Below are 60,948 nucleotides of genomic sequence, written 5' to 3'. Positions count from 1 at the left end.
GTTGATGTATCCAGCCCCATTCGAGGTTATGGCTGTTGTAGAATTTTAAATTGTTGTTTTTATTCTTTTTTTGTATCCCCTCCCTTTTTATTGTTACCCGCCCTGAGTCTCTCAGGAATAGGGCGGCATACAAACTCAATAAAATGATAAAATGATAAAATGATAATGGTCTGTGATTACTCCCATCAGTTGATTTCCAATGATTTAATAAACTAGCTGCTGTCTCATGTCACAATATTTTTTAGAAATCAAATACAAAAGTGCTCTAAAGTCAAAATGAAATTTTCAAATCTCTGCATGAATCAGAGATTCTTGTGTCTCATTATATTTTCTCTACAATTAAGATGGGGCCTCAGTAGGATAATGTAGCATTTGGGGAAAAAAATACAAGCCAAGAGACCAGCCCCAGAGACCAAAATGGAGAAGATCTCCACGGCCACCATGGACTTCCCTTTGGTGCTCAGGTAGGTGGGGAGGAAGCTGATCCAAACACTGCAAAAGACCAGCATGCTGAAAGTAATGAACTTGGCTTCGTTAAAGCTGTCAGGCAATTTCCTAGCCAGAAAGGCCACAGAGAAACTGACAAGGGCCAGGAAACCGAGGTAGGCGAGGACTGTATAAAACATCAAAGCCGAGCCTTCGTTACATTCCAAGATGGCCTCTCCAACCAAGGAGTGGAAGTCCACGTTGGGAAATGGTGGAGAGGTTACTAGCCAGGTGGCACAAAGAACAGCTTGGACCAGGGGACAGGCTATAACAATGGAATTGGTCAGTGTTTTTCCTAAGAATTTCTTTGTCTGGTTCCCTGGCTTGGTAGCCATGAAGGCCAGAACCACCATGACAGTTTTTGCCAAGACAGAGGAAACTGCAAGGGAAAAGAGAATGGCAAAGGCAGATTGTCGGAAAAGGCAAGTGAGTTTTCTGGGTCTCCCAATGAAGAGGAAGGAGCAGAGGAAGCAGAGCAGGAGGGAGACCAGGAGGATGTCGGTAAGATCCCGGTTGTTGGCCTTGACAATCGGTGTATCGTGACATTTAAGGAAAATTGCTAGCACTCCTAATGTGATTGTTGAGAGAGAAAGAGCGAGAGAAGATAAAGCATATCCCAGGGGATCTTCATAGGCAAGGAAGTGGCTTTTCTTGGGAATGCAGTGGTCCTTCTCCTTGTTGGGGTATTGGTCTTCTGGACAGGGATCACAGTTTTCAGAATCTGAAATGAAGAGTACTTTGCATTTCATAGAATATCAAAAGGAAGAAATCATCCTTTAATATTGATTATCTTGGGGACAAGTTATTGTGAGACAGTTAAGTTTTCACCTTTTGGGGATCAAGTTCTCCACTTTTTATTTTGCAATCATTTTGCAGGGAAGGGGAGGCAGAAATAGTTAGATGGATCTCCCTCTTCTCCAACAAGTCTATCTCATGGGAGACTGATGGCGCTGACAGAAAAACACGCCCTAAATAATGAAAATCAAAGCTTCAACCTCATGCCCACTGCTTCATGAAAAGCTTGGTCTCTGGTTTTCGTGGATGTAGTTAGATGTAAGAGTAGGACTAGAAAGTCTAGTTGGGAACTCATGAATTGTGCCACGAATGTATCCTGCATTAAATTGCTAAGAAGAAAGAAGGATGGCTTGTGTGGGAGGCCAGTTTAGATCCACCAACTGAGATTCTTCTGAAACGCCTGCATATTTTGATGAATGTTAATCTATCAAAAATGTTAACACAATTGATATTTGTTTCTACTGAATGGTTTCCTTGACCCTGGTAGATCTTCACTGAAAATGTGCTCTACCTGTCTGATTAGAAATGGTCCCTTCTGGACAAGGGTCACATTGGTAGCAGCAAACCTGCTCCCCCTCTGGTACATTTTTCCTCTCTCCTGCCTGGCACCGTTTCATGCCACACCTGGCAAAGGGCACTTTCTGAAAGAGAAAGGGGAAATGCTTGAGATGACCGAAGCAATTAATTTGCTTCCTTTATTTCTTTCCATATTCCTGTTTCCATCTTCACTACCAGAAACCAGGAGCATCTCCTGGCTGATTCAAATGAATGACCCTCCCAACCCTCCAAGGAATGCTGGAGATTGGAACTAGAACTTCAGCAGCCAAAGGAAGCTTTGATTAAACTACAGCTTTTCTAAAACAAATAACCAGGAGGATTTAACTGAATGAGAATGATCCATGGAAATCACTTAAAAAGAAATACTGTAGATGTCTTCAGCAATGCTTCAATTATTCTTTTGTATATTTTTCTTTCAATCGTTGGAATATCTTCAAAAGCAACAGTTAACTCAAGTATAGCAGAAACCAGGAAAAGCTCTCGAGGATTAAGGCCAGTTTCACTCTAAACCACCAATGGATTCTGGGGTTTGGAACTGGGGATTGTCTTGCAAAAGAAGGATTGTGAATTGAGCTATAGCTTTTCTGAAGGAAACAGTGATGGAGATCCAGCTGAAGGGGAATGGTCCACGGAAACCACTCTTGGCTGCTCATCTGCATCCTAGGTTTCAAAAAGAATTTCTTCCTGATCTCCACCCTTTTTGATCTGTCATAAATCAGACCTCAAATATATTACATGCAAAACAGCTTTTTCATGAAACGGTTATCAAATTTCTGATTCTGTAACCTGTTTTCCAGCCAGGGAAATGTTTTTAATCCCCAGAAGAGAATGAGTCTTTTACTGGATTTATTTTACCTTCCATCTCACCTTTTTTGCCCAGACAATTGCATCAGATTTAATGGTGAAATCACGTCCTGCAGGAGCCCCAGGATCTATTCTTCCAACTTTCACAGGGACAAAGGATTCATTAGGGAGGAGAACCCAGTTGAGAAGATCATAACGAGCAGATCCCAGTCCATCTTCTATGAAGTAGATTTCATCTCCAGCACTGTTGTTGAAATGGACATTCCTCAAATAGGGAAGAAGCTGAGGGAAAAGAGACCTTCAGAAATTGCTAACACTTTCCCACACCTCTAAGAATTTGTTTTCCACACATTGCCTGCCCTGATTTATGACTTCAGTGGACATAGAGGTCCATTCTTTATGCTTTGATACAATCCCACCTCTCAATTTCATGAATTTTGGCCATGTTGAGTCCTGGAATGCATCGCACAGAACTGGATGGAATATATTCAGAAAACGATGGGCTAAACTTTTGCAAAGGGATTTAAAGTAAAATTGAGTGGGAAGGGGAGCAATTTTCATGACCTTTATAACTCAATTCCATGTAAAAAGCACTAGATAACCAATTATAGAAAGATGTAGGTAGTAAAGAGGTAAAGAAAGAAAGAAAATGAAGGCGAACCTAAAATACTAGTATACAAGGGCAAGTATAATAGACTTGCCGTTCCTGAAACTTGGTGGGATTAAATGACGGAATGTACTGATGGACAGATAGAAACAACTCAAAAGAAACAGACCTAACAAAAGAGGAAGTGGAGTTGCATTGTATGTTAGAAATCACTTCTTTCTGTACAGAGATTCACAAAGCCAAGGAGTAAAATCTTCTAGAATGCTTATGTGTCAACATAATAGGGAAAAAAAGAATGTTGTTGTCATAGGCATATATTACAGGCCACCGAACACAACATAAATCAAGTCAATGTTTTAGACTTCAAAAGAGTTGATTTTAACAAACTCAGAGGGTGCTTGGGAACTATCCTATTGATGAAAATCGTAAAGGGCAAATCAACTCCAGAAGCATGGAAAACTCTGAAAAATACAGTTACAAATGCCCAGTCTAGTTTAATAACACTAAAAAAGGAAACCAAGGAAAGCAAGGAAATCTAGCATGGTTGCACAAAGAACAATCAGACTAACTGAAGAAAAAAAAGGACAAGTACAAATAATGGGAAGAGGGTCACATAACTAAGGCAGAAAAAAACAGATCCAGGAAATTACAGGCCAATCAACCTGACATCAATACATGGGAAGATCTTTGAAAAGATAATCAGGCAACAAATTTGCAAACAACTAGAACAGACAAGGTTATAACCAGAAGCCAACATGGGTTCAGAGAAAACAGATCATGATGAAGTAATTATATTTTATTCTTTGACAAAATTAGTAGATCGGTGAAATGCTATGGACATAGTATACTTAGATTTCAATAAAGCATTTGAAAAAGTAGAACACAACCTGCTTCTTGGCAAGCTAGTAAAATGTTAGATAGACAGCACAACCACCAGGTGAAATTTTACTGGCTAACAAATTTAGTCCTCAATGGAACTTTGTCTACGTGGAGGGAACAACAGTGTGTGCAGCAGCCCAAACAGCCAGTGCAATGCTCGTCTGTATTAATAGAGGGATAGAATGAAATCATCTGAAATTTTAATATCGCTTTACAAACCTTAGTAAGGCAATAGTTGGAATACTGCATCCAGTTTTGGTTGCTACAAAGTAAAAAAGATGTTGAGACTCTGGAAAGAGTGCAGAGAAGAGCAACAAAAATGATTAGGGGACTGGAGGCTAAGACATAAGAAGAATGGTTGCAGGAATTCGGTATGTCTAGTCTAATGAACAGAAGAACTAGAGGTGACAAGATAGCCGTGTTCCAATATTTGAGGGGCTCCTACAAAGACGAGGGAGCCAAACTATTTTCCAAAGCACCAAAAGGCAAGAGAAAAAATAATGACAGGAAACTAACCAAGGAGAGAAGAAACATGGAACTTAGGAGAAATTCCCCAACAGTGAAAGCAATCAAACAAGGCAATAGCTTGCTTTCAAAAGTTGTGGGTGCTCCATCACTGGAGGCTTTCAAAAAGAGGCCTGACAACCATTTGTCTGAGGTGATACAGGGTCTCCTGATTGAGCATGGGGTTGGGTTAGAAGACCTCCGACGTCCATTTCAATCCAATTATTTTTTTTGTTCTACACATGGAGAACTTCATCTCTATGTTAGCTCTAAGGATCTCAGACTGGATTAAAAAACAGAGAGATTACCTGCCATGTCTGGACATCTAAGATCCTCTTTCCAAGCCTCATCATGGCTGGTCGTGCTCCTGATCCATGAGTTGCCTGGAGTGCATGTGCCACAGCATAAATGGCATTGTAGATGTTGTAACTTTCACCTGTCATGCTCATTTCAAAAAGGTGAGTTGGCAGACTCTGTACATTCTCCTCTCCAGTACATCGTTCTTGCCCCTCTTGAAGGATCTCTCCTGGTTTGCTGATCAAGCAGCCGAAGATCATTTCCCACCAGTCAGGGAGAAACGTGTCCCCTCGTGGGTTGAAAGGGTCTAAAGATATGAGAAAACGGCTGAATTCTGAGACTTCCCTGGTGTGGTCCCTAAAATGCAAAGCTCCATGATAGGGCTTTATAAATGGCAACGTATATTCATAGTTGAACATATTAAGTTTCCAATAGGATGTAAAGATCCAAACTTTCAGTAATGATGTATATCTCTGTGTTTCATTACAAAAGTTGACCAACATTTGATTTGTACCACTACTGTAGTCTCCAAAAAATATAATCACTTCACCTTTAGAGAAGGTGTTTAAAATATGAGGCAATATTGGATCGTCAACATCAAAAAATTCAAATTTAATTACTTCAGTGAAGACCAGGCAGATCTCCTTCTCCTTCAGCTTTGGTACCAGGGTTGAGACAAAATGTTCCCCACCATCATCTTGGTTGGCCACCAACCCAACCCAGTTCCACTGGAAATGCAGGAGCAGCTGGACTAAACCCTCATACTGAGCAGATTCCTGGGGATTATTCTGGAAGAAGGAAGGATAAACTCTTCTGTCTCCCTGAGTGAACTCAAAGCCGACACCGAGCTGGAGAAAGGGAGAATCTTCTTTCAAAAAGAAAGTGGTGACTTTAGGGTTCCCCATAATGTAGTTAATGCCCCACCAAACAGACTGACTCATAAGCTTCACCCCCCTCCCTTCTGAGGAAGAGGCAACAGTTTCCTGTTTTGCCTGGTTGTGATATATCAGAAGTTAAAGGAAAAAACATCCACTTGATACAGAGAATAAACTGCACTGAAAGGTGCAGAAAGACAATCAACTTTTATGAAAGCCAGGAAATGATTCCTCTTGACAAACACAGCTTTTCAGAATTAGGACAATGTATTTTGAAGATATATAAAGATGCATTTTAACATATAAAATAGAAAAATCATCAAACTTTAGAATGGATTACATAAATCATTCACCCCGGGTGTGTTCCCTCCCCCCCCCCCAATCCCTTTGTTTTCATCCTTCCCTTCGGTGTGTGCTTAGATTATTTGTGTGTTTCAATGCAGCCTCCTTACCTGTGGGACCTTGAAGAGGCTGAAGATGGAGGCCATCTGCCTGGAGGATTTGGGGTTGTCACCTCCAATGACGGAGAGCAGAGGGTCCTGCCGGTCACATTTATATCCTGGAACCATTCGGCCCCTTGTGGACAGTAGGGAGAGGCTGCATATGAAAATATTCCTCTCCGTCTTCCAATTGTCACACAAGTTGAATCCAAGGGTGATATTGGGGAGGAGAAGCAGATCCTTGTTCACCTCCATGACAGCAAACATCAAGGCCAGGAACTGCTGGTAGTTTTTGAGTTGGGCTCTATAATGAGAAAAAGATTGGGGAACATTAGAGGAAAGATCTCATGTGCTGGTGGAGTTGGCCTCACCTTTATTTGTGTCTGGCCTTGCAGTAGAAAATCTCAAGTTCCATTGGGCTCTTTTGGATTCTTTAAGGATGTTCCTTGATTGCACTTGGATGGATTTCTGAGAAAAGAGAGAAGCCAGGCCACCCTCATCCCAGATCATGTTACCCCCCCTCTGTTCTCCCTCCCTTCTTCTGAAATCCTCCCCAGTTGCTCCTCTTCCTCCCTAATCATTTTCTTCTTCCTCTCTCAGAGCAGCTTCTTCAGGTCTGAGCAGAAGACTCCAGTGGGGTGTGTGTGTGTGTGTGTGTGTGACACAGTCCAGATTCACTAAGGACCATTATTCACCAGCTCTGCTGATTGCAAAGCTGAGGAGGGCTTTTTCCTCCTCACAAGATCCACATTGGACAATGATCAAACTTTTCTTTGAGTATACAAATACAAGCTGGGTGGACATGGCCTTGTAGATGACCCTCACTCTGTCAAGGACCTTGGAGAACTCATCTCTAATGGTCTAAGTGCCAGAGCCCACTGGAATAACATTGCCAAAAAGGCATGAAGGGTTGTTAACCTAATCTTGCGTAGCTTCTTCTCTGTTAATATAGCATTGCTAACCAGAGCATACGAAACATTTGCTAGAACAATTCTTGAATAAAGCTCATCCGTCTTGAACCCACACTGCATATAGGACATTAATACCATTGAGCGAGTCCAGAGATATTTCACGAGAAGAGTCCTCCACTCCTCTGCTCACAACAGAATCCCTTATGCCACCAGGCTTGAAATTTTGGGCATAGACAACTTAGAACTATGCCGCCTTCAATTTAATCTAAGCATAGTACGTAAAATTATCTGCTACAATGTCCTACCTGTCAATGACTACTTCAGTTTCAAACACAACAAGACATGAGCACACAAAAATACAAACTTAAGGTGAACCGCTCCAAACTTGATTGCAGAGTTTGCAACAGAGTGGTAAATGGCTGGAATGCACTACCTGACTCTGTGGTTTTTCCCCCCACCCCAAAATGTTAACCTTAGACTGTCTACTGTTGGACTCACCCCTTTCCCAAGAGGTCTGTCAGGGGGTGTGCATAAGCGCACCAGCGTGCCTATCGTCCCTGTTCTAATGTTCCCTTTTATTGGTATCCATTTTACATCTTCATAATCATGTCTATACTTATATCTGTTGTCTAATGGATGCTTGATTTTAAGTCTAAATTAATATCATAAGTCGGTTTCTTCACTGGCCAGCAAAGTTTCCAAGATGTTTCCCCTCCTTACTTTTATATGGTTGATTATCATCCGGATGAAAATGTCTGGAAAGACAGATCATGCCCCTGCCTAGAATTTGTGTAAAAACTGCTGTTTTTCTCTGTCCTAAGGAACAGTTCCGGAAAAACTATTCTAGACTATTTCTTGAACTTTCCTGTTTATTGAGAAAAGATCTGAAGATTCCTAGAATGAGAATGAAAAGAAAGAAAACAATCACACAAATTTTTCCCCTCCAGGTGAAACTTACGTGATTGAATTATTACGTGGAAATGGGTCTCCTTGGAAATCTGGTGAGTTGGACTCCAACAATGTTTCGAGGGGCAAATTCCCTCCAATAATCAGATCACCAGGCCTGTAAATTTCCCATTGAGCCTCTTTGTTTAAGAATTCTTGTAATGCACAGGTGCTTTGAGTCTTCTTAGCAGGAGTTGGAGGCAGGGGGCACAAGTGCAGGAGGAGGAGGAGGAGAGGCAGCCCAGCCATTCTTCTCACCTTCCCTCCTAGATGAGAAATCAAGGTTTGTGCAGAAGCTGAATTGCAGGGAACATTTGAAATCTCAGCAGAGCTTTAGAACAATAGGAAGCTTCTGTGAAAATTTATCTGATATTTCTTTGTATTAACACATTTGTGTTTTATCATTTTATTTTCTCCTATTTGTCCTATTCTGAAATTAGACTATGTGCTGTATTTTATTTTAATGATAAGGCTGCAAGTCTAATCAGTCAATAAAATACTCTATCAACTATGCTTTCTCTTACCTGTGTCTGGGCTTTGACACAAAGACAGATGAGTCTCACCAATCTCAGAGTTAGCTTCGTTGGAAGACAAGGTAGAGCCCTCCACCATCAGGAGAACTCAGAGAATATTTCTTAAAGCAGGTTTAACCTTGGAAGGATTTTGTGGGTTATAATCCACTGGGGATACATTAAGAATTACTGTTCTTCTGATAATTGGAGGGGAAAGCGATTTTCCTATCTGTTGGGAAGTCAATGTCATTTGCAGGTCATCTTAGTGAAAAACATGTTTGTGACTCTTGTAGCTTATCCACAGAGAAGACCGACTTGAGAGTCAAGGTGTAGTTGACCTTTTGAACTACCTGAAAGTGAACACTTATACATATTAGGGAGTTTGGCCTGTGTCATAGGATGTTTAGAGAGAATAGTTGCTAGTGGGGCATGATGGCAGTCAGCTTGGCCCTAGTAAGAGTAAGCAATCATGGCAATGTTTAGATGGTTTAGTTAAATTTGATCAAAGTCACACTGAGCAGCCAACAATGAAACAGTAAAAGCTGTAAAGAATGAAAAGAGCCTTTGTTTAAAATCTTTATACAATAATTATTTAAAAGGAAATTAGAAGAGGAGAACTAAAAGCAGAAAAGAGAGTAATAGCTGGAGGGATGTTGGCATAATCAGGCTTGAGGGACCGTCAGAAGCTCAGGAGTGATGAGGCCAACCAAGAATACAATTGCTCTTGCTAATGCATTTTGCACCAGCTGAAGTTTCAAGGGAAGACCCATGTGAAATGCATTGAAATTGTCCAACTGTCAAGGCTGCTTCACTCAGTAACCAAAAAAGAAACCACTCAACTCCATTTTGCAGAATTAAGAGTACTTTTACTGGTTATGAGTAGATAGTAGCTGGGCAAAGCAAGATCTGAGGCAAAAGTGTGTGTAATCATAGATATCAATATGTGACCCAACCCCCTCCCCTTGGTAACCCCAACCCATAGTCCAATCCAAACACCCCATAGGTGTCATGTGGGAGACATCTTCAAAAATCATCATCAGGTTGGTATGCCAGACAGTTGGCCTTGGCGGTTACTCCTCTCTCTGCAGCATGCGCAGTAGATGGTGAGAACACCTCCCTTTTAACAGTCACTCCTGTGCTGACACTTCCCTCACCCAAATACCATGCCCCCTCCCCATTTCAATGGTATCCAAAAAGCAAGCAACAAAACAGAGGCTGACATCTGGCCCTACACAAATTCTAAATTCTACACCCCTCAGACAGGGTTCGCAACTTGGGAGTCCTCCTGGACCCACAGCTGACCTTTGATTACCACCTGTCGGCTGTGACCAGGGGGGCATTTGCCCAGGTTCGCCTGGTGCGCCAGTTGCGACCCTACCTGAATCGGGAGGCCCTCACAACAGTCACTCGCGCCCTCGTGACCTCTAGGCTGGAATACTGCAACGTGCTCTACATGGGGCTGCCCTTGAAGAGCATCCGGCGACTTCAACTAGTCCAGAATGCGGCCGCGCGAGTGATCGTGGGTGCACCTCGGTTCACCCACATAACACCTATCCTCCGCGAGCTGCGCTGGCTACCTGTTGATCTCCGTGTGCGCTTCAAGGTGCTTCTTACCACCTATAAAGCCCTTCATGGTAGTGGATCTGGTACTTGAGAGACCGCCTCTTGCCAATTACCTCCTCGAGACCGATTAGATCTCATAGATTAGGCCTCCTCCGAGTTCCATCCGCCGATCAATGCCGACTGGCCACTACGTGGAGGAGAGCCTTTTCAGTAGCAGCTCCGACCCTCTGGAACGATCTCCCCATGGAGATTCGTACCCTCACCACCCTTCAGACCTTCCGCGCAGCCCTCAAGAGCTGGCTATCCCGTCAGGCCTGGGGGTAAAGATTTGATTCGCCCCCACCCGAATGCTGAATGAATGTTGTTTATTTTTTAATTATGTGTTATGTTATATGTTACTGTTTGTATCCCCTCCCTATAAGTTGTTAGCCGCCCTGAGTCCCCTCAGGGAAAAGGGCGGCCTCTAAATAAACTTATTCCATTCCATTCCATTCCCTCCGTCAGGAAAGGAAATCATCAGTCCAAAAAAAAAGAACAAACAAACACACAAACAACATAAAACAGGAACAAGAAAAAGGTGGAAATGCCAAAGTCAATTTGGGTCATGGCTTGTCTGGTTAGGTAGAGTAGAAATTACATAGAAGTCGAGGAGCCTCACGTGGGACTTATCGACCCATTCAGCTTGAGAGGGGGGAAAATGTTTCCAAGATACTAGATATTGAATCCAATTTCCTTGTTTTCTAGAGTCCAAAATCTCCTTAATATCAAAATGTGGCTCTCCCTCAATGAGAAGAGGGGCAGGTGGTGCAGGTAGAGGAACTCGCAGAGAGGAAGTGTGTTCTGGCTTCAAAAGGTTGACATGGAACACCAGATAAACACGGTTAAGGTATTTAGGCAGTTCCAGTCGCACCGGTACAGGGTTAATAATCTTTACAATAGGAAACCGCTTTGGTCGCATTGACTGATGATCTCTGGAGAGCTAGGGATGGAGGCCATGCTTCCATCCTAGTTCTCCTGGACCTCTCAGCGGCTTTCGATACCATCGACCATGGTATCCTTCTGCGACGACTGCGGGAGATAGGGGTGGGCGGCACTGTCTTGCAGTGGTTCTCCTCCTATCTCTCGGACAGGTCGCAGTCGGTGTTAGTGGGGGGGCAGAGATCGTCCCTGAGGCCCCTAACCTATGGGGTGCCGCAGGGGTCGGTCCTATCCCCCCTACTATTTAACATTTACATGAAACCGCTGGGCGAGATCATCCGAAGGCACGGGATAAAATATCATCAATATGCGGACGATACACAGTTGTATCTGTCCGCCCCGTGCCAACTCAATGAAGCGGTGGACGTGATGAACCGGGGACTGGAAGCCGTTAAAGACTGGATGAGAGCGAACAAGCTGATACTCAACCCAGACAAGACCGAGTGGCTGTTGTGTTTTCCTCCCAAAAATTTGACCACCATACCATCACTCAGGCTGGGGGGACAAAATTTAAACCCCTCAGAAAGGGCCCGCAACTTGGGAGTCCTCCTGGATTCACAGCTAACTTTTGACCACCATCTCTCAGCTGTGACCAGGGGGGCATTTGCCCAGGTTCGCCTGGTGCGCCAGTTGCGGCCCTACCTGAATCGGGAGGCCCTCACAACAGTCACTCGAGCCCTTGTGATCTCTAGGCTGGAATACTGTAATGTGCTCTACATGGGGCTGCCCTTGAAGAGCATCCGAAGACTTCAGCTAGTCCAGAATGCGGCCGCGCGAGTGATCGTGGGCGCACCACGGTTCGCCCACATAACACCGATCCTCCGTGAGCTGCACTGGCTACCTGTTGGTCCCCGGGTGCACTTCAAGGTCTTACTCACCACCTATAAAGCGCTCCATGGTAGTGGATCTGGCTATTTGAGAGACCGCCTTCTGCCAATTACCTCCCTGCGTCCCATCCGATCGCATAGAGTTGGCCTCCTCCGTATTCCATCCGCCAGTCAGTGCCGACTGGTGACTACGCGGAGGAGAGCCTTCTCAGTTGCAGCTCCGACGCTATGGAACAATCTCCCCGTGGAGATTCGTACCCTCACCACCGTCCAGGCCTTCCGTACAGCCCTCAAGAACTGGCTAACCCGTCAGGCCTGGGGATAATCTTATTTCGCCCCTCCCGAATGCTGAGTGAATGTTGAGTTTTATTGTCTAATTTACTTTGTGCACATTTCTTTTTTTGTATTGTCCTACACTCCCCTTCCTTTTTGATTGTAAGCCGCCCTGAGTCCCCTCAGGGAAAAGGGCGGCCTATAAATAAACTACAAAAAAAAAAAAAAAAAAAAAAGAAACGGACCGACGTACTTAGGACCCAGCTTCTTAGACTTCTGAGTGGTTTGGAGAAACTTGGTAGACAAAAACACACGATCTCCAACCCTGTATTCTCTTTGCTTAGTTCTCTTCTTGTCAGCCTGTTTTTTGTGTGCTTGATGAACAGCATCCAATGCCCGTTATGCCAAGGGCCAGATTTTGCGGAGTTGGTCACTCCATTCTGAGAGGGGCAGGACTTGTGGTTTTCATGTGGTACCTCCAGAATAGGTACAAAATCATGGCCAAACACTACTTTAAACAGTGTAAAACCCGTGCTGCTGTGCACCGAGTTGTTGTAGGCCACTTCAGCGTGAGGTAACAACTCAACCCAATTATCTTGCTGATAATTAATGAAACATCGGAGGTACTTTAGTCCTTTCACAAGCTCAGTTAGTCTGCGGATGGTGTGCGGAACTTAGCCCCTGGGCGGAGCCAATCAACTTCAAAAACTCCTCCCAAAATAGGGAAGGTGAATTGGACCCCCCTATCGGAGATAATGCGGTCTGGTACACCATGCAGGTGATATACATGTGTAATGAACAATTTAACCAAGGTTTTAGCTGACGGGATTTTGGAACACAGAATAAAATGAACCTGTTTGGAAAACAAGTCTGTAACGACCCAAATCACACTATTTCCTTGACTTTCAGGTAATTCAACAATGAAATCCATAGATATTTCTTTCCACGGTGCCTCAGGACGGGACATGCCCTGGAGCAGGCCCTGGAGTTTCCCTGGTGGGCAGTTCGCAGCAGCAAATGTGGGGCAACTGGCCACATAAGACTCAATGTCCTTCTTCAATGACGGCCACCAAAATTGCCTTTTAATGAGATGCAGAGTTTTCACAAATCCAAAGTGGCCTGCCATGCGTGAATCATGGGCCCGTTGTAAAACCAAAGTTCTAATGGCAGCAGGAACATACAATTTAGCTCCTATCCAAGGTAGACCATCTTTCATGGTACACTCATCGGAATGCTGTTTAAACCACTCATCAGAATCAAGGCCCTCCTTAAGTTTTAAGATGAGGTCCTTTGTGACCTCAAAATTAGAACTGCTCTGGCGTCTGGTGACCACCCAAGCAGCGAGATTCTTCGCTGGGATGACTGGGTGAACCACGCTAAGCTTTGAGCTGTTGTATTGAGGGAGTCTGGAAAGAGCATCTGCCATAAAGTTCTCCCCCTCCCAGGATATACTTTAAAGTGAAATTGAACCTGTTAAAGTGTTGTGCCCATCTCATCTGTTTGGGGGATAATTTTCAGGGAGTTTTTAACACCTCCAAGTTCTTATGATCAGTCCACACCTCAAAAGGGTGTTTAGCCCCCTCCAAGAAATGTCACCAGGTCATTAAAGCCCACCTGATTGCAAAAGCCTCTTTTTCCCATATAGCCCATTGTCTCTCTGTCTCAGTCAGCTTTCGAGAGGTGTAAGCACAAGGTTGTAGCTTTCCATCAGCATTTGTTTGTAGCAATACTGCCCCCACTGCAACGTCACTTGCATCCGCCTGGACCACAAATGGCGAATCCATGTCTGGGTGTTTCAAAACTGGTTCAGCTGCAAACAGTCGTTTTAGTTTTCTAAATGCAGCTTGACACTGCATAGTCCAATTTAAAGGCTTTCCTGGTCTAGGTTTGGCCTCCCCCTTTGATTTCAGGAGGTTCGTAATAGGGAGGGCGATGCTGGCGAACGAGGGAATAAATTGACAATAAAAATTTGCAAATCCCAAAAAACTTTGCAACTGTTTGTGGGTGCAGGGAGGTGCCCATTCAGTGACAGCTTGGACCTTCGCTGGGTCCATCTCGATGCCATCATGGGAGATGCGATACCCAAGGTAGTCAATTTTCTTTTGATGAAATTCACACTTAGACAATTTTGCATACAGTTCCGCTGCCCAGAGTTTTTTAAGCACTGAGCGGACTAGTTTTACGTGTTCTTCACATGTTTCCATGTAAATAAGGATGTCATCAAGATAGACCATTATGCCTTTGTAGAGGTGGTCATGCAAAACGTCATTAATTAATTGCATGAAAACAGCTGACGCCCCCTGCAGGCCAAATGGCACTACCCGGAATTGAAAACAACCAAGAGGGCAGTTGAAAGCAGTTTTCCATTCATCACCCTCCTTAATTCTTTCCCTTTAATAGGCCTCTTGGAGATCTAATTTCGTGAAAAATTTTCCTTTACCCAACTGGGCCAGCATGTCCTTCATTAACGGTAATGGGTAGAGGTTCTGTACACAGATCACGTTAAGGTTCTTGTAATTAACACATAAGTGAAAGGAGCCATCTTTCTTTTCTCTGAACAAAACTGGAGCAGCCACTCGGGGTCTAGCAGGCTCAATGAATCCCCTCTGCAAATTTTTATCAATAAACTTCCTTAATTCATCCATTTCACAGGGGGTCATTGAATAAATCTGAGGTTTCAGAAGTTTTACTCCAGGAAGAATATCAATGCTGCAATCAGTGGCACGATGTGAGGGTAATTTATCAGATGACTTCTCACTGAAAACATCTTTCAGGTCCCAATATTCCTTTGGGATTTTCTCCTCCCCCTCAATATTTTCTTGTCCCCTGGCTGCTAGGTTGGTGTCAGTGTTACTCCGCTTGGGAACCTCCCCTCTCCTTTACTCCACTTGGGAGCCTCCCCCTCTCCTTCAGTGGGTGTAGCAGATCAGATGCGTATCCACCCTTTCCTCCAATTGATGTGTGGATTCCATTTACGCAACCAGGGTAAGCCTAATATAAGAGGCCGATCCATTCCTGGAGCCACAATAAAACTTATTGACTCTTGGTGACTTCCCATCCACATATTTATTGGCTCAGTCACAAAATGGGCAGACTCCCTCCAGCTATCAAGCCATCCAACTGGCAAAAAGCAATTGGGACCTTCAAAGTTTTTAGTCTTAGGCCCAATTTTTCCACTACTTCGGGGCTAACGATGCAACGTGTGAAACCCAAATCTAAAAGAGCCAGCAACTTTTCTTGCACTCCAATAGAGGGCACTTTAAGTTCCACTGGGATAGTCAGGGGCCCCAATCGGAAGCTTACTAGACGATCATCATGAGTTTCAGTTTCACTTTCCTCCGATGAGGAGAGTGATTCCTCTTCCCCTGGGGTAGGGTGGATTTGTGGATGAGCCTTCAATGCCTTCATGGCAGTCTCCGTCCTCCTCCCGGCAGTTTCTCTGGCCTCCTCTCCCCCCTAATAGAGGGCCTTGGGCTCAGTTTGGGGATGAGAAATCTAGGTTTGCTTGCAGAGCCACTTTTCCTTTCATTTGAAGCTCCTTGGGGGGGGGAGACTTCTCTCTCCCACTATCTTTGCTATAATTGTCATGGACTAAATCACTTCCCATCTCCGCAGCCAGTTCATAGCAGAGCTGCAATTTCGGGGGGGGGGGATCCCCCTGTTTACACAGTTCTTGTTCCCCTGGGTAAGGGATTTAATTTTAGCTTTTATTTGTAGCTCCATGAGCGAATCATCAAAGTATTTACTCAAAGCAGCCATAAATCTTTTATAGTCGCTCAGTAGGGGGGGTGGTGGTTCAGCATCATGTGGGGCTTCCATCCCAATGGCTGCCTTACTTCCCAAAGCCATAGTAATTTTTCTTACCTTGGCTTCTTCAATAAAAAATACATCTCTGAACTGTTGCATGTAATTCCACAGCTGCCTGAGGGAGAACCATAAATCTTTTGATTGTCCCCCGGCTTCCCTCAGGCAGAGCAATCTCTCTACAGAACTCTCCTCTGTTCCATGAAAATCCATTTCTTTTCCAGAGTCATGACTAGAATGTTTCTTTTTCCAAGCCTCTGCAAATTGTGTCATGAGGCTCTCCTCATTCTCACCCTGGTCACTGCCTTGCTGGGACATGTTCCGGGTGGTGGTGGTGGTGGTGGTGGTGGTGGTGGTGGTGGTGGTGTAGGAATTGGGTGCACTCCCCTTGGAAGTTATCAACTCCAGGATAAGTGCATGTCTGAGACGTTGCTTAATGTCAGGAATGCTTTGCTCAGTAACCAAGAAAGAAACCACTCAATTCCATTTTTCAGAATTAAGAGTACTTTTACTGGTCATGAGTAGATAGTAGCTAGGCAAAGCAAGGTCTGAGGCAAAAACACACATAAGCATAGATATCAATATGTGACCCAACTCCCTCCCCCTGGTAACCTCAGCCCATAATCCAATCAGTTCACCCCACAGGTGTCATGTGGGAGACATCTTCAAAAAGCATCATCAGGCTGGTATGCCGGACAGTTGGCCTTGGCAGAAAAACCTTTATCTGCAACATGTACAGTAGATGGAGATAACAACTCCCTTTTACAGTCACTCCTATGTTGACACTTCCCCATCCACATACAATGCCCCCCTCCCAGTTTCAATGGCAGCCGAAAGCAAGCAGCAAATCAGAGGTTGACATTTTATTTATTTTAATCAATTGGTAGTGGTTTGGCAGCCAGGGTAGCTGGAACTGGCAATGACCCAGGCCTGCCACACCCCCGAACTGGTTCTCCAATTTGTTTTTTGTTTCTGCTCATGCGCAGAACAATTTTTATTGCACTGTGCATGTGCGTACAGTGCAAATTAAGCATGCATACACAAGCGAACTGTCAGTGCTTGCCAAAACCCACCCCTGCCTTGTAGGATCTGCTATTTGTCTTTGAACCCCATTGCAATGGTTTGACAATGTGAGTTTTCTGTTGTTGTTACATCTTTTGCTTCTTTATTTTGTTCCAAATTGTTAGAAACAATAAACCACTGATCTTAAAGTAAGACTTATTGCTTGTGGTTTGTCTTTTATTTATCAGAATATTTTTACGACAGGGGCCGGTGCCATTGAGGTCTTCCTAGGTAGCCATCGGAATCATAAACTGAGTGGGAGAAAGTTACTCTCTGTTTAAATACAGCAGCCGGCTCTCTCAGTTGCACTGATGACATTATCCAGTTGGGTAATGAAATGTTTGCAAGCAAACAGCCAAGGTCTGATTGCACCAAGGATTCCACCGTTTGATTCCAGAAGCAAAATCCTTGAATGGTTGATGCTTAGTGGAAGATGTAGCCTGCAGACATCTTTAAGGAAGCCTTCTTGAGTTGGTAGAAGTCTACCACTAAAAAAGCCTAGGGAAGGACAGCGGGAGCGGTGATCAGGGGGTTCATCTGGCTATCTGGCTTTGGTCTGACCACTGGCTTTCATTGGCCAGCCATTTGTCAGAAATGGTGTAGGGCAGGAGATTGGACTAGGTGACATACAAGGTCCCTTCCAACTCTGTTAATCTGCTAATTCCTGATATTCATTTTTAAAAGTGCTCTCCTGATGTCACAGGGATGGTGGCAGTTTGGATGAGGATTGACAATGCTGTTTTTCCTACTCTGTCTTCTGGCCCAGCTTGTCCTCACTGCCCTCTGAGCTGCTCCACCCTTTTCCATCTCCAAGAGAGGAACAGAGATATTGCCTCCTTTCGGCCCTGCATGACGGGAGTCCATTGGATGGTGAAAATCTCTGGAGAACCTGGAACTGAGAGAGGCCATTTCATGGGAAGGAAGATAGTGTCATCAGCACACCAATTGTGCATTACTTGAGACTAGTGGCTCTGCTCAAAGTCAGTCATGCCTTGGCAATTACTCATTGGACTACTGCAATGTTCTCCTCTTGGGGCTACTTTTGAAGACCCCTTAAAAGCTACAGCTGGTCCAAAATGAAGTGATGCTCACAATAGAGGGCATTACTAAGTTCACCCATGTTACACTTCTGTTGCATGAGCTACACCAGCTCCCAGGTTCCTTCCAGGTATAACTCAATGTGCTGTTTATCACTTTAAAACCACTACATGTCACAAGAGTGGGTGATTTGCAGGTGTCTCCTATATTGTGGCCTGCAATCTGCCAGCAGAGCTGGCAGCAGACTCAGATGAGGAGGAGGATGGAGAGTAACTTGTGCCAGTCCTGGAGTCCGCGGAAGGCTCTGATGAGTGCTCTTTGTCAGATGCATAAATGGGACCAGGGCCATCTGACATTTATCATCTGCCATCGGAATCAGAGATAAGTGAGGAAGATGAACAGCTGGAGCCTGTTCCAGATATACGCATGCACAGAGCTGTCAAGAGAAGGGAAAAATTAAGGACTTGGGAGTAAAGGCACAAGCGGATGTTGAATGGCCCCTCCCATAGTTTAAGTTTAAGTTTAATAAGATTTGTATGCCACCCACTCCCTTGGGACTCTGGGCGGCTAAATAGGGAATAAATAGGAGTAAAAGGAGATTGGTGTTTGCATCAGATAATTAGTTCGCTTATTATTGTGAAATTTTGTTCATCTGAGATTTTCACAGAGACTCTTTGCCAGGTATTTCATTGTACAGCATTTTGACTAGAAGCTCTCAGCCTGGCAACTATCCAAAGACTGATAAGGTCTGTTATTGCAATTAAACCTCAAAAGGCTTATCGCTGGGACTTTTCTGGATGTGAATCAGAGGTGGGTTCCTACCGGTTTGGCCCGGTTTGCTCAAACTGATAGTGGTATGCTAGCCTGGGTCACAGAACTGGCAGTGACCCAGGCTGATCATTCCTCCACACCAGTTCACTGCAGTTGCCACCGCCATCTTGTTTTTTGAGTTTTGCAGATGTGCGGAACAAATTCTATTGATCTGCACATGTGAGAGCAGTGTGGATCTGATCCCAATTAATGGTAGGTTTCCTGCCTCTATTCTTGATAAAACTCCTACTACTCTCCTCTCTGTGTTCCTCATGGGTGTTCAGGCTCTCCATAGCTCAATATCTCACTTCACATACTAAACCTTTACAAAGACTTTGCAGGCCATAGCTAGTCTCTTTGAGCAGGAGCTGAGAGTTCAGGAAGACACCAGTGTTGGAAGACATGTCCATCTGGGTTCAGTTCCAAGTGGGGAGAAAGACACTAGAAACATGGAGGCTGCTTGGAAGGATGGCTTAATGGAGTAGACCCATTAAGCACACGGTCCTGGTGCAGCTGAACACATGGAGTGGAGAGTGAAAGATATTTATACCCTCTCATGGGCCTTGCCCTAGAGCTTCCTGTTCCTGTGCAATAAATGTATTCTATTGGTTGTCAGACTCCCAGGGGGCTATGCAGGGGTCCAGCTGAGGTTGTCTGAATTAAGGTTGGTTGAACTGTGCTGGGTAATGTAATGTAGGAACTTGTGTTCTGAAAGGATGCTAGGCAATTCCTATTATGGCTTAATGACTTTGCTCTGGTTTGGATCTTGAGTGAGGGCTAATCCTATCACCCTGGAGCTGAAGGTCTTTTGTGTTGTAGATAAGGTGGCCCAGTCTTTCTAGGGCTATTAACAAAGGTGTTTCTCTTTTTTCTCATCCAGGGAGGAATAATATTCTGCCTTTTTAATATTTCCCAAAATATTTCATTCTTTTAACCTTATTCACCAGGTTGCACAACAGTCCCAAGCATGACAGTGCAAGTGCATGCAGGACCAAAGAAGAAGAGTTCCTGGTATTGAGATGACCAATATTCCACAGCTGCTTGGTTTTTTTTGGATTCACACTGAGATTGTTCATCCCCATTCAGCATCCTTCAGGCACTCGGACAAAAAAATCAACAGTCAATAGCTGTAAAACTGAAGATCATCAGCATGTGGTTGATACCTGAACTCAAATTGAGAAGAGCTCTACCTTGTGGCCAGGAGCTGAGTTTCATATATGTCAATTTCCCAACTTCATCTTGACTCTCAAATCCACCTGCTCTCTAGATTAGCAACTGAGAGATAAATATGTTTTTTTTCCCCTTTCTGATGAACAAAATAACATCTAGTGTTAAGTGGTCAGGGCAATTGCTGTTCTTCACAATTTTCAGAAGAACAGGAATGATTAATGTATCCCCTGTGGATTTCTACCCATAAACACCTTCTAAGATTTAAAAAAAAACTGCCTTAAAAAATGCTTTGAATTCTCCAGGTGGGGGCAGGACATGTCACCTTAGCTGGTCTTGCAAAGAGCTCACTCCTGGGTTTGAAGAGACTCACATGCCTTTATTTCCTCTTTCTGCAGCCCAAACACAGGTAAGAGGAAACATCGTTGATATACTGTAAATTTGCCAAACAGCCATCCAGGTGGAATGGCCTGTCTCTATTGTGCTAAAGTTCAGTTGAGATTCCAAGTGCTATCTGCAATTTCAGTTATACATAAACCTTAATTTCTCTTTTAGGAAAGGAGGTGACAAGGATGACTGGGCTGTCTCTCTTGCTGCTGCTTTTCTTCTGGCACCTGCCTCCAACGTCTGTGAAAACAAAACATTCTTCCAAGATTAAACCTGCTGTAAAAAACACGCTTTGAGATCCCCCATTGGAGGCTGGCCATGTCACTGCACCTTGCCTTGCAAAGAGCTAACTCCTGGGTTTGGAGAGACTCTCCTGGCCTCAGTTTCCTCTTTGGTCTCAGCCCAAACACATATAAGTTGAAGCATGGTTGATATCAGGTTGCCACAAAGCCCTCCAGGTTGGACAGACAGTCTCTCTTGTGCTAAAACTCTGGGGAGATTTCAAGTGCTACCTGCAGTTTAGCTTCTCACAAACCTTGATCTCTCATCTTGGAAGGAAGGTGAGAAGAATGACTAGGCTGCCTCTCCTTCTGCTGTTGCTGCTGTTGTTTTGGCTCCTGCTTCCAACTTCTGCTAAGAGGATGCAAACCGTATGTGTGTTGAAAAGGTCTTTGCAGATTCTGGAGGACTATTACAGGCCTGGTGATCTCATTATTGGTGCGAATTTTCCTCTGGCAACCATTGTTTTTTCTTTTAATGGCCCACCTTTTCATGAAGAGCCATCCCAGCGTATTCCAATTTTGTAAGTTTCACCTGCATGAGAAAGATGTGAATAACTGTTTGCTTTCTTTGGGATTTAAGGGAATCCATTCAGATATACTGTTCCTTGTGATGTTTTCAATATCTTAAACTAGTTTGTGCTGTTTTCAATAATGAACTAAGTTTATATAAAAAAAGCTAGAATTCTCAATCTTTCCAGAACTCTTCATCAGGAAGATGATAGACATGAAATATGAAGTGGGTAACAAATAAGAAACCATGCTGGTCTAGTGAAGAAGTTGACTTATAATGTTAAGTTGGAAAGGAAAGCCATAGTAGAAAACTGAGTGAAAAATGCAACATTTTTCAATGTGGAATACTAAACCAAAAATGAAAAATCAGTTTTGGAATCAGCAATGCTTATGAATAACAGCTTTCAGTAACTTGACATTGTGACTCCCACTGGAATCCTGTGCTCAGCAATGGTTTCCAGACCTGAAGAAGGTACTCCAAGAGAGACACAAATTGATTAGGTGATAGAGGAGAATTTGTGAAGAATTACAGTCACTGGAGCAAAATAGGGAAGGGAGGAATGATCAAGGGGTGTAAAATGGTCTGTGATTGGATGGAGAGTTTAATCAAGTATGTCCTTTAGAAAAATTCAAAGCCAATGAAACATGGCACATTCACCAAGGAACAACACAAAGGACAAGACAAGTTCCAACTGCATTTATGATCATTCCTACAGTGTTCCCCAATATTTTTTCCCCTCACTATAGAATCGTACCCAAGAAATACCAGCAGTTCTTGGCCTTGGTGTTTGCAATCAGAGAAGTCAACAAGGATCTGGTTCTCCTACCCAACATCACCCTTGGCTTCCACATCTATGACAATCATGAGATTGAGAGGAGGATTACTTTACTCAGCCTCTCCCTTCTCTCCACACGAGGGCAAATGGTTCCAGGTTACAAATGTGACGGACAGGACATTCTGCTCTCTGTCATTGGAGGTCACAATTCCAAATCCACAAGGCAGATGGCCTCCATCTTCAGCATCTTCAAGATCCCACAGGTAAGGAATTTCTGTAAGATACAACATGGAGTAGACAAGCAAAAGAAACACAGAAGCCAAAGATGAAAGCAAAGGTGTTTTAGGAGAAGGTGATTTAGAGAATCAATGCTATGTTTTATGTGTCAAATAACCCCAATAAGAAAGATAGTAAGATAATTCTGAAATGCTCTGATTGCTAAGGGGAATTCCTCCCTGACTTATTCTTCTAAAAAAGTACCCACCTTTTGGTGCAATTTATTCTCTCTATCAGATTGATGGGTTCCTTTATCTTATGACCTGTCACAACTAGACAAAATATGTTAGACAATGATATCTCTTAAGAAGGGAAAAAGTGAAACTTGTCACTCAAAGTGAGTCAGCTGGTGGGGCAATCAACCACAAATGTTGATTGCTAAAGCCACCATAAAACTTTTTGCTCTCCTTGAAATAAGAATCTCATTTTTCAGCTTGGTGTTGGCATTGAGTTCTCTCAGAGAGACAGAAGAGTTTATCCTTCCTTCTTCCGGATAAATCCCAATGAATTTCCTCAGTATGTGGGTTTAGTCCAGCTGCTCCTGCATTTCCAGTGGAACTGGGTTGGGCTTTTGGTCCCTGAAAATGACAGTGGAGAACATTTCACCTCAACTCTAATTCCGATGCTTAAGAAGAAGGAGATCTGCTTGGCCTTCACTGAAAAACTGAAGCCAGATTTTCTTGCTACTACAATGTTGAAATTACTTAGTATTTTCAAAACCTGGTCTAAATCTGAAGTGATTATTTTGTTTGGGGATTCCAATAGCATTATAAATATACTGGCAGCAATGAATGCACATAAGAAATGGACAAGAACTTCATTTTGCAAAGTTTGGGTTTTAACTTCCCATTGGAAAGTTAGTATGGTGGGATCTCAAGACATATTGAAAGGTCTAAAGCTCTTCCATGGGTCTCTGCATTTTAGGGACCATACGAGGCATATCTCAGAATTCAGCCATTTCCTACTTTCTTTAGACCCTTTCAACCCACAAGGGGACGTCTTTCTCCCACAGTGGTGGAAAATGGTCTTTGACTGCAAGATCTACAAACCAGGTGAAATTTCTCCAGGCCAGCAAAAAACATGTAGCGGAAAGGAGAATTTAAACATTCTGTCAACTTACATTTTTGAAACAAGCATGACAGGGGAAAGTTACAATATCTACAACGCTGTTTATGCTCTGGCACACGCATTACATGCAATGTATGGATCAGGAAGGAGACCAGTCATGATGAGGCTTGGAAAGAGGATCTCAAATGTCCAGTCATGGCAGGTAATTTCTGGAACTTTTTATCCATTCCACAGATTCTTGGAGAGGAAGCTCCCCATACGCATATCTTTGATTACTGATTAAATGTCCTCATGCTAACATATGAATGCATCTCACTACAGGTTAAAATGGCAATTAGTTAAGAACTATAATATGAATTAAGTATAATGTTCTCATAAAAGTGGGTAGAGGAAGAAGAGACAATTGGACCAAACCACTTGTCCTTAAGATCCAGAGAGGAAAAACCTTGCGTTAAAGTCCTGAAAGGTCTTAAATGATTTCAGAAGGTGGCCACTTTAGAGAGAATGTCTGAGCCCACAGCAAAATGACAACCTGAGTGTATTTGTGCAAGATGTTTCAAGAGGTTGGTGGAAGTCCTGATGGGCATATTTGCGCAACCACCTCAGTTTCCTTCAATATTTAGCCTGACTCCAACTAATAAATCGACAACCAACTCATTCCATTTTAACTTTGGATTATACTGATACATAGAATAGAATAGAATAGAATTCTTTATTAGCCAAGTTTGATTGGACACACAAGGAATTTGTCTTTGGTGCATCTGCTCTCGGTGTACATAAAAAGACAAGAATCATAAGGAACAGCACTTAATGATAGTCGTAGGGTACAAATAAGCAACCAGGAAACAATATCAATATAAATCATAAAGACACAAGCAACAAAGTTACAGTCCTGCAGTCATAAGTGGGAGGAGATGGGTGATAGGAATGATGAGAAGACTAATAGTAATAGTAATGCAGGCTTAGTGAGTGATTTAACAATGGTGAGGGAATCTTTTTGACTGGTGCAGTGTACAGGTCCTCAATGGAAGGCAGGTTGGCAGTAATTGTTTTTCTTTCTGCAGTTCTGATTATCCTCTGAAGTCTGTGTCTGTCTTTTTGGGTTGCAGAACCAAACCAGACAGTTATAGAGGTGCAGATGACAAGAGTCAATAATTCCTCTGAAGAACTGTATTAGCAGCTCCTTGGGCATTTTGAGCTTCCTGAGTTGGCTCAGAAAGAACATCCTTTGTTGTGCTTTTTTGATGACATTTTTGATGTTAGATGTCCATTTTAGGTCTTGAGATATGATAGAACCTAGAAATTTGACAGTCTCTACTGTTGATACTGTGTTGTCTAGTATTGCAAGAGGTAGTATGATAGGATTTCTCCTAAAGTCTACCACCATTTCTATGGTTTTGAGTGTGTTCAGTCCCAGATTGTACGCACCACGAGGCTAGTTGTTCAACTTCTCATCTGTATGTGATTTCATCATTGTCTTGAATGAGACCAATCACTGTTGTGTCATCTGCAAACTTCAGTAGTTTAACAGATGGATCATTTGAGATGCAGTCATTGGTATATAGAGAGAAGAGAAGTGGAGAGAGCACTCAGCCCTGGGGGGCTCCTGTGCTATTTGTACAGATATCTGATGTGATTTTGCCTAGCCTCACCTGCTGCTTCCTGTCCATTAGGAAGTTTGTGATCCACTTATAAGTGTGTTCAGGTACCATTAGCTGATTTAGTTTAGTTAGAAGAATGTCCAGTATGATGGTATTGAATGCTGAACTAAAATCTACAAAGAGGACCCTTGCGTAGGTCTGTGGAGATTCAAGATGTTGTAGGATGTAGTGGAGAGCCATATTCACAGCATCATCTGTCAATCTATTTGCTTGGTATGAAATTGCTGCTGCTGGCAGTAGAAGTAGCCTGCAGTACTGCATTCTGATGTCTAACAAAGAATAATTGAAACCAATTTTGCCTTTCAGCCAATTCCTTCAATTTTTGGATATGTATTTTCTTTCAGGTTCTTTTCTTTTTGAGAAATATCCAATTTAACAACAGCGCTGGAGATGAAGTCTACTTCTCAGAAGATGGACTGGATTCTGCTCGATTTGATCTTCTCAACTGGGTTTTTCTCCCTAATCAATCTTTTGTTCCCACAAAAGTTGGAGAACTAGATCCTGGGGGTTTCCCAGGCCAGGATTTCAAGATTAACTCTGATGGAATCATCTGGGTTACAAAGGTGAGCTGCAAGGAAATGTAAGTTCAGGGAATGATTCATTCTCTTCCTGAGATGCAGAACATCCTTTTCACTTGGAGAATGGGCAGTTGAGGCAGAAAGTATGGCAGTCATTTGGTGAAAAATCTGCTTTGCATGTAACACATTTGAGGTCTGTCAATCCACAAAGGATTGAGATTGGGAAGAACTGCTTGAAGCCCAAAAGGCAGTTAGGAAATGCAAAAATGACTTCCGAAAGACCATTCCTGTTCAGCTGGATCCTCATGACTCTTTGTTGTAGAAATATTGTATCTTAATGTCACAAGCCTTCTTTTGCAGGATAAAATCCCAGTTCCAAACTCCAGCATCCATTGGTGGGTTGGGAATATCACCACTACCTTGAATCCCCAGATACTGTTCCTGGTTTCTGGTAGACAGTGTCGAACCATGTGACTCGATGAACATTTTGAACATAAAAATAGAAATATGGAATGGAAATAGGAATGTGGAATTAAATTAATGAAAAAAACTCATTGCTTACGCCATTTCAAGTATTTTTCTTTTATATTTTAGAAGATACCCTTTGCCAGGTGTGGCATGAAGAGGTGCCATGCAGGAGAGAGGAGAAGAGTTCCAGAGGGCAAGCCGGTTTGTTGCTACCAGTGTGATCCTTGTCCAGAAGGGACATTTTCTAATCAGACAGGTAGTCGAGATTTCAAATGTTAATCTTCCAGGATCAAGAAAGCCATTCAGTAGATCAAAATTGTTTTTGTTATTGTCATTTTTGGTAAGATTGTCATGAACTCACAGTGCTCATCAGACCCTTTCAGTTTCAAGGAGTAAGATATGCAGTTGAAGCATTAATTTTTATTTTTTAGTGTTTGCTTCTTGTGTCATCAATCTATCAATATCTGAGGAAATTGACCTATCAGAAAAAGGGGAGATCCATCTTATCTATGTCTCTTAGAAAAGCAGGAGTCTGAATAATAAGATTTGAAATGCACAGTAGAGAAGTAGAGAAGTTAATGTAATGATCATAGATAATGTACAGATAATGAATATATCAGCATTTCATCTCTCAGTCTTCTGTGGGTTCTAGTATAAAGTGGAGGGGAAAACAAGCCACAATGTCAAGCTGAAAGTGACAGTAGTCATGGAAGTGCCCAGAAATGGGACATCTGGAATTGAACATGGGTTTTGGTCAATCTGTCCAGAACCATCATGAGTAAAGGATAATTTGAACTTTTTGATGTCCTATAAAATGCACATTGGATGCTTTCATTAATCTTGTTGTCAGTAGGATGGTGCAAAAAGGAGAGAGATCATCTCTGGGGAGGGGTAATGCTTATGGCAGGCACCCCTGAAATCCTTAGATAAAGACTCTTGATTTCAGATGCAACTCACTGTGAACCCTGCCCAGAAGACCAATATCCCAACAAGGACAAGGATCAATGCATTGCCAAGAAGATTCACTTCCTTGCCTATCAAGACACCGTGGGATACATTTTAGTTTTTCTCACTCTCTTTTTCAAAGTGATCACAGAGGCAGTTTTGGTGATTTTCTATAAACATCATGACACACCCATCGTGAAGGCCAACAACCGAGATCTCACCTACATCCTCCTGGTCTCCCTCCTGCTCTGCTTCCTCTGTTCTTTCCTCTTCATTGGTCAACCAAGGAAGATCACCTGTCTCTTACAACAATCTGCTTTTGCTGTTCTCTTTTCCCTTGCGGTTTCCTCTGTGTTGGGGAAAACTGTCATGGTGGTTCTGGCCTTCATGGCGACCAAGCCAGGGAACAAGACAAGGAAACTCTTAGGAAAACCATTGACCAACTCCATTGTCTTAGCTTGTCCCCTGGTCCAAGCCCTTCTTTGTGCCACCTGGCTGGTAACCTCTCCCCCATTTCCTAACTTGGACTTCAACTCCTTGTTTGTAGAGACCATTTTAGAATGTAAGCAAGGCTCAGCTTTAATGTTCTACATTGTCCTTGCCTACCTAGGTCTTTTGGCCCTTGTCAGTTTCACAGTGGCATTTCTAGCTAGGAAATTGCCTGACAGCTTTAACGAAGCCAAGTTTATTACTTTCAGCATGCTGGTCTTCTGCAGTGTTTGGATCACTTTCCTCCCCACCTACCTGAGCACCAAAGGGAAGTCCATGGTGGCTGTGGAGATCTTCTCCATTTTGGCCTCTGCGGCTGCTCTCTTGGCTTTTATCTTTTTTCCCAAATGCTACATTATTCTGCTGAGGCCTGATCTGAATTGCAGAGCAAATATAGTACAAAACAAGAATTTCTAAGTAATGCAAAGATTGGCTTCATTTATATTTGAATGTGATAAGCATTATAAGAAATGATGGCATTAAGAAGAAATTTGTCCATAAAAGAATTCCTTATCAAATGCTGCAACTGTTTGCAATATAACTGTTTTTAACAACAAACACCCAGCATTTTGTTTATCGTGTCTTTTTTATTTATTTTGTCGTGTAATAGCAGTAGACTTATATACCGCTTCATAGGCCTTTCAGGCCTCTCTAAGCGGTTTACAGAGAGTCAGCATATTGCCCCCAACAATCTGGGTCCTCATTTTACCCACCTCGGAAGGATGGAAGGCTGAGTCAACCCTGAGCTGGTGAGATTTGAACTGCTGACCTGCTGATCTAGCAGTAGCCTGCAGTGCTGCATTTAACCACTGCGCCACCTTGGCTCTTGTGTATATATCTTGGTGAGCTCCAACGCCCTATGTGGATGGAAAGCTAGTTTTTAAAGAAATATTTATTATTTCAAGGAGTTGGGTTTTTTCTTATAAGGTTTTTGAATTCAGTTCAGAAGCTGATAATTCCAATGAAACTCTGAACACGAGGCTACTGATAATCAGATTTTTTTCCTGCAGAATTCAAAAAGAGTTGATGCCATTTTAGTTTCCCACCTTAACAAAGCAGGCAGAGAGAGAGAGAAAAAAACAGGCTCATTCCTCATCGTGAAAAAAATAAACTTTTTTGTCAAACTTCTTATAGTCTTACACAGCTTGCACAGATCGTCATAGTGTTAGAAACATTTTTCATGTTGTGCAAACCTCATGATTTTTCTCAGTGCTCCGAAAACAATAGACCTTAGAAGGGGAAAGTAATACATTTTATGTCATAGAAGTCAGAGCTTTGTTAGGGAATGTGGAACAATATTTCAAGTTACAAGCAAGTTTACTTGGCAAAATACTTTGCTAGGCTAAGCTTGGCAATTCGCCTAGAAGTTTTATCTATGAAGTTGGCATGTTAGGTTACAATGGAGCTTCTCTCAACAGCAATTTAAGAAAAGCTGAATTAGGTTGCACTCTGTGTATGCTCTAATCCTTCGGGGATATTTTCATTCTCCTTTCATTCTTTTTCATTTAGTTATTCTTTCAAAATAGTGTTTGAAAGGATTGCGTTCAGTTTCAATGTTTTAAGCATGTGAGATTGTTTCCTTGGATTTCTGAGGCTTTATGGAGATCCCTATCAGTATTCAGTTATTTTTGATAACATCTCCCTTTCCGTCAAATGGTCTCTCATGTGGGAAGAAGAAACAAAAGGAATTTATGCTAATTGCCCCATACAATAGCAAACTTGAATGCTCTCATGTTGAATCAGCTTTATCAACATTTCTATGGCAACACAACTGATTTGTGGTTTTTTTTAATTAAAAGAATACTTCTTTGTTGAAAGGAGCAGTAGAAGGGTGGGAAAATAACAATGGAAAAATAATGATGGGAAGATAACTGATATTCAAAATTATGAATATGTATGATTACATCCTCTATTTCTTATTCAGAAATCATTTTCTCCTCCTTTCTCAAATGTACAAATATGAGTGCATCCTTTGGTCCTCAAGAGTTCCTCCCACTATTCTCTGGAGAAAATTTATCCCTGGCATAATCTTAACAAATAATTCTTCTGTGAGACTTGATTATTGGTTTTTGGCCCAGCATTGGAATCCACAGCAGTTTTGGAAGGGAGGGGGCCTGAATGATTAAGCAATTGTAATTGTAAGCAACTGCTCTGGTGTTCCATCAGCTTTATCAACATTTCCATGGCAACACAACTGGTTTGTGTTTTTTTTAATTAAAAGAATACTTCTTTGTTAGAAGGAGCAGTAGAAGGATGGGAAAATAACTGATATTCAAAATTATGAATAGGTATGCTTATATCATCTATTCCTTATGCATTTGTCATTTCCTCCTCCTTTCTCAAATGTATGAATATGACTGCATCCTTTGGTTATCAAGCATCCCTCCCACTATTCTCTGAGGGAAATTTATCCCTGGCATAATCTTAACAAGCAATACTGCTGTGAGACTAGATTATTGGTTTTTCATCCTGCATTTGAAGCCTGAAGGCTGAAGCAGATGTAATAGCTACATATACATTACAGATAGTCCTTCTTTAGCAACAATGATGAAATAGTAACTTTGCAACCCATCATATTGACAGGAATAGGACAATTGGTGGCAGTCGCTACGACCCGGCCATCTCACCCCATCAATCCCATCCCAGTTAACCCACCATGGCCACCCCTCCCCATCAATCCCTTCCCAATAGCCCCTCCCTATCATTCCCCCTGCTGATTCTCCCCAGCCACCACTCCCCACTTCCTCACCCCAGGCGATTCACTGCAATACAAATCGCCCCAGCAGATTTGCAATGTGGGAAAAATAGCCCTGCATGTCTCAACTGTCCCCCCCACCAAAAAACCATTCCCAGAAGGTTCTTCTCACTGCAACAACCTCCTCCTCCTCTACTGACTCCTCTAATTGGGGCCCATTCCCCCATTTTTTTCATCTCCTCCCATATGAGAATCACTCTCAGTGAAGAGGGACAGGGGCCATGTGAGTTGCAGACAGTCAGATCTGCCATAAGGGATGAGAGAGGGGAGAGAGGGAAGGGGGAATGACGGGAAAGAGAAGAGGCAACCAGAGACAACGATTGAATGATACAAGGACACAGGCATGGGAACCAAATGCAAAGGACCACCACAGAGGCACCAAACTTTAGAAACCGAAACAGCTAAACTTAACCTCATTGAACACAAACAAGATGACATATGTGGAAGGACCTGGCAGAAAGGAAAATTACATGTTTTTTGCGGGAATCTTCAGATCTGGCTTTGCTTATGCTGTAACCACTTGACTTTTAGTAAACATATTCCCAACTCTACAAATAGAGTCAAGAGTTTTTCTTTCCTAAATGTCTAAGCTGGGACAAGCCTGACATTCTGTCCACCAGCAAGGCCAGCAAAGGTATTGTGCACCCTTTGGTCCCAACTGGAGCCCCATAGATGATGCTTCCTAAATTAGAGGCTCTGTCACTCCAGGAGAGATTGAGAATTTTCTCCCCCCCAGAAAGTTATACGGAGAACACAGTCCTGCCCTGCATTGACAAGAGGTTAGAGCTTGCGGGCCCCTCTTTGCAAACTGGACACCCCAGGCCACAGAATTGATCACCAAACTGAAGCTCTGGGTTGGTTGCTGCATGGTGGGAACAGAAGCTGTCTGGCCTACATGCTCACCCTACACACTTCAGTCAAAGTAGGGCAGCTCACAGGGAGTCAAAAGGCAAACATGATCACTCCTGCCACGGCCTGGGTTATTTTGCAAAGAGGAAAATGTGAACCATGGCAGCTCGGGAGGGCTGAATGCAATGGGTCAGCTGAGGTGAGGGGGTTGGGATGTAGCCAATTGTCCTAACTACACATTGACAATGTTCACAGGTCTATAAAGCATAAAAACTGATGTTGTTCCATAAGTGTTGGGACACATTTGCTTAGCAAGCACTTCCAGCATGATTTTGGTAGCAGCCACCAATGGTGTCAGGTTTCCAAATGATGAAACCCATTCAAAGAAGAAATGTGCAAAGTTCATCTTTAAAAACAAGTTTCTTTTATTTAGGTAGACATCAAATTGGCAAAATCTGTTGTAATTCCGGATCTGAGACAAACCGGAATGACACCATATAATATTGTAAGTTAGAAACATCCTTCAAAAGTCACACTCTCCAATAAACACTCCATCCACATTGACCGGTGTCTTCAAACTCCACCTTCCATTCTCACCAGGAGCAGCCTCTGTTCCCACAGGAAGGAAGGTCACCTAGCCAGAACAATCCTCCCTATCTATTCACTCCTTCCCCCCACCCAACCTTAATCAAGTGGCGAGCCTGAAAAAAACCCTTATATAGTAAAGAGAAAGAAAAGGAATAAATTAGTATAATAGAGAGCTAAATAAAATGGTTACACATATGTCAAATTTGGGCTCGACAAATGGCCTCATTCAATTGTGGTCATGTGGAATCTGTTTGCCACTTCTGTAATTGCACCATGTGGCCGTGTGACAAAATAATTCATTCTGCTTCCCTCTTGCTGTTTGTGGAGCATTGCAGAAAACTCTGGAGCTCCAGAGAAGATGAAGTTTCAGGTGGGGGTCAACAACAGTGATTTCCTTTAACAAAGATTATTAGGGGACTAGAGGCTAAAACATATGAAGAATGAAGAATGGTTGCAGGAACTGGGCATGTCTAATTTGATGAAAAGATGGACTCGGGATGACATTTTAGCAGTTTTCCAATATTTGAGGGGCTGCCCCAAAGAAGAGGGAGTCAAACTATTCTCCAAAGCACCCGAGGGCAGGGCAAGAAGCAATGGGTGGAAGCTAATCAAGGAGAGAAGCAACTTAGAACTAAGGAGAAATTTCCTGATGGTTACAACAATTAATCAGTAGAACAACTTTCTTCCAGAAGTTGTGAATGTTCCAATACTGGAAGTCTTTAAGAAGATGTTGGATAACCATTTATCTGAAGTGATATAGGATTTCCTGCCTAAGCAGGGGGTTGGACTAGAAGACCTCCAAGGCCTCTCCCAACTCTGTTATTGTATTCTGTTCTGTTCTCTTCTGTTCCATTCCATTCCTTCTATTTATATTATTTTTATTTATCTTACTATCTTACATTAAAAGGAGAAAATATGCTATTTTAAATTAGTAATTATTCTCTCACACAGCAAATTAATCCCCCATTCTAAGTGGGGTCTCTCATTCAGAAGTTTCCAGCCATTACTTCTTGATATTCCTTCAACAGCTCTGAAGAATAGGCTGATCCCTTCTTCTCTTTGACAATCCCTCCAATATCAGAAGACTCTAGTATTGCAAGTTCTGAACAACCTTCATTATCGGAGCACACTTTCTCATACATACAGCACAACACGGAAACACTTAACTCATTTCTTATTATGGTCTTACTTGTTGCCTCTGGGTCTATAGTAGGTGTGAAATTCAACCGGATCAGACCAGATCGGCAAACGAGTAGAGATGATTTGAATTGGTTCCCTGAACCCGTAGAAATCACCCCTGGTTGGCCTCACCCATGCCCGCCCGGTCACCCGCCCAGTCACCCACTCAGTCACCCGGTTGCTGTTCACCTCTTCTGGCCAGTTTCTCGGCCGTTCTGGCTGTTTGACCCGCCCACCCAATCTGAACATTTCTCCCTCCATTCACAGTGGAGCTGCTGCAACCTGTCCCTTTAAGGTAGTCCCCGGCAGGGTGGGGTCAGGGGGTACCATAAAGGGAGCAGCAGCTCTGCTGTGAATGGAGGAAGAAAATTCTCACTGCCACAGAATTCAACCTTAAATGCAGCTGAGAAAATCCAAACATTTCTCCCTCCATCCAGTGGAGCTGCTGCAGCCTGTCCCTTTAAGGTAGTTCCCAGGAGGTAGAGGGCTGGGGGGGGCATAAAGAGAGCAGCAGCTCCGCTATGAATTGGAAACCCTTCTCGTGCTCATACACATTTTTTTAACTGGGTTCTGTGGGCGTGGCTTGATGGTGGTGGGGGTCCTGTGACTGAGTGGGAATGGCCATGAGTGACATTGAGTTGGCCATGCCCACTCAGCCACATGACCCTCCCACTAAGCCACACCCACAGAACCAGCAGGGAAAAATTTGAATGTCACCCCTGGTCTGTAGCCATCTGGTTATTGTACATAAGGGCTAAATGTAAAAATTGAATTAAAAGGAAAGAGAGGAACCTAGACTTGGGGAATGTCCTGTCAGCCCTGGAAGCTTCAATCATCAGGGCTGCCACAGTCAATGTTGTGGGGAAACAGGAGGGAGTTTGCACGGAGTTAGTGGAGATTTATAGCCATAATAACATTCCTTTCCCTGGGGGTCAAGGACATTCGGCCTGCGTCTAGAGAGGCATGACAGGGGATCACCTCCGGGTGGGATGGTTATTGATTGGGCCATGTGATGGACATGGGGGTGCAGGGGATGGAGCTTTGACTTTCCTTTGGGTGGGGAAAACCTGAAGGCTTTCAGATTCGGGTTTTCCCAGATGTGCCAAGGTGGCATCTCTAATAAAATGGAATTCTGGGGAATTGTTCAGCTTTTCCTTTGGTTGGGGGTGTTAATTGGAACCCTGACATGTCTATGGAGATTCTCAGTCATCCAGGTCAGGGTTATCACCAAAGGTGCTTTTTTGTTCAAGAGGCAACTGGACTTTCTGGTTTTTCCTTGAAGAAGTTTCGCTTCTCATCCAAGAAGCTTCTTCAAGCTCTGCTGTTGGGAATCCCCCAAATCGTGTTTCAGGTTCAATATTCACTGACTGGAATCAGAGGTAGAGAAAAAGGAGAGCTGTATTGCATCATGTCCTCCATCTCACTCTATGCAACAAGGCTGGAAGAATATTGTCCTTGATGGTGTTCTTCCTCTACCAAGTGACAGCAGACAAATTTCCTGGGCTCTAATCAGTTGTTAGGCAACACTCCCACACAGTCTAAGTTAGCCTTCACTTCTCTGTTTTTAAGTGGCACAGGAGAAATGAGATTCTGTATCATCCCTAACCAAGCAGGAATATATAATCTATTTCTTCAACACACACACTTGCATTATTGACCACTCTTACAAGGCTACAGCTGATCACCATGCTTATCCCCCCCCTCAATCTGAACAAACTCTGGCTCAGGCTGAACTCCATCTTGGATGCAGGTGCTCAGTTTCAGGTAGACCAAATGCCACCTGCACCTTGACCCCCAGGTCCACCTGCTCCTTGGATCAACAAGAAAAGACACACATAGATTTTTCCCCTCTGGTGTACGAAGAGAAGCTATTCCTAAATGGGTGGGATGGCAGTCAGCCTTGCAATTATCAGAAGAACAGTAATTCTTCTTGTATCCTCCATAGATTTCTACTCAGAAAAGTCTTTCAAGACAGAACTTGCTTAAATGATGTAAGGTCTGAGCCCTCCCAAGGGGAGCTGGACATGCCACCTTAGGTTGCTTGGCAAAGAAATAATTTCCTGCAATAAACAAATCTTAACTGGCCTCAATGTTTTCTCCTGCAACAAGTCAGATAAGAGAAAGCACACTTGATATTAATTTGGCCCCAAGGCCACCCAAGTGCCACCGTCTACTTCTTCTGTGCTAAAGCCCTGGTGATATTGCATGGGAGGCAGCTGAAGTTCAGCTTCTCAACAAGCATTGATTTTTGGTCAATGGAGGAAGGTGAAAAGAATGAAGGGCTTCCTCTCCTCCTGCTTCTCTTTTGGCTCCTGCCTTCAGCAACTCACAATGAAATACAGACTGTATGTGTACCAAGGAACCCTTTGCGAATTATGGAGGATCAATACAGGCCTGGTGATCTCATTATTGGGGGGAATTTGCTCCTGAAAAAGATGTATGACATTAGAGAGTTGAAATTTGACCGTCAGCCATCAAAGACACTAACTACAAGCAGGTATGTTTCACCTGGGAGGGAAATGTGTTCGAGGATTATCTGCTTTTTTTGGAATTCAGGGACGTCTTTTTCAGAGATTCTTCTTCTGATGATGCTGCAGTTCAGCAGCTTTGGTGCTTTGCAAGATAAAAAACCATTTTTAATAAAACAGACTTTTCAGTTTCACCAGGAAGATCATCAGTTTCATCATAAAGTGATGTTAGAAACTGTGATGTGAGTGAAGAAATTGACTTATAACATTAATTTGGACAGAAAGTCCTGGTGGAAAACTCAAAAATTCATTTACAGTGTTTGGTGTACAAAAAAGAGCAAACTGTGTTCTGGAATAATTAATGGTCTTTTGTAATAATCTTTTGCAAATCTACCTTGTAGCCTCCAGTGGAGTTCTGTGAACTGCAGTGGTTCCTAGAGCTGAGACACCCTTTCAAAAGGACAACCAAACTGCTAAAGCTTCCTTAGATATTTCTCCCATGGATGAGCCATGGCTGTTCAGAGCTGCAGATGTGGTACTTTTCAGCCTCTCTCCAGACTGACTATGGTTTCAGGGCAGTACCATCCACACAATCTCCTTAATCACATATTCTTGTCCAAAATTTCACAACAAATGGATTCACCATTTCAAAGTTTAGGAGAACTCTCTCTCACACACACACACTCACTCATTCAGGAAAAACAAACTCCACCAGCATACAAAAGGTTCCCTGTAATATTCCAAAATGTTTTCTCTTTATAGCGTTACATTCAAGAATTATCAGCTGTTCCGGGCCTTGGGATTTGCAGTAACAAACATCAACAAGGATTTGGTTCTGCTGCCCAACATCACCCTCGGCTTCCATATTTATGACAATATGGAGACTGTTAGAAGGGTTTCCTGGAACAGCCTCTCTCTTCTGTCTACTCGAGGCCAGATGGTTCCAAATTACAAATGTGACAATCAGGACCCTCTGCTCTCTGTCATCGGAGAACTCAGTTCCCAACCCTCAAGGCAGATGGCCTCCATCTTCAGCACCTTCAAGGTCCCACAGGTAAGAACAGAACAGAAGCACACACAGAACTCATGCAAGAGTTGCATTTATTTTTATAATTTATGTTTCATGTTATTTTATGCTGCCATCAGAAAGTGATAACGTATTTCTGAAATGATTTCCTGGATGAATTCTTACCTAATTGTAACCACGCTTCAGTGTGGTTTATTGTGTGAATCAGATTGATGGTTGTTCTCTTAGCTCTCACATGCAGAGCCAGGCAAACTATGCCAGTTGTGGCTCTTCATAATAGAATAATAATAACAGCAACAGAATAACAGAGTTGGAAGGGATCTTTCAGGTCTTCCTGCTCAGGTAGGAAACACTATATAATTTCAAATAAATGGTTGCCCAATCTCTTCTTGAAAAAGTCAGTGATGGAGCACCTGCAACTTCTGGGTGCAAGTTCTCCCATTGGTTGATTGCTCTAACCCAGTGGTCCCCAACCTTTTTATCGCCGCGGACCAGTCAGCCTTTGATAATTTTACCGTGGCCCGCTGAGCGCGCGCAGGGGTAGGGGAGCGTTGTTCGCGACGACACATTGATTGTTTATATATCAGATTGTTTTGATTAAACAACTTTTATTTTATTGTATTTAAACATGCCTTACAAAATAAAATACAATTACATAAATATAAAGTGCTTTAATATGCCCCCCCCCCCACCCGGACAGACTTATGTTCCTCAAAGACCATCCTGAACCCTCAACCCGGACCAACCTTTCTGCCCGCCCTCCCCCTCCCCACCACATTCAGCGGGCAAAGAACAGAGCACGCGCGCGAATGCCGTGGAGAGAGAGAAAATAAATATATATATAAATATATAACTGTTTGGGAGTAAAAGCGAGGAGGCGCACCCGGCGGGGGGGGGGAGGAGGAGGAAGGAGGGTGGGAAGGAAGCTGGCAAGCGAAGAACAGAAAGTAATTAGCAAGGATTAAAACGACCTGCCGGAAAAAGGAGAGGGGAAAAAAAAAACACCAGATCTGACGGCTAGTGCAGCCTCCACTGGAGGGGCTGCAGAAACACACACCGCCAGTCCTGTCCTTCCTTTCCAACCAGTCTCTCTCCGCGCGCGCATACACACACACACACACACACCACACAAACACACACCCGCCGGCAGATATGCACGCGCACACACTTTTTTTTTTTTGCAATTGGCAGAATTACGGTTTTCTTTCTTTTAAAAAAAAATAATTAAATGGAGGTGGGGGGGGTGTGGAGAGAAAGGGAGAGAAGCGGACACATAAAACCGAGCCACACTCGCGAACCACAGCATGCATCTGGGTGACAAAATTGCAGGGAGAAAGCAGGAAAAGCCGAGGAGAGAGCAAAAAAAGAAAAGAGCCAGACCAAGCGCGGCAGGGCGGGAAGGAAGGCGATGATGATTGGGGGAGGTTTGAAAAAGCAGATCCAAGCGCAAAAGTTACTGAGTCATTTCAGCGGCGGCCGGAACAGTTTTCTTGACTCCCTCCCTCTCTCCCTCTCTCTCACTCTCTCACTCTCTCTTTTCCTGGCGATGGATTGGTGCGGGAGGGGGGGGAGAGAGAAGGGAGGAGACGGCGAGGGAGGGAGGGAGAGAGAGCCGAGGGTGGGACCAAAGCGGGGGGAGAGAAATGCATTTAAGAGGAGCGGATTTAAAAGAGCGATCATGGCCCCCGGCCGCTGCGCGGCCCGGTGCCAGGTACTCCACGGCCCGGCACTGGTCCGCGGACCGGGGGTTGGGGACCACTGCTCTAACCATTTGGAAATTTCTCTTTAGTTCTAGGTTGCTTCTCTCCTTGGTTAGTTTCCATCCATTGTCTCTCATCTTGCCTTTAGGTGTTTTGGAAACTAGTTTGACTCTCCTATGTAGGAGGCCCTCAAATACTGGAAGACTGCTATCATGTCTCCCCTAGTTCTTCTTTTCATTAGACTAGACATAGCCAGTTCCTGCAACCATTCACCGTATGTTTTAGCCTCCAGTATACCAATCATTCTGGTTGCTCTTATCTGCACTCTTTCTAAAGTATCAACATCTTTTTTATAGTGTGGTGACCAAAACTGGAAGCAGGATTCCAAGTGTGATCTTACTAATGCATTGCAAAGTGTACTAACTCTTAACATGATCTTGATTCTAACCTGCTATTAATGGATCAGTGAGGACTCAATCCAGTGGTGGGTTTCAAAAAATTTTAGGACCTATTCTGTAGGTGTAGTTTGTTTTGTGGGAGTGAATCAGTGGCCCTGTGACCGGGTGGGAGTGGCTTGGTGGTCGTGTGACCGGGTGCACATGGCCAAGTCGAAAAATGTGGTGAAAGTCACTTAACAACACTCTTGCTTAGTAACCAAAATTTTGGCTCAATTGTGATCATAAATTCTCTTTCTTTAGTTCTTTCTTTCTATCTTTCTCTCTCTCTCTCTCCCTTCTTTCCTTCCTTCCTTCCTTCCTTCTTGGGTATCCCTCCCACAATTATTTTCTTTTCCTTCCTTCCTTCCTTCCTTCCTTCCTTCCTTCCTTCCTTCCTTCCTTCCTTCCTTCCTTCCTTCTTGTGTCACTCTTCCCAACTTATTTTCTTTCTTTCTCTTCCTTCCTTCTTTCTTATCTCTCTTTCCAACTTTCTTTCTTTCTCTTTCTTGTTCTTTCTTTCTCTCTCTCTCTCATACACACACACATGCACCATTTCCCTCATGTCTGCCACTGACAGCTCTCAAAGAGAAGGAAGGACTCCTGCCTTGGGAAGGGATTGGACTAGATTACCTCGGGTTCTAAGAGGTACAGTAAATTTGACGAACCCCTTCTGGCATACCGGTGCGAACCGGGAGCAACCCACCCATGACTCAATCACTGAAGGTGTCTAAAGGTTGAATCATGGCATCTGAACCAAACTTTGTTATTCCGAGATGTTTCATTGCTCATCCAAGTAACTTCATCAGTCAGGGCAAAATTAGTTAGGCAGAGTCAGAGAATCACTGGGATGTATCAACTCTTGGCAAACCAACTTCAGAGGTTTCTCCACAAAATGCCTTGCAGTATGTCAATAAAAATTCAGCATAAAATATGACTTTGTCATGAAAAAATTCACTTGTAAAACAAGACTCTCTCTTTCTGCAGCTTGGGTTTGACTTCCTCAAGTTCACTCAGGCAGACAGAATTGCTTTTCCTTCCTTTTTCCGGATCAATCCTGATGAATTTCCTCAGTATGAGGGTTTAGTCCAGCTGCTCCTGCACTTCCAGTTTAACTGGGTCGGCCTTGTAGCCCCTCAAAGTGACGATGGAGAACGTTTCACCTCAACTCTGATGCCGATGCTGAAGGAGAAGGAGATCTGCCTGGCCTTCACCCAGCTGTTCAAAAATGAACATGCTTTAAGTGCAGCGATGAAATTGATTAATTCCATTGCAACTTGGTTGAAAGCTGAAGTGATTATCTTGTTTGGAGAACCCAAATCTATTAAAACTATATATACCTCTCTGGAGTATTTTAGAGAACTCACTAGAGTTCTCATTTAGAACTCATTTAGAACTGTTTGGGTCCTGACTTCCCATTGGGAAATCAGTGCATCTCCTAAGGCTTTGTCATTTCTAAAGCCCTTCCATGGAGCTTTGCATTTCAAGGACCACAGCCATGATATCCCAGAATTCAGGCAATTGCTCCTGTCTTCAGACCCCTCGAACCCCCAAGGAGACGTCTTTCTCCCTATATGGTGGGAAAGGCTCTTTGGCTGCAAGTTGCACAGACCAGGAGTGATCCTTGCAAAGGGAGAAAGAGAATGTACCGGAAAGGAGAGTTTGCAGAGTCTGCCTTCTTCTATGTTTGAAGCAAGCATGACAGGTGAAAGTCACAATATCTACACTGCTGTTTATGCTGTGGCATACGCCCTGCACGACATGCATGGATCAGGAGGGAGACCAGCCATGATGAGGCTTGGAAAGAGGATCTCCCATATACAGTCATGACAGGTAATTCTGGGACTTTCTACCCAGGTTTGTTTGTTTGTTTGTTTGTTTTTCAATCAAATTTTTATTTTTTATATTCTTTATACATATCAATGCATGAATAGTGAGGTAACTGGGTAACATACATTTCATTACACATAAACATAGTCTTATTATTCCTAAATATTACATTTCATTTCCATTGCTTCATATTATTTATAGATGTCTTTTATGATTATGCTTCCTTTATGAAACATCTTTCTGTCCTTTTGTATATCTTAACATATTAAAATATAATTATTATTTTTCCCCACTATTTTCTGTCCCTATTTTAAATTTTCCCCATTTCATATCACTATAATATTAAAGGACATGTTTTCCACCTATTTTGTTGTTCATATTTCCTTAGTTAAATCAAAATTCCATCCTTCCTTCTCCCATTTTTCAATATCTCCATATACAGTTTTTGTATCAATCACAATCATTTAAATATTTAGGGTATTTCTATTAATATTCTTTCCATTTCTCCAATCCATATAATTCTACTATTAATACACGTGTGTGTGTTGTGCGTGTGTGGTATATATATGTATGTATGTATGTATGTATGTATGTATATGTGTGTGTATGTGTGTATATATGTGTATATATGTGTGTGTATGTATGTATGTATGTATGTATGTATGTATGTACACACACACACATACACACACACACATATAGATATAGATATAGATATATCCCTAATGGCCCCCTGCTAAGTTCTAACCTTCCACTGTTATTCATATTTTATACATATTTCGTAGTACAGTCATTCAAAATCTATTTTTCCCATTCTTCATATCTGCTTATATTACAATATTATCCTGATATCTATCACACTGCTAAAACAATACTCCAACCGGTATAGTTATGATATTAATACACATTATTGAAATATATTTATAAAAATATTATTTTACTCTATTTTCCCATATCCTTCATCTCTTACCCGCATCCGAACCTTTAATCTTATTTTCTTTTTATTTTCCTTCCAAATTTATCCCTTAGGTTTTTTATTCCCTCTATTTGACTATACAATCTAACTTTTCTTCCCAACTCTACTCTTTCCCACTATCTAATTCCAGAACTATCCATTCTACCTCCTATCTCTTTTCCCCAGTTCTCTTCCTGCTTCTCCTATTCCCCTTTTAGGTCTTTTACATTATTTCCCCCCTTTTTTAGATCCTTAATCACTATTCATTTTGGCAACATCTCCTCCTTGTTATCTTCTTCTTGCTGATTTCTCTCCACTTTCCCCTCTGTTTCTTCTGTTAGCTCATTCTTTCTTTCTTTTCCTGATCATTGTCCATTATTCTTTGTATTAAATTTCCCAATTTTTGGTTGATACGATCAAATATTTTCTCAATGCTTTGAAAAAACTCCATTCTATTTAGGTTCTCCTCACTTCCATCTTATGTTGCATCTGTATTTAGTCAATCTCTTTTTTTAGTCCAATGTCCAAAATTTATTAATTCAAAAAGACAAACTTCCAAGTTACAACTTTAAATGTCTCATCAATAGTCATTCCAAACAATTTTAATTCACCAGGAGATTAGCCACATCTATTCAAATTACTTTATATGCAGGTTTATTTTTAGACATTCTCATGGATGTTTTCATATTTCCATGCCACCATCGCACTATATTTGAAAATAAACTAAATCAGCAATTATTAAATCAAATAAAATAAGTATGATTTGATTTTAAAAGGGGGATCAACAAATTGTTGATAAGTTCCAGAAAGGAAAGTTCTTCTTACAAGGTCTTCAGTGGTTGTTTGAGTTTCAGGGGCTGAAGCATCATTCCAGGGAGGAGGAAGATGACGAAATTGGTTCCTTAGTGCTTGGTGTTGTTTCAACAGGTCAGTAAAACGTCCCCCTGGCCACTTTTGCAGAACCACCAAAGTTTCTTTCAGAATGTAGCCTGAATCCAATCTCTAAGAAGACACTTTTCATTTTAAGTTGCTTTATTTATTTTTTAAAGTTTTATTTCAATTTTTCTTTTTTTCCTCATCATACATACTTTATGGACAGAGTGTTGACTGGGTTACATAATTTCAGTATATTCTAATCTCCACACTTTCATCAATATTTAGCTCTTTTATATAATCTTTTCTCTTTTCCCATTAATTCCTTTAATCTTAAATATCATTACCAAACACCTAATCTTTACAAATTAATCATGTTAACCATAGTTTACTATACTAGTAAATTTAGTATAGTATAGTAAACTTGCTTTATTTTTAATGGTTTAGCATCCTGTGTGAGCACAGACCGTTTGTTTAATATAGTATTTGTTGTGCTGCTTAACTTGCTGGCCGAAAGGAGCCTCTGTGAATCTCAGCTCCCACAGAAGGGCCCTTGTGCAAAATGCTTTCAAGACCTCCTCCTGCTGTGACCTTCATCAAGGCTTAACCTGGGTTGCTTCTCGGTCATGGAGGAACAAAAGCAGTTCAGCTATTGACTGATGTTCACTTGACCATGTCATATGTAAATCATAGACTCCGCATAGTAGATGACCAGAAACAGATGCTACATTCAGTACTCTTTGAGTATCACAATATAAGAGTTGGAAGGGACCTTGGAGGTCTTCTAGTCCAACCCTCGGCTCACGTAGGAAAACCTATACCATTTCAGATATGGCTTTCCCATCTCTTCTTAAAACCTTCAGTGATGGAGCACCCACAACTTTTGGAGGAAAGTCATTCCATTGATTAATTGTTCTAACTGTCAGGAAATTTCTCCTTAGTTCTAGGTTGGTTCTCTCCTTGATTAGTTTCCATCCATTGTTCCTTGTCCTGTCTTCTAGCGCTTTGGAGAATAGCTTGACTCCCTCTTCTTTGGGGCAGCCCTTTAGATATTGGAATGCTGCTATCATATCACCCCTAGTCCTTCTTTTTATTAAATTATATATGCCCAATTCCTGTAACTGTTCTTCATTTCAGGTTTTTTTAAAGGTTTTTTTATTTTTTATTTTCAAAACAAACACAACACATAAAATCTTCCTTTTTTACATACTGTAGAAACTGTATCAGTTGGTTACAAAAATCTTTTGTGCATCTCTTCCACAGTCATCAAGCTTAATTTATATTAACTCAAGTATTTTAAATCAGATATTTATACATATTACCACCATCATACCTCCATTTTCATTTGACTATAGTTGTTTAAATGTCCATCATAAAATATACCAAGGTTTAATACAGAATCACATACTGGCATTTCATTTACTATTTCTAAAATCATTCAATGACACTAAATCCTTATGTCCTATTCTAGCTAAACATCCATAATATTTAAAAACAAAGTTTTCTATCCTTCTTTCCAAATCACTGTTTACAATTTACATCTCATTTCCTTATATTGTACACATACATACATACATACATACATACATACATACATACATATGTATATATATGTTATTATCATTATCCCTCCTTTATTTGACTAAATCCTGCATCATATCATTTTTCCCCTAGTAATCAAGACTTAACTAAATCTAACTTAATTCTTTTTTTATTATTATTAACCTTGATATTTATATATATAAATATATAAGTGTCACAATCCCTGGTATGCCCCAATTATGGGAGGAAGCTAACTGCTTCCATTATCTGTCAATCGGCTCGTCACAAGAGTCCATCACGACAGAAACCCAATATTTTTACTGTTGCCTTTGTTATATTTGTGTTATATTTGTGCTGATAAATAAATAAATAAAGGGAGACTAGTATAGATCTATTTCAAGCTATTTAGCTCTCATCAGCTAGCCATACACTTACTGGGATTCGAACCTGTGGTGTATTGCATCTTAGGCAGTATATATATATATATATATATATATATATATATATATATATATATATATATATATGTGTGTGTGTGTGTGTGTGTGTGTGTGTGTGTGTGTGTGTGTGTGTGTGTGTGTGTGTATTAGATTTTTACAACCCCTGGTAAGCCCCAATTATGGGAGGAAGCTAACTGCTTCCATCATCTGTCAATCGGCTCGTCACAAGAGTCCATCACGACAGAAACCCAATATTTTTACTGTTGCCTTTGTTATATTTGTGGGTTTTTTTTAATTTAATCCCTTTATTTATTTATCAGCACAAATTAAAAAAAAATATATCTATATCTATATCTATATCTATATCTATATCTATATCTATATCTATATCTATATCTATATCTATATCTATATCTATATCTATATCTATATCTATATCTATATCTATATCTATCTATCTCTATCTCTATCTCTATCTCTATCTCTATCTCTATCTCTCTCTCTCTCTCTCTATCTATCTATCTATCTATCTATCTATCTATCTATCTATCTATCTATCTTTGGTTATTCGGGTTTTCTCCCATGTAAAATTGGAGGTTTCTTGGTGACGTTTCGATGAAGTCTCATTCGTCATCTTCAGGCTTCGTGCTTCCAGGAGCAATGTGAGATCTTGGCTGTTTCTTCCTTTTAACTGCCAGTAGGGGTTTGAGCTGATTGGGTGGGAGCTTGGCTGTGTTCTGATTGGGTGGAGGTGTGTTCTGATTGGTTGGGGGTTTGTGTTTCATGTAAGGATAGGAGGGGTTTAAAGTAGCTAATGGTGCAGTTGCAGTCTGGCTTCTGGTCCTTCTGAGTGTGGACCTGGTGTCATTCATCATGTTAGGAACTCATTTATCCATAAGGGCAGGCTTCCAAATGGCTGGCAGGCGGGAGGTATCGTCCCGCCTGTTCATGCTGTGTGGGTGTTTTTCTATCTCGATGGCTTCTCTGATTATTCTGTTGTTAAAATGTTCAGCCTTGGCAATAGTTCTGGTCTTTTTAAAGTCAATTTTATGTCCTGTGGCTTTAAGGTGTTGGACCAGGGAAGAAGTTGGTTCCTCTTTTCTGATTGCGTTTTTGTGTTCTTCAATGCGTGCACTTTTTCTTCTGTTGGTTTGTCCGATGTTTGTGGTGGTGCAGGTGGTGCATGGGATTTCATATACTCCTTGATTTTCTAACTCAATTTTATCTTTGGGGTTTCTTAGGATGGTGGATATTTTTTGGTTTGTGCAGAATGCTGTCTTGATGTTGTGTTTGCGGAGGATTTTGCTGATTCTGTCTGTGGTGCCTTTTATGTATGGGAGGAGGGCTTTTCCGTTTTCTTGTTCTCTGTCCTGGATTTTAGTGGGGGTTTCTTTTTGGATTAGGTTGGTGATCTTATTAGTCCATAGATTACAGAGAGTAGTCAAAGAAAAAAAATAGAAGAAGGAAACTTAATCCGTTCATTTTAAAAGGCTTGCATAAATTCCATCTGTAAAAATAGCATTTAAAAAGTAAGATAACCCACTGTTCAAAACCAGTCCAAATTTAATTCCACCACTTATTTCTTCTGTTCTCCAGTTTAAATTAATTTTAAAAATTTTTATAGGCAGTCACTTTTAAAACAGTAAAAATTCCTCACCAGCTGAAAAGATTTAGATTTTTTTAGATTTAGATTTTTTAGATTTTATTAACATTTGTAGGCCGCCCTTTTCCCTGAGGGGACTCAGGGCGGCTCACATAAAATCAGGGAGGGGAAGTACAAACAGTAACATAGACACATATAATAAAAGTAATAAGCAACATACATTCATCATTCGGGAGGGGCAGCTATCCTTGTCCCCAGGCCTGACGGGCTAGCCAGTTCTTGAGGGCTGTGCGGAAGGCCTGGACGGTGGTGAGGGTACGAATCTCCACGGGGAGTTCGTTCCAAAGGGTCGGGGCAACTACTGAGAAGGCCCTCCTCCTTGTAGTTGCCAGCCGGCACTGGCTGGCTGATGGAATACGGAGGAGGCCCAATCTGTGTGATCTAATTGGTCGCAGGGAGGTGATTGGCAGGAGGCGGTCTCTCAAGTATCCAGATCCACTACCATGCAGGGCTTTATGAGTGACTAATAGCACCTTGAAGCGCATCCGGAGATCGACAGGTAGCCAGCGCAGCTCGCGGAGGATAGGTGTTATGTGGGTGAACCGTGGTGCACCCACAATCACTCGCGCGGCCGCGTTCTGTACCAGCTGAAGTCGCCGGATGCTCTTCAAGGGCAGCCCCATGTAGAGCACATTGCAGTATTCCAGCCTAGAGGTCACAAGGGCCCGAGCGACTGTTGTGAGTGCCTCCCGATTCAGGTAGGGTCACAACTGGCGCACCAGGCGAACCTGGGCGAATGCCCTCCTAGTCACAGCCGTCAGGTGGTGGTCAAATGATAGCTGTGGATCTAGGAGGACTCCCAAGTTGCGAACCCTCTCTGAGGGGTATAAAATTTGACCCCCCAGCCTGAGTGATGGAATATTGGTCGAATCTTTGGGAGGGAAACACAACAGCCACTCGGTCTTTTCTGGGTTGAGCAGAAGCTTGTTAACCCTCATCCAGTCCCTGACGGCCTCAAGGCCTCGGTTCATCACGTCTGCCGCTTAATTGAGTTGGCACGGGGCGGACAGATACAACTGGGTATCGTCCGCATATTGATGGTATCTGATCCCGTGCCTACGGATGATCTCTCCCAGCGGTTTCATGTAGATGTTGAATAGTAGGGGGGATAAGACCGAGCCCTGAGGCACCCCATATGTTAGGGGCCTAGGGGACGATCTCTGCCCCCCCACTAACACCGACTGTGACCTGTCCGAGAGGTAGGAAGAGAACCACCGCAACACAGTGCCTCCCACTCCCACCTCCCGCAGTCGTCGCAGAAGGATACCATGGTCGATGGTATCGAAAGCCGCTGAGAGGTCAAGGAGGACCAGGATGGAGGAATGTCCTCCATCTCTGGCTCTCCAGAGATCATCGGTCAATGCGACCAAAGCGGTTTCTGTGCTGTAACCGGGTCTGAAGCCTGACTGGAAGGGGTCGAGATAGTTTGCTTCCTCCAAGGACCGTTGGAGCTGAAAGGCCACCACCTTCTCAACAACCTTCCCAAGGAAGGGAAGGTTGGAGACTGGGCGATTGTTATTAAGAACAGTTGGATCCAAAGATGGCTTCTTTAGGAGGGGTCTCACCACCGCCGCTTTCAGTGCGGCGGGGAAGTTCCCCTCCCGGAGAGAGGCGGTCACAACCGCCTGGATCCAGCCTCGTGTCACCTCACTGCTGTTAGTAACCAGCCATGAGGGACACGGGTCCAGTACACAGGTGGAGGCACTTACAGCCCTCATGGCCTTGTCCACATCCCCGGGGGTAACATCCTGAAACTCAACCCAGAGATGTTCCACCTGATCCTCTTGTGCCTCGGCTGGAACTGCGGGGATGGAGTCCAAGTCCGACCGAAACCGAGCAATTTTGTCCGCTAAGAATTGGGCATAATCCTCAGCTCTGCCCTGCAAGGGTTCCCCCGCTTCCCTTTTATTTAATAGGGAGCGGGTTATCTTAAACAGGGCGGCTGGGCGGGACTCAGCGGACGCAACCAAGGTGACTATATGAGATCTTTTCGCTGCCCTAAGTGCCCTGGTGTATTCCTTGGTGCAGGTGGTTACCATTGCTCGGTTCGATTCGGACTTATTGGACCTCCATCGGTGCTCTAGGCATCTCCTCCGGCGCTTCATCTCCCGGAGTTCCTCGGTGAACCAAGGGGGTCTCCGGGATCCGCCGCCTCGGAGGGGCCGTAGTGGCGCAATCCGGTCGAGGGCCTCTGATGCTGCCGAATGCCAAGCAGCAACCAGAGTCTCTACCGGACTGTGGGCGAAGGTATCAGGAATGACCCCAAGCTCCGTCTGGAACCTTAGCGGTTCCATAAGTCGCCTGGGGCGGAACCACCTGGTCGGTTCCTCCTCCCTACAGTGGGGGTTTGGTCTCCGGAAGTCGAGCCTCAGTAGGCAGTGGTCTGACCACGACAGGGGTACGATGTCGTTACCCCTCAGACCAAGGTCATAAATCCACTGCTCCGAGAGGAATACGAGGTCGAGCATGTGACCCGCCGAATGGGTTGGGCCCCGAATTACTTGGGTCAAGCCCATGGCTGTCATGGAAGCCATGAACTCCTGCGCCCCATCAGAGTTTTCACCGAGCGAAGGCAAATTAAAGTCCCCCAGGACCATCAACCTAGGGAACTCAATTGCCAGCTCGGCTACCGACTCGAGGAGCGAGGGGAGGGCTGCTGTAACGCTGTTGGGAGGCAGGTACGTTAACAGCAGACCCACTTGACCCTTGAGGTCCAACTTTATCAGCAGAGACTCACACCCGACAAGCTCCGGAGCAGGGACCCTACGAGGAACTAACGACTCCCGGATAACAACGGCCACACCCCCACCCCTTCTCTGGGCTCTCGGCTGGTGCAGCACCTGAAATCCTTCTGGGCACAGTTCTACAAGGGGGACTCCTCCCTCTGGGCCCAGCCAGGTTTCAGTAATACATGCCAGGTCTGCCCTCTCGTCTAAAATTAAGTCCCGGACGAGAGGAGCTTTATGTACCACAGACCTGGCATTTAGCGACAGCAGCCTGAGTCCAGGGTCCTGATTACTTGTGCCATCTGGTCTCGGAGTGGGACTCATAGGGCCGGAAGGAGGGATCTCTGTGATGTAGCGAACCCTCCTTCCCCGGTAATGGCCTGCCCTAAAGTCCCCGCCGTATCTGCCCCTCCCTGTTACGACCGTAATACCCCGACCCTCTCCCGTGTCTCCAGTCCCCTCAACCACCCCCATGGCCCCCGCTTCTCCCGGCAGGTCCTCCGAATCAGACACACTCATTCACTCACCCAAGCAGTCCCCACAGGAAAGTTAAAACACATAAAATACAATGATAATAAATGATAAAAGTGGGATCATTCACTCAACCACATACAATCCCATGCACTCATCATACCAGATAAAAAAATTGCGCGGTTGAGCAGTTGTGCGAATTGGTGAAGGCAGGATCTTAGAAATTGGCCTTCTCATTAACAAAGTCTAGTGGGAGTCCAATAGAAAACTGTATATGGTCCAGAAAAGTATATGGCCAGAAAGAAATACCAATAATGGCCACTGGAGGGAGTCCAAGTTCTTGGCACACTGCCTCTCTGATGTAATAGTGCTTGATGATAATAAAGGTATTTGATGTTCCAGAAAAATACCAGTAATGGCCACTAGAGGGAGTCCAATTTCCCAGCCAACACAGCACTCCTGAGGCAGTGATGATTGCAATGGTAGCAGCTGCTGGTAATGGCTGCCGCAGGGAGCCCGTAATTGAATTCTTACAGCTTTGCTTCTAAACCAAGCAGGCAGGTGGTCAAGCCGTTCAAAGTCCTGCAGAAACAGCGGCGAGATCGTAATAAAATGCCGCTTCAAAGTACAGGAGGGGATATCAGCGAAGCTGTAGCGGAGACAGGAAACCAGTTCCTCTGCCTCCCGGTCCCAGTCCCAGTCCAGTCCAAACATCTCTCCTGGACCTCCCACCCCCTCTTCGGGGCATAAACCAGCCCCACGATGTTGTTCAGTCAGTGAGGGGGTTCGGCACCCCTCCAAACAGCGGGGCCAAAGCCTCCGCCTCTCGCACAGAGCCGCCGCCGCCGCTTCCCAGCTGTTTAAAAAGGCCGATGCAGAAAGCCACACCAGGGGGGATATCGTCGTTCCGGAGCTGTTCCTGGAGCCGCTCAGAGGCGGCCCCCTCCCTAAACAACCACCTCCCTGGGAGGGCTGAAGGCTGGCGCCCAAAAGGAACCCCTCCGTTACCATGTTAGGGGTCCTGGGCGCCGCGGTTAGTGTCTTCTTTTTCTTAGGCATTCGGAGCGGCGGAGTTCGGCAGCCATTCTATCCTCACGCATGCGCATCCATCAGAAACACTTTCTCTTTTCATATCTTTCCGTTTTGGAGCCACCCCGACCTCATCAGCCATTTGGCTGGATTTTTGTCACCGGCTTGAAGAGTTTCTCTTGGATCAATCAGAGACTTTACGATATCCCTGTGATCAGCAAGATGTATTCTTCCTGTTCACCATCTCTACGGGACGGTTTAGGTCTGTTTGGACCACCCAGATACAAAAGTGTCGACTGCAATCTCAGAGCATTGAGATCGCACATCGTGTCATCGCGACTTCGCCCCCCCTTCATTTCAGGTTTTATCCTCCAGCTGCCTAATCATCTTCATTGCTCTTCTCTGCACTCTTTCTAGAGTCTCGACGTCAGTTTATATCATGGCAACCAAAACTGGATGCAATATTCCAAACGTAGTCTTACCAAGAGATTATAGAGTGCTACTATTATTTCACATGATTCTATCCCTTTATTAATGCAGCCCTAGGACTCTGTTACCTTTCTTGACTCATATTTAATTAATTGTCCATTAGGACTCTCAGATCTCTCTCACAGTTACTGCTTTTGAGCAAAGTTTCACCTATTCTACATCTATGGATTTATTTTTTCTTGCCTAAGTGTAGAACCTTACTTGTCTAACCCCTGAATTTGATTTTGTTAAATAGGGCCCAATGGTCAAGTCTACCAAGATCCCTCTCTATCTTGATTCAATCTTCTGGAGTGTTGGCTATTCCTGCCAGCTTGATACCATCTGCAAATTTGATGAATTTATCTTCTAGCAATAGCAGTCAGCTTACATATTGCTCCATAGTTCTTTACAGCACTCTCTGAGTGGTTTACAATGTCATTACATTGTCCCCAACCAACTGGGTCCTCATTTTACTGACCTTGAAAGTCTGGAAGGCTGAGTCAATCTTGCGCTCATCAGGACCAAACTCCAGACTATGAGTCAGCCTGCCATACTGTGTTCTAGCCATCACACCACCATGGCTCCTCAAGTAAATCACTTATTAAGGTATTGAAGAATACGTAAGACAGAGCCTTGAGCCACTGCATCCTTCCCTCCATGTAGATGCAGTTCCATTAAGGAGTACATGTTTAGTGTGGGTGGTCAGCCAGTTACTAATACATCTGGTGGTGATGCTGTCTAATCCATATTTTTCTATCTTAGCAAATAGTAGGTTGTGGTCTACTTTCTCAAATGCCTTACTAAAGTCCAAATAAATTATGTCCACAGCTTTTGGCTGGCTACTAATTTAGTCATGCTGTCAAAAAATATAATAAGATTTGTCTGCCATGATCTCTTTGGGAAGCCAGCAGAGAAGATCAGCAATGGCGATCACATCACTACAGAATGCCACAATCAATCATAAGTATGATCTTGTTGCCAAATTCCCAAATATTTTTGAATTACTGTGGGGCTGATATAAGGGGCAGAACTTTTGGGAATAGTAGGAAGTCATGTTATCAGTGCCTTTGTAACTTCAAAAACTCTTTGAATGAATGGTCATAACTCAAGAACTATCTGTATTCCTACCTTAAATAGCATTTGTCTTTTATAAAACCTGGGACCAAGAGAAACATTTGTGAAAGTAGCCAATGAATCAATCAATTAGAATAGACACTGGAGATTTTCTAGTCCAACCCCCTGTTTAAACTGAAGACCCTGTACCATTTCATACAAGTGATTATTCAGTCTCTTCTTAAAAACATTCAATGATGAAGCCTCTACAACCTGTTCCACTGGTTAATTGTTCTCATCTTTAGGAATTACTCCTTAATTCCAGATTGCTTTTCTCCTTGATTTGTTTCCATCCATTGTTTCCTGCCCTGCCCTCTGGTGCTTTGGAAATAAATTGACCCCCTCCTCTTTATAACAGCCCTTCTAATATTGGAATACTTCTGTCCTGTGGCCCCCTGGTCCTTCTTTTCTCTAGACTGGTCGAACCCAAATCCTGCAACCATTCTTCGTAAAGGTTTAGTCCCCAGGACTTAAATTATCTTAGTTGCTTTTCTTTGCACTTTTTCCAAAGTCTCAAAATCTTTTTTGTAATGTGGTGACCAAAACTGGATGCAGTATTCCAAGAATGATAGCAGCTACAATAAACACAAATATTTGGAATTTTGTATGAAAACTTTTGCTGGAAGCCATAGTTTCTCATTTCCAATCACCCCAGTTGTTAAGGATCTATTTTTTCTTTCAGCTTCTTGCCTATTTGAAGAATGTTCGATTCAATGGCAGCTTTGGAAATGGTCACAATCTCAGAAAATGGACTTGGAACAGCTCAGTATGACCTTCTCAACTGGCTTTTCCTCCGCAATCAGTCTTTTGTCCCCATGAAAGTCGGACAAAAAAATCCCAGGCTTCCCCACGGCCAGGATTTTACCATCAACTCTGGTGCAATCACCTGGGCCAGAAAGGTAGGCTAGAAGAAAATCTTATGAATCCAGGAAATGATTCATTCTCTCCTAGTGATGCAGAATTTCCTTGTCATGGGGGGGGGGGGGAAGATTGAACCAGAAAAATTGACATGGTGAAAGATCTTTTCATGAAATGGATTCAAGTACTATTTGTGCCATGTGCAAGGAGGGTTGGAATTAGGAGAAAATAGCACTAGCACTTAGACTTACATAGTACTTCATAATGCTTTCCAGCCCTCTCTAAGTGGTTTGCAGAGTCAGTCTATTGTCCCCAGCAATCTGGGTCCTCATCTTACTGACCTCAGAATGATAGAAGTTGGAGTCAACCTTGAACCGGTCAGAATTGAATTTCTGGCGGTAGGCAGAATCACCCTGCAATACTGTATTCTAACCACTGTGCCACCATGGCCCTTCCCTTCCTCCCTCCCTCCCTCAGCAGTGGTTCAATCAGAAACTCTCCAAGGTCCCTTCCAACTCTGTTCTTCAGTTAATTTGGAAATTGAATGATGCATGATCATTGAATGGACCATCTCAAGCATTTCTCTTTTCTGTCTTAGAAGGTGCCCTTTGCCAGGTGTGGCAAGAAGAGGTGCCGGGCAGGAGAGAGAAAAAGTGTTCCAGAAGGCAAGGAGGTTTGCTGCTACCAATGTGCCCCCTGTCCAGAAGGGACCATTTCTAATCAGACAGGTAGAGTATATATCAAACCTAGATCTTCCAGGATCAAGGAATAAACCCAAATATGAAGGGATTCTTGGTCATGTGTGGTAGGTATAACCTGCTTCACAACACAGATGAAAATTATTCTGATCCCCTGTCTAATTGTCTATATCTGAGGAATGAGGATAGGCAGAATTGCTCTCCTGACCCAATTTCACACAGGGTGAACTCAAGGCAAACATTTTTCAGATTGCTTGCTGTCGTTTCCTGTCTTCCTGTCACATACCAGTAGGGAAAAGAAACTCCTGATCACTTTTCTGAATGAATGACACAGAGTGGTGGTTGAGTATTCAAATGAATCCATTAAGTGGAGTCAAAAGAACTTTTACTGAGAGAAAATTATTGCATGAAAGCAAGGCAAGATCTGAAAAATCCTACGCAAAGCACACAGCATTCTTTCATTTCCCCAAACCCAGCCACCATGACCAGTCCACTGGCAGCCAATGTTATGTCACAAGATTGTTGTGGAAACTCCAAGGTGCTAGGCAGATAACGCATGATAACCTTGAAGTCATGCTGTAACCTGTAATGAGTCATGGTGGCACAGTGGTTAGAGTGCAATACTGCAGAATACTTCTGCTGCTTGCTGGCTGCCTGCAATTTGACAGTTCAAATTTCACCAGGCGCCTTCCATCCTTCCGAGGTGGGTAAAATGGGGACCCAGATTGGTGGGGGCAAGAGGTTGACTCTTTAACCCTCTTAGAGAGGGCTGTAAAATACTGTAAAATGGTATATAAGTCTAAGTGCTATTGCTAACTGACTGGGAGGGGATCTGCTCAATCTCCAAAGACAGTCCCTCTCCCTAATTCCTAAGCAGTTACAGTCAAAGCAAAAGTATGTGAGAATGCCAGCAAGCTTCCTCTCCCCCTCTTCCAGCAGAATGGCAGGACACAACAGTGGGCCTGACAGTTGTTTAACTTATCATGTGCTGCTTCTGTCAGGACGATCAGTCTCCCTGGAAACATTCAGGCCTGTCAGAGAGAGATCAATTTGCCTATGTCTGTTATTTACTTCCTGCAAAAAAAGTCTGATTGAATGATGGGAGAAACTGATTTCAATTTGAGGAATTGGCTCTCCCACCTATTGCAGATCTCTCTCTCTCTCTCTCTCTCTCTCTCTCTCTCTCTCTGTGTGTGTGTGTGTGTGTTTGTGTGTTGCATATATTAGCATCAATTTATGATCTTATAATGCACCAAATGACAATGTAATTAAGCAGCAAAAAGCAGGATTCCTGACTGGCAGGTCAGTCTTCTTCAACGTCCGCTATAAAGGAGAACAAAAGATGCCTATCTCCCAGAGATTGGAGTAGGAGAAATGACAATTTCTGACAAATGTTTCCCAGGCTTATTTTGAACCAGGAAGATTTGCCCTTTTCAGGGACATAAGTTGACCCCCTTCCACCACTTTCCTTTTGGCCCCTATAAATGGGAGTCACAGCTGAGAAACTAAGTGGAAGGGATAACGCTCACTGTGGATGGCCATGAAATACTGAAACAAAGACTCTTCATTTCAGATGCAGTTCACTGTGACCCCTGCCCAGAAGACCAATATCCTAACAAGGACAAGGACCACTGCATTTCCAAGAAGATGCATTTCCTCTCCTATCAAGAGACCCTGGGATACACTTTAACTTCTCTGGCTCTCTTCCTTTCTCTGATGACATTAGCCATATTGGCAATTTTCCTTAAGCAACGCGATACACCGATTGTCAAGGCCAACAACAGAGATCTCAGCTACATCCTCCTGGTCTCCCTCCTGCTCTGCTTCCTTTGCTCCTTCCTCTTCATTGGTCGACCTGGGAAACTCACCTGTCTCTTCCGACAAATCTCCTTTGCCATTCTCTTTTCTCTTGCTGTTTCCTCTGTGTTGGCAAAAACTGTCATGGTGGTTCTGGCCTTCATGGCTACCAAACCAGGGAACAAGGCAAGGAAACTCTTAGGAAAACCTCTGACCAACTCCATTGTCTCGGTCTGCCCTCTGATCCAAGCAATTATTTGTGTCACATGGCTGGTAACCTCTCCCCCATTTCCCAACTTTGACTTCTACTCCTTGGTAGGAGAGGCCATCTTGGAATGTAATGAAGGCACAGCTTCAATGTTTTATGCTGCCCTAGCATACTTGGGTTTCCTGGCTCTTGTCAGTTTCACAGTGGCCTTTCTGGCAAGGAAATTGCCCGATAGCTTTAATGAAGCAAAGTTCATAACTTTCAGCATGCTGGTCTTTTGCAGTGTTTGGATCAGCTTCCTCCCGACCTACCTGAGCACCAAAGGGAAGTCCATGGTGGCCGTGGAGATCTTCTCCATCCTGGCCTCTGGAGCTGGTCTTTTGGCTTGCAACTTTCTCCCCAAATGCTACATTATCATACTGAGGCCCCATCTTAACTGTCGGGAAAATATGATGAGGAACAAACATGTCTAACTGATGCACACATGGGAGACATTTAAATTTATCTTTGAGGCACATTTAGTGTCCTATGACTTTTCTAAAACTTGCTGACCATAAAACAGGAACATTTCCATTAAACAATGCCTTAACTGGTTACAAAAGAGTTGCTTGCTTGAGGTACACAGATATAGAGGTTGAATGAATAAGTAAATGAATGAACAAATAAACCTGTTATTAACAGCAATAATGCAGACATTTTGATCCCATGCCTTCCAGTTGTCTACAGTGAGGCCCAGTTCCCTAGGTAAAAAGAAAGCTTTCTGTTAAAGATAAGTTCATTATTTCAAAAAGTATATTTTCCATTTTATTCCTTTTAATTAGCTATTCCAGTTTTTTAAAAAGTTAGGTGCCATATCAATGTGTATGTACGTATATATTTTTTCCGTAGTCTTCTGACTCTTTGTATAATTTCCTGCTTGTATTCCTTTTTTTAAATGGTAGAGATTAAATTTTAACCAAGCCAAGTTCATTACTTTCAGCATGCTGGTCTTCTGCAGTGTTTGGATCACCTTCCTCCCCACCTATCTGAGAACCAAAGGGAAGTCCATGGTGGCCATGGAGATAATAAATAAAGAGTCTGCAATAGTCACCCACTCTTTTTATTTTTCACGAAAGCCACTTGTTCCCAGTGAGACTGTCTCCCCAACTTGGTAATAGAGGTTGATTTTGGGGAAAAAATGTTGATTTCCAGCAGGACTTTTGTCCCTTTATTTGTTTTAATACAGAATCTTTGAAAAGAAGTGTCAAGTTGCATTACCATGGGAAAGAAAATTCATGCAGAAATAATAAAACTAACATTGACAGCATATGTGTAAAGATGGGCTCTTGGGACTTTGCAGAATTCTCTATTCATTTTTTTCATGCAAGTATTTCTCATTGTATATTTTGAATGCGAAAGATTAAATTGTATCGAGTGTTCTCTTCATGATGAATAGATAAACATGCTTTATTAATAAACAAGGCCATGCAAAGTGGATATTAAGGGATCTTCTCCTGTCCCTCCTATTTTTCATGCTCTCAGATTATTATGGGGATGGATTGATGGGTGTGAATTAATGGAACAGTACCAAATTGTTCAGTCTGGGGCAGAGAGGAAGGAAGACAACATTGAGTGACAGTCTTAGGTGTTTCATGAACGTACAAGAATGCTTAGGGATAGAGAGGGTGGGAGAGAGGGCCAACCCTGCAGCACCCAAATGGCAGAGCGAGCCCCCTGGGCTGACCTCTCACCTTCCACCACCACAGACGGAAACTGTCCCTCAGTGGAACCAGAGCACAGCCAGGTCTCCAATCTCGAATCTTTCTAGCTGGATACCCTGCTTGATGGCATGAACACCCCATGCATGAGAAGGAGGAGGAGGAAGATGTACAATGGGCCACCTATCATCTCTCTGCGTCACTGCAAACACAGGATTTGTCTCATAGGGTGATGATTGGGTATTATTCTTGTCACTCAAAGAAAGATCCATATTTTTAAAGATGATGTTTATTTATATATTTGTTTTTGTACATCCCAATATTATTATTTATCAGAAATACCTCAAGGTGCTAAGATATCCAACACACCTTCTTCCTCCTATCTTCCACATGTTGACAGTGGGCAGAGTTTGCCTGCAATATTGCTTTCTAACTACTATGCCACTATGGCTCTGGTTTCTGCATTCTGTTCTCTGTCTATCACAGAAAGTGAGTCGAATTGTACACCATTTGGAAAGAAATCTCTCTGGGGATTGCTTGGGTGAATGGATGTGTTGTACGTCTGAGTAGGCTGGGACCACAACCGGGTACCCTCTGCACTGAGTGCACTGCAGAAGTGTCAGAGGGGCCTGGGCCTAATCCCAGCCTAGGATGTTTGATTCGAAGGGCCTGCCAAAGAATGCAGTAGCCAGATGGAACGATGGGGGGGACCACGGACCCGGGAGTGGGCCGGAACATTACGGTCATAACAGGGAGGGGCAGATATGGCGAGAACTTTAGGGCTAGCCATTACCAGGGAAGGCGGGTTCGCTACGTCTCAGAGATCCCTCCTTCCGGCCCTACTAGTTCCACTCCAAGGCCAGATGGTGTGAGTAATCAGAGCCCTGGTCTCAGGCTGCTGTTGCTAAATGCCACGTCTGTGGTTCACAAGGCTCTCCTTGTCCAGGACCTAATTTTAGCCTAGGGGGCAGACCTGGCATGTATTACTGAAACCTGGCTGGGCCCGGAGGGAGATGTCCCCCTTACTGAGATGTGCCCAGAGGGTTTTCAGGTGCTTCATCAGCTGCGACCCCAGAGAAAGGGGTGGGGGAGTGGCTATCATTATCCAAGGGTAATAGCAATAGCAATAGCAGTAGACTTATATACCGCTTCATAGGGCTTTCAGCCCTCTCTAAGCGGTTTACAGAGAGTCAGCATATTGCCCCCAACAATCTGGGTCCTCATTTTACCCACCTCGGAAGGATGGAAGGCTGAGTCAACCCTGAGCCGGTGAGATTTGAACCGCTGAACTGCTGATCTAGCAGTAGCCTGCAGTGCTGCATTTAACCACTGCGCCACCTTGGCTCTGAGTTCCTCATAGGATCCCTGCTCTGGAGCTTGTTGGGTGTGAGTCCTTGCTGGTGAAGTTGGACCTTAGGGATCAAGTGGGCTTGTTGTTAACGTACCTGCCTCCCAACAGCGTTACAACAGCCCTCCCCTCGCTCCTTGAGTCAGTAGCCGAGCTGGCAGTTGAGCTCCCCAGGCTTATGATGCTGGGGGATTTCAATCTGCCTTCGCTCGGCGAGCACTCTGATGGAGCGCAGGAGTTCATGCCTTCCATGACAGCCATGGACTTGACCCAAGTAATCCGGGGTCCGACCCACTCAGCAGGTCACACACTCGACCTCGTATTTCTCTCGGAGCAGTGGAGTTGTGATCTTGGTTTGAGGGGTAGTGAGACCTTGCCCCTGTCATGGTTGGACCACTTCCTACTGAGGCTTGACTTTCGGAGGCCAATCCCCCACTGTAGGGAGGAGGAACTGATTAGGTGGTTCCACCCCAGGTGCCTTATGGACCCTCCCGGGCTTTCAGACGGCGCTTCGTGTTATATCTGATACTCTCGTCCACAGTCCGGTGGAGGCCTTGGTCGCTGCTTGGAACTCAGTGGTGGCGGAGGCTCTAAACTGGATTGCGCCTTTATGGCCTCTCCAAGGTAGCGGATCCAGGAGGGCCCCTTGGTTTACTGAGGAACTCCGGGAGATGAAATGCCAAAAGAGATGCCTAGAGCGCCGCTGGAGGTCCAGTAAGTCCGAGTCAGACCGAGCACTGTTGAAAGCCTGCATCAGAGCCTACCTCCTGGCAATTCGGACATCAAAGAATGCATATTTTGCCGCTCTGATTGCATCCGCTGAGTCGCGCCCAGCTGCCTTGTTCAGAACAACCCGTTTCAAGTTTCAAGTTGAAACGGACTTTTCAGTCCGAAACGGACTTTTCAGTCAACTTTTCAGTTTCAACTTGAAACAGACTTTTTTTGAGGCTTTCAGACGTTCGGTGGGAAGTCCGGGATTTAACTTTGATTGGCAGATTCAAAAAATTTATCGCCAGAACTCGTGTGTAGCAAAACAACGACAGCTTCCGAGGGACATAATTATATATTTCACCACAAGAGAATCCAGAAATGCGATAATACAGAAGTTCTACAATAACAGGCTGCGAATCGATGGACAGGACTTGATTGTTTTTAAAGAAATACCATCTCAAATATTAAGAGCAAGGAGAGACTACACTTTCTTAACTGAAAAACTCAGAGATTCTCAGATACAATATAAATGGGAAGTGCCATCTGGTATCACAGTCACATTTGAGAACCAAAAATATCGTCTCAATTCTGTTTGCGAAGCCCGAGATTTTTACAACAAAACTCTGAAGGCGGGACTTCCTGACTTACCCGGACTTGGAGAAAGACAAGGAGAAGGAGAAGATAAGTAGCGGGACATGTGGCTACAAGGCGGAGGGTGTTGTTTTCCCCTTCCGGAAGGGCAGAAGAGTAAAGAATAAAGATCCAGCTATGCCTTTAAAATACTTCTTAAATTTTTAATTTGAATAAAATTTCAGGACTCCTGTCTGGTATAAAATGACAAAGCTGTATACCGATGAAGAGATATTGAGACTGAAAGAAGCGGTGCTGAATTTGGACATATATTGTATGGGACTTATATAAGACTTGTTTGAATCTTAATTTAAACTGCGCATGATCTATTCTTTGGGGCGAGGAGAGTGGAGATCGTAGGTTTTTTTGGATTGTGGTTTGGGATGAATGGAGTCGGGTGGCGTGGGGTAGATGGAAGGGTAGTGAAAGTTCAATTAGATTACCTTGATCCAGAATGTAAGCTGATTTTTGTATAAATTGTTATTTGAATACAAGGTTAAGAAAGATTATCCGGAGAGTCTACACGAGGGTGGAGTAAATATGGGAGGAGCAATGGATGAGGATAAAATATATATGCGGACACGGGTAAAGGCAGGATGGGAGGTATAGAATTTATATGCGGAAGCAGGTAAAGATATTGTTTAAGATTTTAAAAATAATGAGAAGCTGAGGTTAATGTTAGAGAGTATATTGACTTCTCTTTCTTGGGGGGGGGTTCCCCCCCCTTTTTTCCTTTTATTATTCTTTTCTTTTTTGTTCTTTATTTTTATTTTATTTTTTTTATTTTGTAACTTCTAATCTATTTGGTTTCAATATACTCCAGACTTTGCTTGATAAAGAACGATGCCGGGAATGGGACCTGGGAAGTCGGAAGGGGGTCAGGTAGGGGGGTTCAGGGGGTGGGTGGGGGGGGAGGGTAGAAATATAGACTCAATTTTCAGAACAATGAATGCACTTGGATACTGTTGCTTTTTTTTCCTTTTTCTTTTCTTTTCTTCGTTCTTTTCCTTTTATTTTTCTTTTGTTTTAGTACAAAACAAATAGACCAATGAATACTAGAAATACACCGAAGTGAGGTGTAGAGGGAAAGAAGAGGGGGGAATTAAGAGGGAGTGAGAAGGGAATGTAAGGAGGGTGAGATGGTGGGAAGGGGAGAAAGGAATGGCTGAGGGGGAAGGGAAGTAGAAGAGGGGATTGTTGGAAGGGGGAAATGAAAGTTGGAGGGGTAGAAGGAAGGGTGTATGTAGGATAGAAGTGTTATGAGTTGTTTATTGTTTCTTTTTTTTTTAACTGCACAGTATTTAAGTGATTGTATAAAGGAAAATGAAAATGTAATAAAAGAATCTTTGAGACAGAACAACCCGCTCCCTCTTGAAA

At 43.3% G+C, this 60,948-nt stretch overlaps 2 protein-coding genes across 2 annotated transcripts; one reads left to right on the top strand and one right to left on the bottom strand.

The window, feature by feature from the left end:
• Positions 1 to 302: 302 nt before the first annotated feature.
• On the bottom strand, positions 303 to 16,376 carry LOC116507149 (vomeronasal type-2 receptor 26-like). Its single transcript, XM_032215104.1, has 7 exons — positions 16,119 to 16,376; positions 8,899 to 8,963; positions 6,258 to 6,549; positions 4,942 to 5,778; positions 2,707 to 2,925; positions 1,793 to 1,943; positions 303 to 1,207 (listed from the first exon to the last, which is right to left on the bottom strand). Exons 1-7 carry the CDS (start codon positions 16,374 to 16,376, stop codon positions 303 to 305), a joined length of 2,727 nt encoding a protein of 908 aa, XP_032070995.1.
• A 5,515-nt stretch (positions 16,377 to 21,891) lies between these two features.
• LOC116507140 (vomeronasal type-2 receptor 26-like) lies at positions 21,892 to 27,931 on the top strand. Its single transcript, XM_032215091.1, has 4 exons — positions 21,892 to 21,923; positions 22,061 to 22,352; positions 25,439 to 25,657; positions 27,080 to 27,931. Exons 1-4 carry the CDS (start codon positions 21,892 to 21,894, stop codon positions 27,929 to 27,931), a joined length of 1,395 nt encoding a protein of 464 aa, XP_032070982.1.
• The last annotated feature ends 33,017 nt before the right edge of the window (positions 27,932 to 60,948 follow it).

This window comes from Thamnophis elegans, chromosome 1 (genome assembly GCF_009769535.1).
Source record: "Thamnophis elegans isolate rThaEle1 chromosome 1, rThaEle1.pri, whole genome shotgun sequence".
Classification (NCBI taxonomy): Eukaryota; Metazoa; Chordata; class Lepidosauria; order Squamata; family Colubridae; genus Thamnophis; species Thamnophis elegans.
The sequence above is the reverse complement of the archived record's forward strand: the minus strand, read 5'-3'. Positions and strand labels throughout refer to the sequence as shown.

Bases quoted from the DNA above. Each gene is read 5' to 3' on its own strand.
- LOC116507149 (XM_032215104.1), bottom strand. From the start codon at position 16,376: ATGTCCCAGCAAGGCAGTGACCAGGGTGAGAATGAGGAGAGCCTCATG. The intron at 8,964-16,118 runs GTAAGAAAAATT...GTTCACTTTCAG, and splicing joins TTTTTATTGAAGAAGCCAAG to GTAGTTCAAAAGGTCAACTA. The intron at 1,208-1,792 runs GTAGAGCACATT...TCTTCATTTCAG, and splicing joins GACCATTTCTAATCAGACAG to ATTCTGAAAACTGTGATCCC.
- LOC116507140 (XM_032215091.1), top strand. From the start codon at position 21,892: ATGGTCTGTGATTGGATGGAGAGTTTAATCAA. The intron at 21,924-22,060 runs GTATGTCCTTTA...CCCTCACTATAG, and splicing joins TGGATGGAGAGTTTAATCAA to AATCGTACCCAAGAAATACC. The intron at 22,353-25,438 runs GTAAGGAATTTC...ATTTTCTTTCAG, and splicing joins GCATCTTCAAGATCCCACAG to GTTCTTTTCTTTTTGAGAAA.